Genomic DNA, 72,089 nt, shown 5'->3' on the forward strand with positions numbered 1-72,089 from the left:
AACTGAAGCTGCCAAATCATAAGTGAGCCCTATGATGGGATGTTTCTTGCATTTGTGCTCATATGCTCCAGACCCCCCCCTCCCCCCATGACCCTAAATAAAACAAACAGCTTCAGAGAATGGATGGATGTTTATACAGAATCGAAATATATCTTTAAATATTCAAAACGAGAATGAATAGAAAATAAATCCTGCTTCAGTTTTGAAGAGCTCTCTGAGATGAGGCCCGCAGAGGGCAGCACAGTTATCCAGGAACACCCAGGCAAGCTGACAGATATAAGCTCTCGATGGGCCAAACCCAATGTCCCCCAAGGCCAAACCCTGAACCCTCACAGCCTTAACTGACATCACCTAGTAAGTGATTGAGTGCAATAGGATGCAAGAGCCCAGAATGGAATAAATAGTAATGGGACAGATTTGGGTTAGCCATGCACAGTAGATTCAGTTTACCATCAAAGGGTGTTCAGCAGACATATATTTAAGCCTCTCTCACCCTAGTGTCCAGAAGATACACTCAGACCATAATGCACAGCTATTGAATTTACCATAGAGCTCTGTTTCCAGGTAATCTTATAAGTCTGTTCAGCATGTTCAAACATCATGCTAATTATGCATCCATCAAAAGTATTTAGTTATTTGTTTGTTATGGGATGGGAGTTAATCATATTGTTACGCCAAGAGACAAGAAAAAAAATCCCCTTATAGGATAAATACGATTCTGTCTTGTTTTATCGTATAAACAACTAAACAGTCAAAATAAATCGCCATCTCATCACAGTTAGCCCATTTTTTTCTCTCTTTGGTTTAACCATATCACACTAAGACTCAGTACAAGTCATAACGCAAAATAGGAACAAGCTATAACACATAAGACGGAGCTGTTTCTGCATGACAGTCAGGCTGCGAGGCTGTGCTGACTGGGTGTGAGGAGTCCTTCTTATCACCTCTGTATTCCTCCAAACCATCTGGTCTTGTGCCTGTTTCATGGATCATTCTCTGAAAATTGAGACAACAGTCTTTACTAGGTCAAATTTCTTTTCAGGGAGGGTGTGATCTATGCATTTATTGTGTAGCGCTTGGCAACTGTGCAGCTGCCTCGTAAATGTTTTGTTTATGTTCCGAGTGACGGGGACCAAACCTGCATCTTCCAACCTGTGTGAAGGAGCGCATTTGCATTTCTCCGTTCTGCCACTCCCCTGTCGATTAGTGATTATTCTTACTTTCGCTTTCTGTACTTAATGGAGTTTGCATTGCATTTCCCTGTCCGTGTATTTGTACACGTTTACCATCTTTCGTGTGTCTCCCTGCAACATGTGTGAACCTCCCCTGTGTTTCTCCTGAATAGCATCTGCATAGCAAGATTCAGTTTTGTGTATTGGGTGCGCTGCATGGTTTTCAAGAAAGCTAATAGAGGTGTTTTGTTGAGGTTTTGTTGTTTGCCTCAGAAAGTCTTTGCTACTTGAATGCCACAAATAATTTATAACTGGGATTAAACAGTGCTTTATTTAATGCGCTTCCAGAGCAGAGTAGAAGTTTAAAAAATATACCTGCAGAGTGCCACCAAAGGACAGGTTGAAATTCAAATACTATGTGCCTTCTTATAAGAGCATCCTTCCATTTTCCAAACCGCTTATCCTACTGGGTCGCGGGGGGTCCGGAGCCTATCCTGGAAGGAATGGGTACGAGGCAGGGAACAACCCAGGATGGGGGGCCAGCCCATAGCAGGGCACACTCACACACCATTCACTCACACATGCAAACCTATCTATGGGCAATTTAGCAAGTCCAATTAGCCTCAGCATGTTTTTGGACTGTGGGGGGAAACCGGAGTACCCGGAGGAAACCCCACGACGACATGGGGAGAACATGCAAACTCCACACACATGTGACCCAGACGGAGACTCGAACCCGGGTCCCACTGCACCACCATGCCGCCCCCTTATAAGAGCACGAGAAATAAAAACTGCCATAAAAAGACTGACCTGGGTAGTTGCTGGTCCCCTTCTTTTTATCAGCTAACATACCCTGAAAGAGAATCCATGGGCAGGCCACTAGGGTTTAAGATCAGCCGCGATATCGTACAGGAACAGAATCCGATGTCTTTTCCGGTCAGTTCTGCCAACAGTGAGCAAGCGGGAGCCGAGGCCAGATCAGTGTCTGTCACAAGCCTGTTGGCAGCTGCTTGGAGCAGTTAGTTGGCTAATTCATGCAGCAACCCAAAACTGAGCTACGCAACCTCTTCTACTCGTTGGGATGATTTACTACAGTTCTTGTTAGCTTGCCTTCAGCAGCTTTAAAGAACTGTTTTTGGTATTTGATTTATTTGCTCAGCTTTATAACATAACACACTGCAGGCATTAAAAAGTATGTGGAGGTTTCCATGCATTTCTGTCATTACAAAACAGATTTATCTTCTATTGCTTGGACTAGGAATAAGTATAGTAATTGCATTAAATGAGAAAAGCTCCATATACATATACCAATGTGTGTCTGAGAGAGAGAGCGAGAGAGAGAGAGAGAGAGAGAGAGAGAGAGAGAGCGAGAGAGAGCGAGAGACTCAACATGCACTAAAGAAGAACCAAAATTCTCGAAAACTAATGCAAATTGCAACTCAGGGTTTAAGATCTCGTCATTCCTTGTAGGTCTGAGCTTGACTCCATTTTCTTTGGAAACCGTGATTTGTTCCGTTATCTGTCATGGCAAACAGACTGCATAAAAACCCATGGACATTAAGCTCTTCATCGGAACACGTTCCTGGATGGACCTAATCCTCGTCGCTAACAGCCAGAGCCGGTGAATGTTTGCTGGGATTTCCCATGAGGCTCTGCTCATAACACCCCAACATAACCACTGCTCTGGCTCCACCCTAGCCCCCCCTCCCCTCCCTGGCTGCCATTAAGCAGATGGTCCAAGTCTGAGAAAGTAAAAAACATCACGAAACAAGATTCCCATTACAGATGGAGAGGAAGGTAGTGGAATAACACTGAGAAAACTGAATAGGTGTAGATGGTCTCTCCAGTGCAGAGACAGCCCCCCATGTACCAAGCGGGGGGTGAGAAGTGCTCAGGCAGCCGCTGGCCACAGTCCTCATTTCGGTTTTTGAAGTAATTATTCTAACAGTAAGCTTCAACCCCTCTGGTGTTTCAGATGTAAATCAGACTTTAATTAAAATGCAGCCCAGAATTCCTGTCAGTATTAGACTGCAGTGAAAGTAGCTTTTGTGACAGTTTCCTGGTTGTACATTTATTGTGGAGCAAGAGGACTTGGCTTGATATAGGATGGCCAGTTCATGATCAAGAAAACAGTGTAATCGCTGTCAAAAATTGATATGTTACAAATAATGTGATATATTTTTTTTAAATCCACTTTTTTTAATGATGCTTATAACTTTCATTTTACCACCATCCATCCACTTTGCCAGCCCATCATAATGCCAACAACCAATTTCAATTCACTGTAGCATGTTTTTGGACTGACCAACATTCCAGGGAACTGGAGGAAATCCCATGATGAGTAAAACATGCAAACTCTAGACACAGCCAGTCATGGTTGGGATGAGAACCCAAGTCCCAGAGGCACGAGCGCTGCACCACCATGCCTGCTCTTGTTTGGATCACATTTAAGGGATTTCAATACTTCTTCCATCTAAGAAGCTAAACAAATATGCAGTTCCAGAAAAAAATAAGAGCTCACTCTATACTTTTTAATCTACATTTTCACATCCAGGTTTAATCCTGGTTCTGCTAACATAAGGCTACAGTGAGCAGCCAGTTGCTTCCAGGTTAAACATTTGTAAAACAGCAGTACACAAGAATAAGGTGAAGCAGGAGACACTGGGAATGACCAGAAACCAGCCAGGTAAAGGGTGGAAGTGACTTTCTAATGACAGGAATAACCAATAAGTTATCTGACAGGTTCTTATGAATCGCAGGATGACATCAAGCGACCTTCAAAAGGAATGGGAAACAGTGCAGATGTGAAGTTCACTGCTAGGACAATGCATATCAGGCTCCTAGAAGCAGGACTGAAGGCCCATAAAGCAAGGAAGAAGACCTTAATTAATGAGAGAACCAGGGTGCAATTTGTAAAAAATATATATATTATTCACAGAGACACACCCAACAATTGAGAAAAGAGTGAAAGAAAAAAATGCTTGAGTCTCTTAATTTTTTCCAGAGCTCTACAGTATGTACTTGTGAAATTGGCAGGGAAATCTAGATTTTGAATGCCTCTGTACTCAGGTATACAGTACTTTGTAAACAATTTTTCTAATCTACACAGATATCTCTACAAAAGAAGGTACATTCATTTGTTGAACATTACTTTTACTGGTTGCAATTCAAACCTTCATACACCACAGGATAGCCTGATGACCAGTGCTACTCCTTTTAGCTGAGGAGATCTGCTGTATCTCCCTTTTTTGTTTGCTCGCACGCCTAGTGCTCCTGCTATCCATAATCCCATCTGACGCTCTGCTGGCTCCCAATGGGAGACGCTCTCCTTTCTGTTTGGGTTGAAGTTAAACTTGTTGGCTGTTAGCCTGGCAGAACTTATATTTTTGCTTGATTGCACTCGGCTGGTTTTCTGCTTCAGACGCTGCGCTTCACAACTCAAGCAATCAAACCCACAGTCTGGAGTCAATGACAGACTGTGACTGAACAGTAACTCAGTCAATGTGATGCCCGAGCACTAATACAAACTAATTAACCTTCTGATTAGACAGTGGTAAGTGGAACAGCTCAGCTTTAGGACAACAAACTTGAGGAACTTTCACAATGGAAACTGGCTCATTGCGGACATAGCAATGGCATAGAGTCATTTGTTTAATTACCAGGTGAGTTAAAAATAAACTTAGTGAATGATTAATTGCAAGCTTCATTACAATACCTTTCGGTTACTCTACCCTTGTGATAAAGTGTAGGACAGCATAGAAGTGCGTGTTAATGATGACTCTCCCACCAAGGGACACTGCGTTATCAGTGCGTCTCATCTCGACAGCAGAACACTCGCATGTTTTTGAACCCAGCCCCCGGGACACACCCCCCCCCCCGCCCATGTTCAGCGCGATAACTACATGATTAGGAAGACAAATGATGTTAACAGAGATAATTTTACGCCCAATGTGATCATTAAAAGAGCACACAGCAGCCATACATCAACGCTAATTGGGACTGGAAGATGACCATATAAGCACATTACAGCTATCCATCACCATTGCTGTTCAGAGGGAGGCTTGGCCTGAGCATTACTGCACACCTGCCTCACAGATAGACCATTGCTCAAGAACAACAGGCAACAAAAAAACAATACAACCACCCCCTACCCACTCACTAACCAATCACTGGACTAACTGCTCCAACAGCTATAAATAATAGTATAACTAACAGAATTAGCACCTACTGTAAGCACAGTTGTGGTCATCAAGGTTAAGCGTGTGACTGTTTCCTCCAGCACAAAGATAAGTGTGCAATCTAGAATAGCATGTGAGTTGGGTTATTCATGTATAAGGAGATTAAGGGGCAGTGTTTGGCTCAGTGGGCTAAGCCTGTGTGCCTGTGATCAGAAGATCGTTGGTTCAAACCCAGCCTCTGCATGTTCATGGGTGCTTAACCAGCACTCTTAACCCCCCCCCCCCAGTTCCTTGGACAACCCAACAGGTGGCTGTCCATCACAGACAACTTACTCTACAAAGAGTAAGTTGAAGGAGGCGTAAAAGCAATTTCCCCATGGGGATCAATGAAGTATCAATATTATTATAAACAATAATAAAGCACCAAACTTCCACATAGCTCTTGCAATCAGCCTCTGGGTCTTCTCAGCTTGACATCAAAGCTTAGTTAACATTTATAGAAATATTAGCCGAAGTGTTCGTAAACTGCTCTGAATACCTTTTAAAATGCTGGCAGTATCTATTCATGAAAATGAATCAATCATGTGCCTTAAAGAGCACAACGTGAGAATACCAAGCAGCCGTCTCCCCCCTCACCGTGCCTGTGGGGCTGGCGGGCGCCTGAATGAGCTCCGTTCTCTCTCGCTGCCTTCGGATTTGAGAGTGTTGGGCTCCTCTGACCCTGACAGCTCAATGGGTCTTGAAAATGAGGTAGTTTAAATATGGCTGACTATACTGTATCAGAATTAAGGCCTTTACCCCATAATACCGTGTGCCAATGCCATAAGAACAGTGGTGAAATAAAACTGAGTAATACATGGTTATATGAAAGACAAAGACCACAAGAATTAAAGGTCAAAGAGAAATTCAATGATGCACGACTGCGGATCATATATGGATGACATGTGACCCCCTCCACATTTAAATAAGTACCTTTTCTAGAATTCTTCATTATAAGGCACTGAGACAACCTTTTTGTTGGTTAACTGACAAGAAAATAAACTTTGAACAATGCAGACATCATGAAGTTCTTCAGAAACAACTTACTCTACTGGATTTCACAGCTGAAGGGTCACCGAGGCTCAGTGTCGAGGTTCAGTGTCGAAGTTCAGTGTCAAGGCTCAGTGTCCCTACCTTCAGCTGCATCCGCTCACTCCTCGTGTTACAGAAGGTATGGATTATTAATTTTAACTTTTGATTACAGTCATTTGTAATCTAGTCAGAGTACAGATGCATTTCTAATAGTGTTTTTATTAACTTGGAATTCTTTCCATAATTCTGTGACAGAGTATAACTAGACTTATTGAAAACAATTTATTGGGTCCACATGTCTGGCACTGTCTAAGGATAAAATGATAAATGTGCAGGATAAGGGACAGCCCCTTCACTGTGACCCCCCAAGCTTATTCTCACCTGTATGGAAACCAAGCTGGCCCAAAGAGAAAAGAGAATTTCCCCACGGGGGTTAATAAAGTATCACTATTCCCTATTCAGTTATAAACAGGAATAGTACTTGCAGATGACATACTGGCTGAAGCAGCATTGATTCCTCACAGTACTGAAGCACAACAGCATTGATACCTCATAGTACTGAAGCACAGCGACACTGATCTCTTAAGGTATTAAATCACGATGGTACTGATCTCTCACAATGCTGAAGCACAGCAGCACTGAACCCTCACAGGACTGAAGCACAGCAGCACTGATCCCTCATAGTACTGAAGCACAGCAGCACTGAACCCTCACAGAACTGAAGCACAGTAACACTGAACCCTCACTGGACTGAAGCACAGCAGCTCTGATCCCTCACAGTACTGAAGCACAGCAGCACTGAACCCTCACAGTACTGGAGCACAACAGCACTGATCCCTCACAGTACTGAAGCACAGCAGCACTGATCCCTCACAGTACTGAAGCACAGTAGCACTGAACACTCACAGTACTGAAGCACAGCAGCACTGAACCCTCACAGTACTGAAGCACAGCAGCACTGATCCCTCACGGTACTGAAGCACAGCAGCACTGCTCCCTCACAGTACTGAAGCACAGTAGCACAGATCCCTCACAGTACTGAAGCAAAGTGGCATTGATCCCTTCAATTTCAGTGCTGAGGTTATTGAGCTTCTTTAGTTTCTCTCAGGTACAAACAGAAACCTCGTAGCACTAGGGTTTGAGGACTGGAGAAGGAGCCCCACTGAAACAGGCCTCTCTTTCAAAAACTTTTTTTCCAAACTTTTCTTTGTTGAAGCTTCCAGGCCGCCTTGGAGCTGTTAATTGTCAGTTCCAACAGCACCTTGAAGTGAGGATGGGGATGCAGAGAACAAGACATCAAGAGCTGCTCTGAAGTCCTTGGATGAAGAATCTGAGAGTGAGATGCTCCTTTCATACTTGCAACAAAGAATTAAGGCATAAGTACTATAATGAGGAACCAAAGTGATTCACTGTATTTCACATATATACACACACCTGCTTGTGTTTAAACTATTTCCTCCATAATTAGTATCCTATAACTTGTGCTTAAACGTTTTCCTCTGTAATTATTATCCTATAATTCTATATTCAATAATCCTACCTATATCCAAGTTACCTGATGGATGATAAATATCTAGTAAAGACATATCTCAAACAACTCATTCATTCAATCATTCATGCATTCAATAGATACTGGTAATAAGCGTTTTTAATGTATATTTTTAAATCTGTAAATGTCTGATTTTGTTCTTACTTGCCTCCTGAGATATCAATAGTCTTCCCTAAGCACTTATCATGTACTGTACAAGGTCAAATTGAGCTTGGAATCTATCCCAGAAAGCAGGGGAACCGAGTATTAACTCATGGTACATTGTGGGAAGGAACCTAGATGAACACGGGAGTGAAAACAGAAACACACACACACACACACACACACACACACACACACACACACAGGTTTGTAGTTATATCTTTGTGGGGACTCTCCATTCCTTTCTATGGGGAAAAACTCTAATCCCAACATGACAACCTTAACCCCTATCCAGCCCTAATCTCACCCATACTGTAAGTCAGCAAACAAAATACTGGACCTTTGGCATGTTTTGTTTTTTGATTGCATTCAAAGATCTTTGTGGGGACCTAAAAAATGGTCCCCACCATATCAAAATAAGAGGTTTTTATCATATTATGGGGTACATTTTGTCCCCAGAATGTAATAAAAATAAACATAATCCACACACACTGACTTATTAAAAATGAGTACAACATTATTCCCATTTAATAAACAATAAACAAAATGGAAAGGAATTATAGTATAACAGAAAACGCTTGCTAAGCTGAGAACCCATTTGATATTTTTTTGTCAAGCCACACTCTGCAGACAATAGCACATTATTGATTCTGCCTGCAGGTCTTTGCACCCTGTCTTTCTTTTGCCATTCATCTGCAATACACCTTCTGACGTGACTCCTTTGATTGGCCGGCATGAATCATGTGATATTGTGGGAGAGGGGGGTGGGCCGTCCATCCACTCCGGGAGATTGAGTCAGTAAGTTGGTGTCATGCTTCTCCCCCCAATCACTGCTTTTCCTGGTTATTTTTATGAGTGTCTGTTTATTTTTTCCTCTCCCACAACTTACCGGATGATATTTTGACATTTCCTTCCTCCTATGCTGTTTTCTCTGGTTTTCCCATCACCTGTCCAAATGATATCTTTCAGTTTGTCTTCAAGGTCACCCAGACAGTCTTGGGCCCTCTTTGGGTCCAGTTCTGCTTCTGGAGTCATGAGATTTAGAAAAGACAAAGGAATCTGAGCTGCCTTTGGAACTGTACAGCTATTTTCCTGGTAATTTCCACTGTAAAGGGTCCAGCAGATTCTCCCAGGGAAATCTCGTCATTTTAATGTAATAAAAGAGCACTCAGTTTTTTAGCTTCTATCAAACTTTTCTGCAATAAGACCATAATGAAGAGGACTATACAGAGCTCCAATATGTTCATAAAAGATACAATTCAATAAAAAAATTCATGATGGCTGCATTTATCCCTGAATAAAAACAACAAACGCACAATGAACAAAATCCCATTTTTATTAGTGGCAGTCGCCCTGCTAGACTTCATAATGCCTCTTCTCTGAATGTTACACAGAATTTCGGCATCACTGGAGGAAACTGCACTAGATGGGCTTCTCTCTGAAAGCCTGGGTGTATGTGCTCACCACACTGACCTCTCTGCTAAGTCTCCCACAGGAGCAGTGGTGGGGGGGGCAGAGTGATGAGGATGTAAGCCTTCTCCGTGGAGCCCACCTCACCCTCCCCAGCTTGCTCCAGCTTACCTCAGCCCTTCACACGCAGCCGCAGGCTGGAGGCACTGGCTTGAGCGTGAGTTGATCTTCAGAGAGAGGCAGATGGGGCTAACATGGGGTATTAAGGGCGCATCACTCTGCAGCTTGAGAGGAGGGAGCTCCATGCCAGTTGCTTCAGGCAGGACCAGGCCATTGCTTCTCAGTCTATTGATGTTCTACCTCTTTTCCCGAAAACAGGTGAAGTTCACCTCAATCAGCTGCTCCGCAACCCACATGGAGAACAGAAATGGCTCTGCACTCCAAAATATCACTCATCAAATCACAGAAATGGGAGGTCAGACACACATCCCACGGCTATTATGATACTGGAGAGAGTCACCCCCCCCCCCTCACCTTAATTAAAATCATCCACCACTCTTTATTCAGCCCCACCAACTTTTACCTCCTCTGACCCCCTTTGGATCATGTCCTACGTAAATAAAATCCCATTCAAAGCCTGACCACTGATTCTCTGGTCTAACCCCAAAGGTTGTGAATTTAGTGCTTTAGGATCATTGTTAATCCATCCTCCATGTTCACTGCCCTTTCAGACCAGTCGTATTGGAAGTGTGGGACAAAGGGTTTAATAAGAGTGTTATGGGATCAAGGCACATGTGTGTTTTTCCCCTAAAACAGAACAGATTAAACAGCTGCTGCAGGAGTTAATCTGTCTTTATGTGGAATTATTTTGCTACAACCCAGATGGAACTAAGGAGAAAATAACATATTTGTGTTTTGCAGCATCATGTTGCTTTGTGTGGCAATTAGCTCACTCAAGTAATTAATGATGATTACATTTCAGGAACCTACGAATGTATAGTGAAACCATGCAGTTTGGACAGCAATGGTCCACCCCCAGTTCATAGTGTATGGCTACAGATTAAAATATGATGCATCTGATGCATTTGTGGAGGATATGCAGCAGAATTATCAGGAAATAATGCAGTAATTAATGCAACCAGTAACTCAAAGTCAAACAGAGGGCACAGGAAAAGGAACAAGCCATTCAGAGCTTCCCTGTCCTCTGAAATCTCAGAGCGTCTGAAGTTGGCAGCCAAAAGCACTGAGGTCAGTGACCTGTGGCAAAACTGGGAAAGGAAATGAAAGCCACATTCAGACATAACGAAGGGAAGATTTCAATGAAAAGCTGCATTTCGCATGTACAGCACTGCAGTAAGCAGCCAGAGTTTAATGTTAGGGTTGCATTCATGCTGGGTAATAATGCACATGAAGCAGTACTTCACGCAGAATAGCATAACCATATGCTATAACGCTCCTGCCTAAATCCTGCCACAGATACATTTTCATATGGGGTGACAATCAGTGTGTGTGTGTCGGGGGGGGGGGGAGAGAACAAGTGGGAAAATGGGAAAGATAAGATGACGGAAAATAATCCTGAGTGGGATAGTGGGTGAGATATTTCACCTGTAGGACAGAAAAGCCTTTGCCCTAGCGGAAGGCAAATAAGCGGGGGCAGTGCGGCTCTACGTCTGTGTCACTGAAAGCGAGTACAGCTTTGGCCCAAGCGGCGGCAGCACTTAAGCTAATGACTTCCATCTGAGAGAGGGAAAACGTAAAGGAGAGCAAGAGCGAGCAAGAGAGAGAAGTAATGAACGTAAGTTATATGCCTGGCAGGGGAGTAGCTGAGGGTTGGGGGCTGTTATTGTGCTGCATCCTGCAACAAAGAGGACATCTTAAGAGAATTGCCTGCTTGTATAACCTATAACCATCATAATCACACAGTCAAAGATGTATCCTTGCATATAAAACAGACATAAATGTAACTGTAAGTTGTGCAGTGTTTACTGTTCACCTTCATTAAGACTGTGGTACCCTGCTGTCCAGGTGTGAGCAGAGGATTATGAGGCTCTGCGCAGAGTGTATCTGTGTAGCTGTTCTTTCACATATAGGGGGCAGTAGGGGTCTGGGGTGGCCTTTCTGACATCTAGAGGCATTGACCTTTACTCAAAAGCAGCAATCAATCAGTGACCTTCAGATCTATAGTCTGACACTTGCAGTCACACACAGACATGGGTTGCTCACACAGATATAGGTCCAGTGTATGTGCACTGGCTCACAAACCCAGTCTGGAATACAAAGGAGTCATGCATCTGCAGATATGCGATCAATCACACAGAGGCAGCCAGACACACACACAGACACACACACACACAGACAAGAAAACGCTCCACAATAGCAGCTTCTGTTGTTTTTGCTTAAATGTAATTTCACACTCTTGGTCAACATGAAAAATACAGAGTTGCACCATTTTTCATCCAAGCTCTTGCTTGGCCAGGAGGATGATAAGAAAAAAATATATTGTAATGTTTTTGTCTGATAAGAATTCTACTCATAGTCTAGCTTATAGTTACAATGAAACTTCCAAGAAGATGTGGCTCATCATCTTATCATATTACGACAATGATGATGACAACAATGGAGATTATTCTTATTCCAGCCAACTTGAACACAAATTATTAGAACTTAAAAAAAATACACGATTATAGGTAGTGTGATGTAAGCCTGTAATCTGCAGGGTTTTGGTCACACTAGGTTTGTGTTAGGTTTGTTTCAGTCTAGCACCTCCATTTTCCCTGTACTTACATACCCCGATTTCTGACAATATCTACTCAAAGATATTGGAAAGCCAACCATCCATCTTCTAGCTGCAGTCATCTGGATCTCATGCAGCCCAAGTCACAAGCTTGGTGTACAAGACGTCAGTGCATTTCAGGCCACATGCACACATAGTCATACACTGCGGGCAATTTAGATATACAGTTCATCTGGAATGACCTTGAAAGATTTTAAGCTTATGACAAATGAAAGGCAGGGCATTCTGCATGTGCACTGATGTTCCAGACATATTTCGGGCGACCAAGACATACGAGGCGGGAAAATTTCTCAGTTTGATGACAGAGAGTAAACTGGGAAGGCCATTAGCAAACATTTGCAGAAATGGGTCTGTAGCTACATTTCAGTTCTGCCTCCAGTTTTAATTAAAGCGATTTTGTGGCTGCAGTGCCTTAGAGGACGTTAATCTGACACATAGCTGCTGTGTTTGTGCAGAAGATAAAAGCGAGAATTAAAAAAACACACTTTGTTTGCTTAATTTCCCTGGAATTCCAAGCAGTGCTGGGAATATGCCGGACTGACATGGTTCGTTATAACTGGGTTTCAGTGTTTTTTACATTTTAATAATTTTTTTCTGGACTCAGTTTTGCATCTCCAAATACTGGCACAATGGCATTAGTCTGTGCACATGTACATTTTTACATGCACGCTTGCTTATGTCCGGTGAGATAATAGCAGGGTTACTGCATGGGAAATTTACGCAAAATGACTGAAAGGACTGTCAGGTTCGAAAGTAGTGAGTCTATTTGACTAAACTGGCCTTATCTACAGCAAGGCGGCTGCCTTTGTCATTGCCGAAGGTGACTACCAACAATGAGCATTGGGAAAGTATTAAAAGTGTAAAAGTGAACTGGGTGAGGAATAAGATCAGATGAAAGCTTCAGCTTGCCTAATTTGGCACCTGATGGATTATATCATCATAAAGTTATCGCTGACTACCACTCAGCTATTCATTTGCATTGTATGCATACATCCATTGCATAAAATGGTCTTTTAGCATCAGGCTGCAGTTGTCATTGCATTATATTGCCACTGTAGTTATTCTGCTCTTAGCAATGGAACTGATCTGCCACTTGTCTGTCAAATCAGAGAAGGTAAGTTGGCCAAAACATGCTGGAAGCCTACTGTGGAGCAGATATAAAGTTTGAGGGACAATGGCAGGTACTGGTGTTGGATATGGGACTGGAAATTAGTAATGATAAAAAGCGTCAGCACAGCCACCGATACCGACAGGATGAGGAGATGAATCTCCTGTGTATATCTGCACTCAAAAGATAACCAGCTCTGTTGAACATTCAGGCCTCACGGTTGATCGTTCTGAGGTTGCTCATTCACCAGACACTGAATGGAAGTTCTGAGATGGCAGCTTAATGGCAGGCTGAGCTCCAGCATAGGCAGGGCATCTACAAGCTTTCACTTGGCTCAGGCCGGACTGGCACTGATTAGACTGCCACCCTGTATCGCCACAGTGGGATATTGTTCGCTGTGCACTCTGACAATCACTTCATAGTTTCTGTAAACGATGACGTCTGCACCTGTGTTGGCCAACTTCTCCTATCAATCCGATTTAGTTCACTACTCTGTGTTCTCTGGAATAAACCCCTTGATAACCTTCATCAGATGTTTTACTCAGAATAATGGAAACAGAAAAACACTCACTTGGTTTCTTAGCAGTATTATAGCACAGGGAGTTAAAGTTTTGTTTATTGTTGTTTTCTGAATCTGTAATTGTTTTCAAAGCACCGTTACATTGTGTTTCAGCGGCAGACTATTTGCATAATTGACAAGAATGCGTTACAAGTCCCACCACAAAGTACCACAGTACCAAAGAAGAACGAGCTGGTTTGGGACTTTTGGTACTAGAATTTTTGGTACTGGCACTTGACCGGAAGTCAATGGAAAAGGCACCAAAAGTACCGCACAAAAAGTAGCTATTTTTGTAAATTTGCTATAACTACTCCTGCAGAAGCAGTCAGAGTATCACGAAAGTCAGAGAGTCAGGAAGTCAGGTGAACATGGGGTTTATTACTGGTGAAACACACTCTGAGATACGGAAAAGGCAGAAGCGACGTTAAGACGTTTACCCTCTGGGGTCGAGTGCATTATCAGCGACGTAGCGTACTTTTGCGTCTATTTCAGTTTATAACTCTCTGAAATCTTCATGTAGGATCATGAAAAAAACACTGACTAAATCTGCAATCTGTCTTCTTTTCAAAACGACAATTGTCGGAAGTATTAAATTATTTAAAATTATGTTAAATTGACAAAAAATTAAACAATGTCACCTTTCTATGTTTTACCTGCATTGGGGGCATGTAGTGCCACCCTCACCTGAAGATTGCTATTTATATTCAAATTTGCCGCATTTCCACGTATTCAAATTGCATTCGCATGGAAATTTGATGAACAACGCAACGGTGAAACGCGATCCAGATACATCCCCATCAGTGCCATAAAAAGGGGGGGGGGGGGAGTGGCCATGTGTGAATGGCTCATGCATACACATAAGAGCTCCTAAATATTCAATGGAAGGAGACCAGAAATAGTGACATGAGTGTTTCTTATTTATTTTTCCAAATGAATGTTGCCACTACACCATTTAGTCATCTTCATGTAGCCAATAATTTGGTGATCAGACATCTGGGATCAAAACAAACTGCCACCATTGCTTACTATCTACTTTTATGATGTTTCTGCAAGTGTTCCAAACTGCATTTTGCATTGTCTATACTTTGATGTCAAATTACAAATTTCAGATAAATCGGACATATTTACAATATACATTAAAATAAATATGAGTGTAATGGCAAAACAAATATATAAGAAATAATTTATTTGCCATGAATTAACTTTATGATATTTGAAGAAATGCGTGATCATGCCTCAGTCAGTGAAAGTGTGTTTCCTGCCCCTGGACCTCAGAGGGTTAATGACCAGACTGGGGAAACACTCAGAGAAACTCACTTAGGGGCCGAAGGGACCAAACAGGGGACACGATGGGCCTCTGGGCATGGCAGGACAACAGCTCCTGGGGAAACAAAAGCAAAAGACATCAACAAACTAAGGGGAACAGCCAAGGAACAAGGTACAAGCAGGACAACAAGAACCAGGACAGCAGCTAACAAAAAGCAGACACAAACAGGGACACCAAGGATGGAAACACAAGATCCAAAGGCACCAAGGAAGGGGACAATGAAGGAGCAACACTATGGGGGACACCAACCAAAGGAGGACAGGGACTAGATGGGAGCAGGATAGAACCAAATGGACGGGGAACAAACACAGGGGAACCACCCATAGAGGGAACCAAACCAGGAGGCAAAGAGGTGAAGGGTGGGGGGAACCAGGGAGCCAGAGCAGGTGTTGCTGTAGACACCTGACGAGTCACCACAGGAGGGACTGCAGGCGACAGCCGAGCAGGAGGCAAGGGGGACCGAAGGCAAACCTGGGGGCAGGGTGGGCAGGACCCACCCCCGGAGTAAATGGCCTGTCCCTCTGTAAGAGACTAAGAGACGGGGTCCTGGCCAGGATCTCTGATGGGGTGGACATCAGGGTGTTTCTCCAAAGGGGTTCACAGGGGCTGGTGATTCCTAAGAGGTCCCACTCAAGTTCCTCCTCCACTTCTAATGAGGGGAAAGGAGCGGTGGTCAGGTGATTGGGTAACTCCTCGGGAACAGGCGTAGCAAGGAGTGCATCTCAGGAAGAGGGTCTGGAGCTGACACGGGGTCCAGAGCTGGGACAGGAACTGGAGTCACAAGGTCGGGAGTCAGGACAGGAACTGGGGCTACAGTAATTGAGTGTCTGAGAGTCCAAGAGTAGGAAACTCGGGGGTTAGTGAGGCTAGGCAGTGCACTTCTGGGATGGGCGTGAGTAGTCGGTGCACCTCAGGAGCCAGCACAGCGAGAGGGTGCACCTCGGGAGTCGGCGGAATGAGGGGGTGTGCCTTAGGAGTTGGCGGAATAAGGGGCTGCGCCTCGGGAGTCGGCGGAATATTGGGGTGTGCCTCGGGAGTCGGCGGAATGAGGAGGTGTGCCTCAGGAGTCGGCGGAATGAGGGGGTGTGCCTCGGGAGTCGGTGGAATGAGGGGGTGTGCCTCGGGAGTCGGCGGAATGAGGGGCTGCGCCTCGGGAGTCGGCGGAATAATGGGGTGTGCCTTGGGAGTCGGCGGAATGAGGAGGTGTGCCTCAGGAGTCGGTGGAATGAGGGGGTGTGCCTCGGGAGTCGGCGGAATGAGGGGCTGCGCCTCGGGAGTCGGCGGAATAATGGGGTGTGCCTCGGGAGTCGGCGGAATGAGGAGATGTGCCTCGGGAGTCGGCGAAATGAGGGGGTGTGCCTCGGGAGTCGGCGGAATGAGGGGGTGTACCTCGGGAGTCGGCGGAATGAGGGGGTGCGCCTCGGGAGTCGGTGTAATGAGGGGGTGTGCCTCGGGAGTCGGCAGAATAATGGGGTGTGCCTCGGGAGTCGGCGGAATGAGGAGGTGCGCCTCGGGAGTCGGCGGAATAATGGGGTGTGTCTCGGGAGTCGGAAGAATAATGGGGTGTGCCTCGGGAGTCGGCGGAATGAGGAGGTGCGCCTCGGGAGTCGGCGGAATAATGGGGTGTGTCTCGGGAGTCGGGGGAATAATGGGGTGTGCCTTGAGAGTCGGCGGAATGAGGAGGTGCGCCTCGGGAGTCGGCGGAATGAGGGGGTGTACCTCGGGAGTCGGCGGAATGAGGGGGTGCGCCTCGGGAGTCGGTGTAATGAGGGGGTGTGCCTCGGGAGTCGGCAGAATAATGGGGTGTGCCTCGGGAGTCGGCGGAATGAGGAGGTGCGCCTCGGGAGTCGGCGGAATAATGGGGTGTGTCTCGGGAGTCGGCAGAATAATGGGGTGTGCTTCGGGAGTCGGCGGAATGAGGAGGTGCGCCTCGGGAGTCGGCGGAATAATGGGGTGTGTCTCGGGAGTCGGGGGAATAATGGGGTGTGCCTTGAGAGTCGGCGGAATGAGGAGGTGCGCCTCGGGAGTCGGCGGAATGAGGGGGTGCATCTCGGGAGTCGGCGGAATGAGGGGGTGCGCCTCGGGAGTCGGCGGAATGAGGGGCTGCGCCTCGGGAGTTGGCGGAATAATGGGGTGTGCCTCGGGAGTCGGCGGAATGAGGAGATGTGCCTCGGAGTCGGCGGAATGAGGGGGTGTGCCTCGGGAGTCGGCGGAATAATGGGGTGTGCCTTGAGAGTCGGCGGAATGAGGAGGTGCGCCTCGGGAGTCGGCGGAATGAGGGGGTGCATCTCGGGAGTCGGCGGAATGAGGGGGTGCGCCTCGGGAGTCGGCGGAATAATGGGGTGTGCCTCGGGAGTCGGCGGAATGAGGAGATGTGCCTCGGGAGTCGGTGGAATGAGGGGGTGTGCCTCGGGATTCGGCGAAATGAGGGGGTGTGCCTCGGGAGTCGGCGGAATGAGGGGGTGCGCCTCGGAGTCGGTGTAATGAGGGGGTGTGCCTCGGGAGTCGGCAGAATAATGGGGTGTGCCTCGGGAGTCGGCGGAATAATGGGGTGTGTCTCGGGAGTCGGCGGAATAATGGGGTGTGCCTTGAGAGTCGGCGGAATGAGGAGGTGCGCCTCGGGAGTTTGTTGGAATGAGGGGGTGCATCTCGGGAGTCGGCGGAATGAGGGGGTGCGCCTCGGGAGTCGGCGGAATGAGGGGGTGCGCCTCGGGAGTCGGCGGAATGAGGGGGTGAGCCTCGGGAGTCGGCGGAATGAGGGGGTGCGCCTCGTGAGTTGGCGGAATGAGGGGGTGCGCCTCGGGAGTCGGCGGAATGAGGGGGTGCGCCTCGGGAGTCGGCGGAATGAGGGGCTGCGCCTTGTGAGTTGGCGGAATGAGGGCGTGCGCCTCGTGAGTTGGAGGAATGAGGGGGTGCGCCTCGTGAGTCGGCGGAATGAGGGGGTGTGCCTCGGGAGTCGGCGGAATAATGGGGTGTGCCTCGGGAGTCGGCGGAATGAGGGGGTGTGTCTCGGGAGTCGGCAGAATAATGGGGTGTGCCTCGGGAGTCGGCAGAATAATGGGGTGTGCCTCGGGAGTCGGCGGAATGAGGAGGTGCGCCTCGGGAGTCGGCGGAATAATGGGGTGTGTCTCGGGAGTCGGGGGAATGAGGGGGTGTGCCTCGGGAGTCGGCGAAATGAGGGGGTGTGCCTCGGGAGTCGGCGGAATGAGGGGGTGCGCCTCGGAGTCGGTGTAATGAGGGGGTGTGCCTCGGGAGTCGGCGGAATAATGGGGTGTGCCTCGGGAGTCGGCGGAATAATGGGGTGTGTCTCGGGAGTCGGCGGAATAATGGGGTGTGCCTTGAGAGTCGGCGGAATGAGGAGGTGCGCCTCGGGAGTTGGTGGAATGAGGGGGTGCATCTCGGGAGTCGGCGGAATGAGGGGGTGCGCCTCGGGAGTCGGCGGAATGAGGGGGTGAGCCTCGGGAGTCGGCGGAATGAGGGGGTGCGCCTCGTGAGTTGGCGGAATGAGGGGGTGCGCCTCGGGAGTCGGCGGAATGAGGGGGTGCGCCTCGGGAGTCGGCGGAATGAGGGGCTGCGCCTTGTGAGTTGGCGGAATGAGGGCGTGCACCTCGTGAGTTGGAGGAATGAGGGGGTGCGCCTCGTGAGTCGGCGGAATGAGGGGGTGCGCCTCGGGAGTCAGTGGAATGAGGGGCTGCGCCTCGGGAGCCGGCACAAAAAGAATGTACGTTTCGGGAGCCGGCACAGTGGGGACTTCGGACACTGACCTGGGCAATACGCCACCTTGGAGGAGACAGCAGCGGCTTTGGGCATCAGCGAGACATACAGCACCGGATCAAGGATCAAAAGGATGTATCTTTGATTGTATTCAGTGGAATATTTCGAAGTCAATACACCCAGATAATGCGACCGGGATTGATTTACTTCCGCATATAAATGTTCAATCGGACTCAAACTGGCCTAGACACACTGCGCATGCTTCACAATTTCCCAGCCCACCCTCCCTCAGGGCTTTCACCCAGAAGTAACAGAAGAAGTCGGTACACAGAAGAAACTTGGAGCATGTAAAAACTGGTACCAGTGCAAAATGATGTCACAACACAAGGTATTTTTTATTGAATTCAAGAAATGGCTGTAGTAGGACTGGAAGATGTGCAATATTAATACTAACATGGTACATTATCCACATCCAATTCTTACATCGCTAGTCAGCTAGATTAAGATCAGGCATTTCTTACCTTCATTTTGTTATGGATATTATAGCATAGAGAGTTTAAGTCTCACTAAAACATTTTTCCTCTGTCATAGGAAAAAATACCTAGCAAGTTTTGCAATTTTAATGATTATTCATTTTCAAGATTAACTATTATATGATTAAAAATATCAGATAGTAAGATTAAAAATATGATATAGTACTATCTTAAAAGTCAGTTAGCCTGAGCTCTGCATGCGCTCTCTGAGACAATCATTGTCATCCTTGCTGTTTAAATCACCCCTAGACGGGTTCCTGAGAAATCTATGTTGAACTCCTTTTTTGTTTCATAAATACCCTAGAATTTATTGCAACAAAATCACATTGCAATATCTGAATAATTTCCAGTACCGCGCTGTCATAGTATGTTAGGCAAAAAACTTTATTTCTTGTTGCTAATCTGATCATGTTGTGTCTGTTCTTCTGACCAGATCACAATTAAAGCTTGTCTCACTTCATTTGTCCACACATCCATTACAGTACAGTCCTGTTATAGCAGACTTTAAGTGATCTGGCAAAAGAGTCTGTTATATCCAAAGTCCGTTATATACAGAGTTGCTGTATGCCCAGAACACAACTAAAGGACACCGTTTACTCATGCCACATTCCAGCAGATACACTTGTGGTATAGATTATTATAATGTACATGTAGTAATCCAACTTTACCTGACTGTTGGAAGTATATATGGCCTGTAAGTGGTTATTCATGTATGGTACAGTAGTAACCTTGACTTCATTGCACAGCGTGCCTGGTGATGGACAGCCACACAGACCAATCAGTGTTGCCTGCTGTTATGCCATGCCTATTTATAGAGCGTGACTATTAATAATCCTGACTACATATTTGCGCTGGATATCATCGGCACGCTAAATGGTCCCTGTGGACCAAATTGTTTGTCCGTTATAAGCGAAATTCTATTATATGTGAGTCCCATGTCCCATGTGCTATATCCCATGTTTTTTCTGCATGTTAGTAAAGGCGCACGGCCGGGACCAGTGGATCTCGTCTGTTATAAACTATATTCCATTATCCATCCATCCATCCGTCTATCCATTTTCCAAACCACTTATCCTACTGGGTCGCGGGGGTTCCGGAGCCTATCCTGGAAGCAATGGGCACAAGGCAGGGAATAACCCGGGATGGGGGACCAGCCCATCGCAGGGCACACTCACACACCATACACTCACACATGCACTCCTATGGGCAATTTAGTAGCTCCAATTAGCCTCAGCATGTTTTTGGACTGTGGGGGGGAAACGGGAGTACCCGGAGGAAACCCCATGATGACATGGGGAGAACATGCAAACTCCACACCCAGGTGGAGACTCGAACCCGGGGTCGAGAAGTGTGAGGCAACAAGTGCTAACCACTGCACCACCATGCCGCCCTGATATTCCATTATAATTTTATTATATTTTTATGTCTATGACATAATAGGTAAACCAGAAAAAGCCAAATACTAACAAGCTAAAAGAGCCATATCGCCACCTACTGTAGCGGAGTCAGACATACTTTGGTCAATAAATCGATTCCCCTCCCGTGCATGTCTACTGGGACAAGGGCAGTAGTCCGATTAAATGGTGTAGTCAAGCTATAACTGTAGCTTGACATAGCTGTGCATGTAAAGAGCATGGTAAAGAGCCACAAAACCTTGTCCTCACCTCACTGCTTCCCTTTCCACAGGGGAAAGTTACCTGGGACAAAAACGCCTGGGGATAGAGAAGGAGCTGGAGCCCGATTCACACAGGCCTGATTCTGAGAGCTTAGCTGAGGCTCTCAAAAACTCATGAACACACTCTGCTGGGAGAGACAGCCATCTCTCTGCACTCGCATCCCTCCCTGTTGGCCACAAAGAGTTTAAGCTTAAAAGGTGTCAAAAATGAATAGTTTCGTTCCTCCACAGAGTGGCGAGGAATTCAGCTCTTTAAGGGCATTTGTGTATAAGAGTCTTGCAATAGCCTATACTTGTTATTCCCAAAGCCATGAATGGAGGCCCTTTACTATGACTAGTCATTAGCAAAGTAGTGTTGAGGTCAAGAGATCAGACCTCTGGGGACTGTGCTTCACCCTTAATACCAAGCTAACCCTCCTCAGCAAGGTGTTAAATGTGAAACACCCCAATAAAAATGTGGGCTGGCTGATAAATTGGGCAAGAAATTATTCATTGATAAATTATTAAGGTCAGTTAGTTTAGCCGACAGTGCCCTGAATCAAGATTCAGAATAATTTACACAATATTTTTCTTAGAAAGCCAGTGCACTGAGGCAAATACAGAATTCTATCGATGGTGCTTTGCCTGTAATTATCAAAATTTAAATCAAAACTGAATAATATATATTTAAATCTGGAATTTGTTTTTTCTCAGAATTTTTTAAATTCTGAGTCTTGATAGAGGGCCTAACTTCACAGTTGAGTAAATGTATATTGTTTCTGAGCAATCATTAAGGAGATAATGACTTCCCTGTGCAGTGAATTTCAGATTGGTAATGCATAATCACAATTCAATGCAGATTACTAAGAAACAGTAATTGGAGGCGTGAAATGAAATGCATAAAAATGTGAGTGGGGATGGGGGCTTCCATTGCCTAGGTGCCCCACCCTTAAGCAGCATCTCTACTGCTTCCTTATTTGCTTTCTTGAGCAATTTCTTCAAATATAAATAAAACAGTGTACAGTGCACCATTTAATGAATTGGTTGCAGGGGTAACATTAAGAATTTCGGATACACATCTTATCTCTAAATGCAGGATAGCACATACTTAGACTATTAACATCGGAACAGAGGTAAAATGTCTAGGCAATCTCAAAAGACAAACTCAACAGTATTACCGTCAAAAGAGCATTAATTCTCCGCAAGGCTTATTTCTGTCTTCCCAGTTGTCTTGGGGCGTAATCCTGACGGTGACATGACAGGCGCTTAGCCTGCTGCTAATACCCCGGCCGCCCCCGGGGTCTTCGGCAGCACACTGAGCAGCCCTAGTGCCGCCCGCCCTGCGCTCACACTCTCCGCTCCTCAGCGGGGTGAGATTACAGAGAGATTAAAGAACAGCCAAGAGAAACTTCTCTCTTCACTGTGGCTTTAATCATCTTTCCAGTGCTAAGCTTAGAAGACTTTATCTGTGATTTCTAATAAAATTATATGAACATTGCTGTCAAGAGATATGAATAATGTTAAGAATATACAGCAATTACTATATTCCGGGCATTCTTAACAGAAGTAGAAAAAGGTACTTTAAAGAGTCTTTATTCAGTTAAAGTAAATTAATGTTAAAGTGACATAATAAAAGTGCAAGAAAAAAATTACAGTTCTGGTGAATTTCTGACTTGAAATGGGAATTAGAGTGGAAGTAGAAATGATCATACCTTGGGCAACTAAATGTGTTTTGTGTATATGAATGTGTGTGAGTGGATTATATTTATACATTATGGGGACCAAATGTTTCCTTGGTGTAATTTATTTCTACAAAATATGTCTATTTTTTGTTTTACTGAAAAATGGTGTAATGATATTCTTGTGCGTCCAGTTCCACTGGTTCCTGGACTCCCTATCTATATATCTTCTTCTTTATGATAAATCACATGTCATTTCAGTTTCTTTAGTGTTCTCTGTGTTTCCCAATAAGTGGTGACAGTTTTTTTCCTTCACTCGGTTGACTTTAGTTTATTGTGACATTACTGCACTGTCCAAACTGCCTGATATTGGTGAATTATAGCACTACACGTGGTCACCAGCTGGCTGAGGCTGCCTTCTGGGGATACCTCTTGGCATTTTCTGAGCTCAGTATGAGTCAGCGCAGGCATGAATACAAATATCATCACCCTTTGCTGCATTTTGAAGTAAGCATGCACTTAGGACCACAATACTGCAGGAAAATTTGTATAGATAATTATTTGCCATTATTAAATAACTGTCTATATGCTGTGTGATTCGCTGAATTATCCATTGACCACAGAGAGCTAGGATGAGCTGGCAGCCAACCATAGGGAGCACATGGTAGAAGTTGCCCTGAAGGACGTGCCCGTCCCTCCCTAGTCATCACACCACCCTAATTATGTACTTTTCCCTGTCAAAATTCAGTCAACTAAAAAAACATGCAAACCCCAGTATAACATAGTTACTATTTCCTCTTAATTATGTTAGAAATAGTTAATTTCGTAATGCATTGATGATTAGCGTTTTTTTTGTTTTTTGCTGTGAGTTTGCTGAACATTGATGCATATTCCATAGACTTTTTCCTTTTTCTATTCCTGTTTGTCCTATGCAGGGTTGTAGAGGTTTAGAGCTGCTAAAAACATCAAAAGCTGCTGAGCTGGGGTGGCCATTCTCGGTATATACAGTAGTATGTGTGTGTAGGGATTTCATATTTTATGACTGACTGGGGGTGGGGGAAAGTGGTGCTAGTTGTTAGTGGGTAAAGTGCAGGAAAAAAGGACAAGGGGGCTAAAAAGTGGACACCAGTGTTATTTTTTTTAAGGAAAAATTTTCGTCATAGTTATCGTCAACGACCTTTATTTTCAGACTAAAACGACATGAGAACTAAATAAAAATGATTTTGCGAGGCCTAAGACTATGATGAGGTGCATTGACACTTTCATCAATGAATAAAAACAAGACTAAAATGTTTCCCAGAGACCAGATACAATCCGAACTAATATAATTAGTTAGCGTAGGGGTATTCAACTAAAATCTAAAGAGGTCCAGTTAGAGAACATTTCTTGAAGATCATAATGTCTCTTTAGTGTGATATATATTTAAGAAGCCTATTAGTTGTATAAACATTGCATGTAATCAATACCTGACTGTCAAATCAAATTAATTCAGTACAATTCAAAGAGTTTTTGAAAATATGAATTGTCATGTGACATAGAGCTGAACATACAGTCAGGTCCATAAATATTGGGACATCGACACAATTCTAATCTTTTTGGCTCTATACACCACCTCAATGGATTTGAAATGGAATGAACAAGATGTGCTTTAACTGCAGACTTTCAGCTTTAATTTGAGGGTATTTACATACCAATCAGGTGAACAGTGTAGGAATTACAGCAGTTTGTATATCTGCCACCCAATTTTTAAGGGACCAAAAGTAATGGGACAAATTAACAATCATAAATCAAACTTTCACTTTTTAATACTTGGTTGCAAATCCTTTGCAGTCAATTACAGCCTGAAGTCCGGAATGCACAGGCATCATCAAACGCTGGGTTACATCCCTAGTGGTGCTCTGCCAGGCCTCTACTGCAACTGTCTTCTGTTCCTGCTCGTTCTTGGGGCATTTCCCCTTCAGTTTTGTCTTTAGCAAGTGAAATACACACTCGGATTCAGGTCAGGTGATTGACTTGGCCATTGCAAAATATTCCACTTCTTTGCCTTAAAAAACTCTTTGGTTGCTTTCACAGTATGCTTCAGGTCATTGTCCATCTGCACTATGAAGCACCGTCCAATGAGTTCTGAAGCATTTGGCTGAATATGAGCAGATAATATTGCCCGAAACACTTCAGAATTCATCCTGCTACTTTTGTCAGCAGGCACATCATCAATAAATACAAGGGAACCAGTCCCAGTGGCAGCCATACATGCCCACGCCATGACACTACCACCACCATGCTTCACTGATGAGGTGGTATGTTTTGGATCGTGAGCAGTTCCTTTCCTTCTCCATACTCTTCTCTTCCCATCACACTGGTACAAGTTGATCTTTGTCTCATCTGTCCATAGGATGTTGTTCCAGAACTGTAAAGGCTTTTTTAGATGTTGTTTGGCAAACTCTAATCTGGCCTTCCTGTTTTTGAGGCTCACCAATGGTTTACATCTTTAGTTGAACCCTCTGTATTCACTCTGGTGAAGTCTTCTCTTGATTGTTGACCTTGACACACATACACCTACTTCCTGGAGAGTGTTCTTGATCTGGCCAAGTGTTCTGAAGGGGTTTTTCTTCACCAGGGAAAGATTTCTTCGGTCATCCACCACAGTTGTTTTCCGTGGTCTTGCAACTCTTTTGGTGTTGCTGAGCTCACCGGTGCGATCTTTCTTATTAAGAATGTTCCAAACAGTTGATTTGGCTACACCTAATGTATTTGCTATCTCTCTGATGTGTTTGTTTTTATTTTTCAGCCTAATGACGGCTTGCTTCACTGATAGTGACAGCTCTTTGCATCTCATATTGAGAGTTGACAGCAACGGATTCCAAATGCAAATAGCACACTTGAAATGAACTCTAGACCTTTTATCTGCTCCTTGTAAATTAGATAATGAGGGAATGACACACACTTGGCCATGGAACAGCTGAGCAACCAATTGTCCCATTACTTTTGGTCCCTTAAAAAGTGGGTGGCAGATATACAAACTGCTGTAATTCCTACACCGTTCACCTGATTTGTATGTAAGTACCCTCAAATTAAAGCTGAACGTCTGCAGTTAAAGCACATCTTGTTCGTTTCACTTCAGATCCATTGTGGTGGTGTATAGAGCCAAAAAGATTAGAATTGTGTCGATGTCCCAATATTTATGGACCTGACTGTATATGTATGACTGCCGATATGTATAATGTTTTCTCATTTACTAGTTTTACAAGGACATTTTAAAAGTAGGGTTGCATTTCAAAATAAGAGAAAATAAATAAAATGTGAAAATAGTGCATGTTTAAATGAAGTGCTTAACTTAAGCCGTAAACCACTAATACAGTCATGTTTACATCATATATTTTAGTGTTCATGGATTTAAGTATTGGTTTTGATAATCCCACACCGGTAATAAAATTAAAGTTTTGTTTTAATATAAATACATAGAAACTAATCGCTATTAGAGTAGGTTATGGGTGGTCTTATTATTTCAAAAAGATATAAAACGTAACATTATGTTTTTCTCATATTAGTTTTATTAATAATTTATAAATGGAATGACAAGCCGCTTCAGGTGAAAACAGTGCATTTTACTTTTCATTTCAAATAAAACGCGGGGTTACCAACTTCGGCCAGCTGGCTGGAGTGAGATTTTCAGTTCGAGATGTCTGCACACAAATAGTATGTAACAGTTCTTACCTTGTAAATAGTCTACTTTTGTATTTAACCGTGTAAATACACTTTTGTCGTAGCTAATTCTAATTTTATAATGGAATAATATAGGCCATTCCTCCCAATTACACCCTTCCAGTTTTCACTATCCTTACACACATGAGTGTTGAAGTCCCCCATTAGCACAATGGAGTCCCCAGTGGGGGGCACCTTCCAGCGGCCCATCCAAGGTCTTCAAGAAGGCCAGATACTCTGGACTGGTGTACATAAGCAAAGAGAACAGTCAGAACCTGTCCCCTATTCAATGGCAGACAAGAACAGGGAAAATTTGAGCTTTCAATAGTATTATATAAAAATACACAGGGTTTTGCATATCATATATTTACTTTAAAATACCTTCTGGGGCGGCCTGGTGGTGCAGTGGTTAACACTGTTGCCTCACACCTCTGGGACCCGGGTTCGAGTGTCTGCCTGGGTTACATGTGTGTGGAGTTTGCATGTTTTCCCCATGTCGTCGTGGGGTTTCCTCCGAGTACTCCAGTTTCCCCCCACAGTCCAATTACATGCTGAGGCTGTTTCGAGTTACTAAATTGCCCATAGGTGTGCATGTGTGAGTGGATGGTGTGTGAGTGTGCCCTGTAATGGGCTGGCCCCCCATCCTGGGTTGTTCCCTGCCTCATGCCCATTGCTTCCGGGATAGGCTCCGGACCCCCGCGACCCAGTAGGATAAGTGGTTTGGAAAATGGATGGATGGAAAATACCTTCTGTTTACAACTACATGGTTGTTATTTTAACATGAAAAATATATTTTATCCATAGCAACATATAGCCACTCTTGTGTAATTACACAAATTAGAATCAAATGAAAGGGAGTCACCTGTCAAGACAGCTGCTACATTGATGTAGAAATGATCTTGCTTAGAATACACAGATGCCGGGTTGTTTGATGTGACTGCTTAACTTTCTTCCAGGGGCTGAATATTTAACATTATCACTAATGATTCACTAATGACGATCCATCACAATGCAGATAATGTGCCTCATTCAGGACTCCCTGAGCAACCGCTCATTCAACACAAAGTCAAACCAGTGGTACCCAAGGATTCTCCGAAGAGACACAGTACCGAAGGAGTCCAGTCTTTCACTCAGCTAACTGGATAGTGTCCTTTTGCAAAGATATCAGGACCACCACACATCCCATTCTAACGACCTCATGACCCCCCATGCTCTCCAAATCCATCGCTGACTTCGTAGGATGAGTCAACAGAGACATCAATGTTACTGCCAAGGTAAATGAACATCTCGATGAGGCTGAAATTCTCCCTGCAGACAGACACACTACTGTTGGCTGTGCCCAAGAAGTGATTAACTGTCTGGATCTTGGTCTTTATCCAGGACTCTCATTAACCCAGAGACTCAGACTTCTTGCTCGGCTTCTTGAGAGCCCCGATCAGAGCCTCCATAGACACCTTTTCCACTACAGATACATTTATAATGCAGTACAAAGCATCCTTAATGCTATAATGATCATTATAATGCATTAGAAAGGTATCTATGTGCATTACAGATAAGAGCTTCAAACCATACATAATGCATAATTGACATGGCTATAATGTGTTATGCCTTTATAACCATGTTTATAATGCTTTATTAATGCATTGTCATTTGTTGTGAATGTATTATAAAACATGACCTAATCGACAAAGGCTGCAAAAAAAAACTCTGCCGATATGTACGTTTATGCTCGATGAGAACCCTCAGTACCAGACTGTGGTTAATGGTAAACTTCTTAGGTATAAGAACAGATAGTCACTGGTAGGTAAGCAAGTGATCACAGATCCTGTTGAAGAGGACCTTACCTGGTAGTGAGAGCAGTGTTATCCCCCTGTAGTTGTAGCAATCCAGGTGATCACCCTTTCCTTTTTAGATAGGAACAAGACGTCCTGTTATTCAGTCAGTTGGGATGACACCCATCTCCAAAACGCTTACAATCATTGTTTATTTTGTCAAGGAAAATTTTGACGATAAGTATTCATTGATGACCTTTTATTTTGTCACTAAATTGTAACGACGACATAAATGAAAAAACGTTTGACAATGAAAATTCTGGCTAAATCTGTGTTTGATGTGTTGAGACAAGTAAAGATGAGATGGAGTTTCTGGCTCTGCTTTGGCAAACAAAATAAATCACAATCTTTGGAAATTGCCGACAAAGTCCGCAGATCTGAGGCAAATCAGTGTGCGATCGGCGCTGGCAAATCGGCACTCAATCTGTAAATTGTTCACAAAGCAACCTGCTGGAGTTGCCGATGTGCAGCAGATGCCCGTCAGATATCTAACAGGCTAAATATCTGGACCTGTAGCCAACTCCAAATCCTGTAGGTGTGAAAGCTGCTGTGGCTGGCAATAGTTCGGAAAAAGGTCAGTTTTTTTAGACACTGTTCTTAGCGTTCAGGGATACACACACACAAACGCACAGACACACACACACACAAACGCACAGACACACACACATATGTGCAAAGGTCATCTTGGAAAGACATCTTCCTGAAACTATACCGAGATAAGTGAACTGTATCTAGTAAACAGAAAGACAAACTTAGTCCTAAATAACATACTAATGTCCCTCTTTTGTCATTTCAGCTATTTTACTGTATTACACACTTTCTGTTTTTCAAGAAGGGTAATTGTAAATTGTGAAGACAGGTTTTGCACATAGTTAAATAGGTGTTTGACAGGTGTTTTGATGCCCTAATTACAAAAATTATTACAGTATAAAATGGCTATGCAGTTCAATTTGATGGGTGTTTTAATGCCCTAATTAAAATGAAACAGGGAGAAGTGTGTGTTGTTGATCTATGCAGAAAATAAAAACAACCTGTGAAAGAAAGATGATTGTATTGCACTTAGTCTAGCTTTAGGCATTCATTTGTATATATGAAAGAAGTACGGTAAGTCGGTGACACATTCCCAGCCTAGATAACCAAGCATCATAGGGTATGCTTACAGTATGTATAAGGTATGCTTATGTATACAGTATGCTTATTGTATAAGGTTTGTTTATGTATACAGTGTGCTTATGTATAAGGTATGCTTATGTATAAGGTGTGCTTATGTATACAGTATGCTTATTGTATAAGGTGTGCTTATGTATACAGTATGCTTATTGTATAAGGTTTGTTTATGTATACAGTGTGCTTATGTATAAGGTATGCTTATGTATAAGGTGTGCTTATGTATACAGTATGCTTATTGTATAAGGTATGCTTATGTATACAGTATGCTTATTGTATAAGGTTTGTTTATGTATACAGTGTGCTTATGTATAAGGTATGCTTATGTATAAGGTGTGCTTATGTATACAGTATGCTTATGTATAAGGTGTGCTTATGTATACAGTATGCTAATGTATAAGGTGTGCTTATGTATACAGTATGCTTATGTATAAGGTGTACTTATGTATAAGGTGAGCTTATGTATACAGTATGCTTATGTATAAGGTGTCCTTATGTATACAGTATGCTTATGTATAAGGTATGCTTATGTATAAGGTGTCCTTATGTACAGTATATAGTGTGCTTATGTATACAGTATGCTTATGTATACTTGCTTCTGAAGGGAATTTGTGCAGCCAGGAGAAATACCCTTAAGCAAAATCCATTTCAGTATCATTAACCTATCTGAGAAAATTATGACTTAAATATTGACTGAAATATCGACTAAAATTAGACTAAAATTAATCCCGAGTTCCACTAACTAAATCTTAATTAAAACGAAACAAAAATAGAAAACTAAAACGTGACTTTAATGAAAATACAAATTTCAGTAAGTGACTAAAAGAATAACTAAATTAAAAATTCTTCTCATAATTAGCACTGCTTGCAATGCCAGGAGGACAGCCTTACCAGCAGCCTAGGGAAGTTCACTCTGGATACCACAGATCCCTGCAGCCTTCCCTACCCCCAGCTGGCTCAGCACCTGTGCATCTCAGTGAGACTGGGTGGTTCGCAGCTAATCAGACGGTCAGCCTCTGTGGACTGTGGACACCTAGCCGAAGGATCAGCCTTAAACAGCTTCTCAAAGTACCCGGGGCAGTGGGTCACAACTGCTGTGTCATCCATAAGGACCCTCAGCAACACTCAGCAACCCTCAGGGTTTTGTCACGGAAGGTTTCCCACATCACATTAGAATCAGCAGTCGCACCCAAGTCTGCAAGTTCATCAAACAAACTGCATGCAAATTCATCAGAAACAGCCTGATATTGGAGTCTGGCCAGGTCCAGCCTCATTGTCCTAGTAGGTGGTTGCCTACTGGACCGAAGCTGAATCTTCAGAGTAGCAACAACAAGTCCATGGTGAGAATTCACAAACAGGGCACTTCTGTAGACCCTGCAGTTCTGTAGGATCCTCCAGTGTCTGCCCAGGAGAGTGTGATCGATCTCCTTCACCACTCCATCAGTATTGGAGTAGCAAGTCTAACGATGCTGCTCAGAGCACAGGAATCAGGATCCAGAGACCCATAGCTCCTGACCTTTTGCAAAGTCAAGGAACATTTTCACCCCAGTCTCCAGGCCCATGGGGACTGACACAATCCTCAGAACCAGCCCTTTCAGTGCCAGTGGTTGTCTTAAAGTGACCTATCACCAGAGGAGTGTCACCTCGTGAATACCCATCAACCACCAAGCGAACTTGCACATAAAATGTCTCCCTCATTGAGATATCACTCATCGCAGTTGGAGGATATACTGAGGTAGCAGGCAAGACACCAATGAGTGCGCCTTAGTCTCATATGCGCTTGTCGAAAGGAGTGACATTAGACACCATCGGGAGGAGCTGAACTGCCACAGCAACAGCTGCCCCCTGAGTATGGCAGCCATCAGAGTGACCAGACCTATAACAAGTGAACCTACCTACAGTGATCTGGCCACTCCTCAGTCTGCACACTTCAGAGAGTGCCACCACTGAAATGTGGAATTTCCGAAGCTCCTCCGAAAGCAGAGGAAGATGGTCATCTTGCCAGAAAGACAAGACAGAATACATGCCTACCCGGATGGGCCACCTCAAACTGGGACCCAAGTGCTGCCATGCAGGAGGTCGATGCCTCAGCGCCACATCAGCCCCTATCCCCAACAGGACCCCATTGGCTTTCCAGTAGTTTCGACTCTTCCAGGGATGAGGCTCCTGAGAGTTTTTCCCGATCCGCATTATGATGTGTGCAGTCTTCCTGTTGGTGACTGCAGCAAACCTACTCCTGCTGAGAGCAGAAGAGAGTTCTGTCTGCTCTGTCAGAGCAGTGTGAAGTTCGTTTACAGTGGCTGGAGTGCCAGTCCAGCCACCAACACCCACATTCCCTGTATGTTGGAGAACCTCTTGCAGGGCCGGATACAGCTTAGCGGCACACCCAGTGAAAATGTAAATGAAGAGGGAAAAAGGCAATATAAAGTAAAACGTCATAAGTATACTTTACCTCTGCATCTGAAGGCCCTACTATCACTCAACCATGTCCTAAGAGAAAATGGCTTGGTCTCTGGGCATCCATTTGAAAAAAAGGGATCGAGAGTAAGAGAGAGAGCTACAGAGGCAGCTACATTAATGTAAGGAAATATGAGGATGGAGCTGAATATATCAGTCACACAAGTGACAGAAATGAAGAATCACAGGCACCCAGTTAACCTTGATAAAACAGTACGATTCATGTTTTCCAAACCACCCTAAACATCCTAAAAGTATATATCAAAATGCCCATCTGATGCAAAGGCCTTTTATGTTCATCCATACAAGCTCCATGCAAAATACCAGGATGTCCAGCATTCAATGGAGGTACTGGAGGTTCCTGCTACCAAGCATCAGTCAGCATTCCTACTGCCAAACACCAAACTATATTAGTCTGTACATGAAGTACACAAATCATTCCCTTCCAAGCAGGGAAGGCCATTTATCTTCCACCACTAACATGGAGCTCATAATGTCTGCGTGGGGCGCAGGTTTGAAAGTAATTCATAGAGTGAGTGAGCACCTTCCATCAAAGAGGTGAGAGCTGGCTCCCTTCTGCTTAGAAGATCAGCTATTGTGGGCTGAGAAAGTGCGGCGTTAGCTGGACAAAACAGTACGATTCATCACTTTCTTAAAAGTGCAATACAGACACAGCCAAAAGTTTGTGTACCCATGCAATTTATTAAAATAATGTACTCTCGATACGTTCTTCTTTAGTTGTACATAGATGATTATCTTTGGTTAGTAGTGGAACAAAACCAAAAAGTTGTGAAAGGGACATATTCCATGCTTAATCTGTAAAGACATTATAAAATGGTGTGGAAAGCATCATTGCTACCATTTGGAAGTTAGATTAAATAATTGTATTGTAGCAAAACTTTATGCAGAGTAATCCCTAAATTAGTATCAAAGGTGCCAACAGACATATAAACATATAGAATTTAACTGGCTTAACTGGAGAAAAGTACTCTGCTGTTCAAAGTGTGTACAGTGCATCTGGAAAGTATTCAAAGGGCATCAATTTATCCACATTTTATGTTACAGCCTTATTCCAAAATGGATTAAATTCATTTTTTCCCCTCAAAATTGTACACACACCCCATAATGACAATTATTGCAAATTTATTAAAAATGTAAAAAAAAAAAAAGAGAAATCACATGTACATAACCAGTCACAGCCTTTGCTCAATACTTTGTTGATGCACCTTTGGCAGCAATTACAGCCTCGAGTCTTTTTGAATATGACGATTCTAATAAAATGTAGGAAAAGTGATGCACTGTACACACTGTAAACATGCATTTGAGAAGTAAGAGCATAGTGTTGGAGGTTATAAAGCAGAAATAAGGTAACAGACAAAAGTGCTAGATCAGAGGGTCTACATTTTTGCGATCTCCCACTTCCCTGAGAGTTGAAAGAAAGGGAAACGTGGACCTTGTGGGGATCCCCAAGGACAGGTTTAAGAACCACTGTGCTAGGTTATTTCCATATGGCTTAATGTTCCTTTGACAAATGTTGTTGATATTATCACAGTTTTTGGTCAACGAGACTGTAGCCAACATCCTTTGACATAGCTGCAACAGAAAATTGACTCAAAAGAAAGAAGGTTTGAATGATGTACAAAACAGCACTACTGAATATGCGGAACACATGTGGGGCGTTTACTAGGTATTCTAGAATGCCAGATATTCATCAGGTCAAAACCAGAAGGCGGAGAGCAACTGAACAAATTCAACTTGAAGAACCAGAGAAAGACAACATCTGAAGCAGATTTAAAACCAGTAATAAACCAGAAGTAATAAATTTAAAAGTCTTGGATTCTGGGTAAGTCAGTTGAACAGACATCTGCATGACAACAGCATTATAATTATAGACAACAATGAATAACTCACTACTATAAGTAACTCATTATTGCAGATGTGAGCATGCAATAATATATGGACTGGAGTGTGACAGCCCAGTGGCATATTAGCATTGTAGAGAAATATCAAACATCAACATTATGCTATTTACTCAGTTTTAACTAGCTCATTATTCAGTGTAAATCAGTTACATGGTCCAATTACAGATAAAACACTGCTTTGGATAGCCACCATGCAAAATGCATCTTAAAACCCTTCATGGTTTTCATTGGATGGACCAGGCAGAACTATTTCCGAGATGGTCATGCAAGTAGAGAAACGGGAGCAACAAATCCCCATTGGCAGGCTAAATCTCAGAACCTAAGGAAAAAACAGATAAAACAAAAACCAGACCAGCAGAGCCAGACCAGCAGAGCCAGACCAGCAGAGCCAGACCAGCAGAGCAAGACCACAAGGAATTAGAGCAAACAAAGGGTGTAAATAGCAGAGGTGCAGCTGGAACTCGTTGACTTATTAACAGGTGAGGTGGTACTGTGGAGGATTCTGGGAATTGCAGTCCTGGGAGAGTAGCTAACTGAGATGGTGGTTGTGGGGTGCATTCTGGGATTTGTAGTGTTGGTCAGCTGGTCTTTGACAAGAATAACCTGGTAAAATTAATTCTGAGGTTAATCTATGAAGATTAACTATAGTTGGAATTCACATGAGTTAACACGACTGATTTCCATACAACGAATCTCTATAAAGGATTATCTGCCCTCCCAGTTGTTGACTTAGTTGACATCTGGAGAGAAGACATGTGTCTGCCATTAATCTGATTTCTGAGCACATGTTACTGTGCTTTCAAAGCTACAGGAAAGCTGCAGGATTTGATTGTCTCATGCATATTACATACTACAGTACAAGCAGTATGTTACTGAATCCAAAATGACATAAAGACTAATCCAAGTGTAGTTTATGAGTATAAGAGAAATTGTTCTGGACATCGTAGGAGATAGATAATTCTATTGGGTTGACACAGAAGCTCAGTGGATGGAAGCCCAAGGTCAAGGGTTTAATTCTAGCCCATGAATGCATATGCATGGTTGGCGGGGGGGGGGTGCATGTTCACATGTTTGCGCAGGTATTTTCCTGCCACACCGGATTCCAACTGCAGTCAAAAGACTTTAGGTGTACTGGTGTCTGCATCTGCATTGTGTGTATGTCTGTCTGACTACAGCCTTAGGCAGACATCCTTGTACTCAGTGCTTCCATGGACAAGCTGCAGAGTCACCACAATCCTATACCGAATAAACAGTATGGGAAATCGGAACAGATGACGATGAAGACTATTAAAGTTATCCCACCAACTTATTTACCGCAGCAGAAGTTTACTTTTCCCTCAGACTTACTACTGCTAATGATTCACAGCTGTTTATAAAGGCAGACGGAGCGTGACTCTGCAGACAGAGCATCTTGTTTTTGTCCAGTGTTACTCAGACATTCAGAATTCAGTGCAGCTACATCTGCAGAAAGCTGCAGAAAGATATAGGTGAGAAAAAGCCGACATACTGCAGAAAGTCCTCAGTGGACCTGTTGCTTTTTTCTTCACACAATTTCAAACACCAGCCCCCCCTCCAAACAATTATGGGATGTCGCTTTTGATAGATTTCCAGCGACGCAAAGAGGAAAGGAGATATAAATGCCAGATATAAAATGAAGTGCCTTAGTGATCTATGTGATTGCATGTCAGCACCTTGTAAGAGCTTTTACACTTAAATATGCAGTAGACAGAAGAGCTGTCGTCTATTTAATTACCTATTTGTGTTTTGTCAAGGGAAAGATATTCCCCTTTGGAGAAGAGAAAAAAACACAGATTCCACACAAAATAATCAATAAATTGTGGCAATTTAGCTGAAGCAATTATTGCTTATTCACTTTACGGGTATTCTGCTCATTAATGCCCACTTAAAGCACAGCACTTCATCTAAATGGAAAGACTCAGCCTAACCCACCCACTAAAGTCATGTGGTGCAGGAAACAGCACATCCGTACTTTGGTTAAGCCAGAATGTACTTTCCAGCGCAGACTGTAGCCATGATATATGGAATAGACTCTTACAGAGTTAAGATTACCCTGCTTCCAAACCACACGTGGGACGCATACGCTTTCCATGACCTTCAGCAGCGCGACTGGCCTGAAGATGAATGGGCAGATGGATGCTTTCACCTATATTGCCAATCCAATGTACGGTTCAGGTGTATGTAATGAATGGGGTCAGGTGAAGGATGGTTAGGAGAGTCAGTGGAGTTTAATGAATTCATTGTATTTTTATATAAAGTCATTCCTAAAATGGCTGCTCCAACATAAAGAATTTATACACTGAATATTGCCCTCAAATGGATAGCTTCTGGGGGGTATGGCTATAAATTTACCAGTACATTTCTTACATTTTGACTATGTTGCATTGCCAACAAGCTGATAGCATTAATCATCTGAGAAAGTACAACATAGTGTGTTAGGTTTTTGTGGATGTTTTTCCGGAGAACTTGAACAACATGTTAACAACGTCCCCACCCATGTCCGTCATGTTCCCATTTTGCCAGCAGATGTCGCTGGCCATCCTGCCTTCTTCTCTATTCCCAGTCTTTATTGTGTTTATTAAGTGGTTAATTACCCATACTTGTTCCATGTTTAAACCTGGTTACATAAGTACCTAACCTTGCCCTGGTTCTCTGTCGGACATTGTAAGTGCTGTGTGTAAGTTCTGCTGGGAGGGGGGGGTCACTGGTGTTCTCAGAGTGCTGGGTTACTGGTTTCCCCAGTGTTTCCCTGTATCTAGATTAGCCTCTCATTCGTTCTTGTTTATCCGCCCTGCCTACCTTTGCTTGACCTCACGCAGTCCTATTTTTTCTGATTCTGTGTGATCATCAAAGTCTCTGTTGGTGTTTAAGAACCACATCATGGAACGTCCCTCTTTCCCCATGTCTTGTCATGTCAGGTTTTTGCTTGCAGTGTTACACCAGCAGTGAAATGAAATTGCCACTTCTCTAGTCTGTGCAAGGTAGAAGGATAACCAAATTAAATAAAAGAAATTAACAAAATAAGTATTAAAAACATAGAGATATATATGTTGTAAGAAAATATGGGAAAATATTTATAGACCAGGCTGCAGTTATATATAATTTTAATTGGTAGTTTTGTTGATGCTAATGGGGGTAGAAGCTTCTCCTCAGCCTCTCAGTCCCAGCCATAAGGCTCAGGAGGCACCTACCAGAGTGCAGTTTACACCATGGCTGGTAAGTGTCCCTGTTAATGCTCACTGCCCTAGACCTACATCGTTGGATGTACATTAGATCAGTGTTTCCCAACCCAGTCCTCGGGGAAACCCAGACAGTCCACGTTTTTGCTCCCTCCCAGCTTCCAGCCAATCAGGAACACCGAATACCTGGTACAGGTGCACTGGGAGCTAAGAGGAAGCAAAAACATGGACTGTCTGGGTTGGGAAACACTGCATTAGATGACCTGCAGGGTGGGTGATTGCCTCTGTGCACCTTTTCGTCCTTTGCAGAGCTCTGTGGTCCTCAGAGCTGTAGTTGTACCAGACAGAGATGCTCCCAAAGAACACAGATAGCACAAAACTCTAGATTTAGCTATTCATTCTAGTCAAGGGAGGTAATACAAGTAATTAAGGTTATAGAATTTTAAACAACAAAATTGTGCAAGACTGAAAAAGGAGGAAAATTTCTGGAGGTCCGAAGATTCTCTATAGATGAAGAATTACTTTATGAGTTACTTTTATATTAAATTAAGTATTTAGCTGTTATTTAAAAAAAAATAATAATTCACTGCATATTAGCCAAGCAGCAATGTGGCAGCCTCTCAGCTCTCGAAATCAAGCACTGGCTGTTTTACAGTCTAGAGACAGAGACCCTTAGCATAGAATGTGAACAATTACTTTGAATAAGCAATGAGGTGGAATGGAAAAACAAACATGACTCCAGCCTTGGGGAACATGTTTAATTTTGTCCTAGAAAAATTCTGGCCATCACAGACCTCACCTGCAGCAAGCAGAGAGGGGGGATGCTGTAATGTATATGCAACTCACCAAACAGACACTGCCAGAATAAAATGCATTGCTGCATTGGAAACCAGTGACGAGGTCACAGGGGGTTCTGTTTGATTATGCAAGCAGGCTGCAACCAAAGTGACCTTTCAGGCTGGTGTTTCGGCTAGGAGTGGCCTGAGGCCTACAGCTAACAGAGAAGACCCTCGTTAACATAAGCTGCTTGTTATTGGTTATTTACAGAGTCAGCTGATTGGGTGCAGACAGGGCTGGAAGAAAAGCTGGGGAATGAGGGGGACAGCTAAGTCATACATTTACTTTTTATAAATTTGCTGTCTTGGTTTTGACGATTCAGTGTCGTTTTAAAAGGGAGTTTCATTGTCATGTCATGTTGAAGTCTTCGTTCACTAAAACTGTTTGGTTACTGTCCCTACTTTCATGTGCCAGAGGTGTAGGCTCACATCTCCAAGGACTTTGATGTTGATATCTCTCGAGAATTTGTATGAATTAGCATATTCTTTACAGCATCAATACAGATTTTCTCCATATATTCCCTCCCAAATCTGTGCATTAAATTGAACTGATCCCTCTTAATTGCGTGTAGTGTGTGAGTTGGTGCTTTGTGATGGGTTTGTGTCCTATCCAGGGCGCTTCTTGACTTAGACTGCCAAACTAAGAAGGCAGTTGCTTGGGTTTCGTCAATTATCAGACAGTTTACATATTTTCTATTCAGGAAAAAAGGAGTTTTACCACAAACATTCCCGCTGTTCCTCTTCCTCCTGGCTTTCTCGAGTCAATTAAATGAAATGTGGTCAAACCATGGCGCTTAAATCAAAGCAGCGATCACTGGACTCTCTCCTGTCACCCAAACCATGACAGCAAGTATGGTATAACGCTGGCTGCCCATGTATTCAGAGAAATTAGGTGGACACTGACATATCTCTGTCAATGTATGAAGCAAGGAAGTCATGCATTTATTTTAGTTTATCAGCATAAATATGTCTGCAACCCAAACTCCCTCTGAGGTGTCTTTGTCTCTTCGCTTGGCTGCTGTTGATCTCCTTCTAGCCTTTGCTCCACATCTAAATGAGGGCTCATTTAACTACCTCCCAGGATGTTTTTTTTTTACAAAGTCCTTTCTCCAGAGCTCCTCTTTAATAACTTCTGATTCCCCTTCAGCTCTTGCAAGACTTAATTACAGATTATTCCAATTTTCCACCATACTGTAATTTATTACCAATCGTGTCCCATGGGTATGTCGATACTGAGGATGACTTCCTCTTCTGTGCTTGTAATTCTGTACTTGTTCCCTTTTGCCACTTGTATTCTGCAGCATAATCCACTTGCAGGGACCTTTTTAACATGCTTTTATTTATTATGCCAATGTCGATGTTCTCCAAGTGACTCTTGTTTCTTCAACCATCACTTTAAGTGCAATTTTATGCTTCTCCCTGTCAACTTTTGATGCCGTATGGTGAATTATATTGTGATTCTATACATATTGCTGAATACTGTTCTAGATTAACTGAATATAAACACTGAAAATGCAGGCAGTCCACATTTATGCTCCCTACCAGCCAGGGCTGCGTTAGAGATTTTGGACCCCATGAAAGCATATCATATTGGGCCCCCAACCCAGGCCAGTCATATTATATTCCAAATTTTTTATGGAATTGTCCTAACTTACCTTAAATTCATTTTAAGGTACAGAAATGGATTCTGAGGAACATCCCCAAGGTATAAACATTACATATACAGGGTACAACTGGCAGTCCCTTGAGGAAACAACCGCAGTGAAAAGCAAAATTACAAAAGTGCAAAATGTGTCGCTCAGCAAAAGTTATCTTGGGGACCCTCACCCCCATGATCGGAAAAATTTACCATGGGGGACTCCACAGTTCAGGACCTGGCAGTCCTGCCATGTGCGAGGCTACAGTGTTACCACTAAGCAACCAAGGTGCCCCTGTTTTGGCTACAGGAAAAATGAATAATGAGACAGACCTGTAGCTATTAGACCATGATAATTAGAGAGTAAATTGATACTGGATAAGTCGAAAGGACAAAGTATTAAGTTGGAGTGAGAGGGCAGTTGATTTGCCCTTTGTGGTCAACGAACACTTAAACGTTGAAATCTGTTATTTTACAAGGGATATCATGTCTGGTTTGCACAGTTTCCAACAGGAGGCATTGGTGGGGGGTGGGGGGGTTGTCAGGGTTACTTGAGTGGCAACAGATGGTTGCACCCTGGTGGGGGAAAAAAAGATCAAGAAAAGGAGTCAACGATCAATCAAGACTGCATAAAAAAATATATATTCTAGGGAATGAAAGTCTTTCGTGGTGTGAAATAGAGTAAAAAAGAGAAGCTTTTTAAGGTGACCTTCTAGACCTTCTAATAATTCAAGGGAGAGTGCAATGTTAGCCCATGGGGACCAGCTTTGAACCCCAAAGATATGGTCACTTTAAACATTAACTCTAATATGCCAGGGCACACAATGGAGAATAGCCTGCTGAGCCTATAGCAACCAGCATGGCACTCTGTAGGTCTATCTGAACAAGGAGAGGAGTGAAAAACCCTGTTATGCTGATACCAGGCCTTTGGATCAATCACAGACTGCAGGCCCCATATTTGACTGTCCTCAAGCTTGACATTAACTCAGCTAGTCTTCGGTTCATATCATCTCCTGACTTTTCCCCACTTTCGACAGCACATCCAAATTACTTTCCTAACTTAGTTACCTCACACACAGGAGAAGTAACCAGCTTCATGGCCACCTAAAAGCTGGAATTATGTATTCTGTAAGTGCCCCCAACGCCCCCCAAAACACACATTGTAGGAATATCTTCCTGTCATCCATACCTAAATCTATACCCTCGGTCCTAAATACTGCAGAACCGATACCTGCATTTATGTTTCATTTTTTCTTTACTTCATAATATTATAGCTTTTATATTAATATATTTAATTGCAATTTAATTGCAAAATTTAAATGAAGAAATGTCAATGATTCACATGACATGAGGACCGTAAAATGCAATTTTGAGATTAAACACCACAACTTGTTTGTACATTGCAATTGGCATTCATTATAAACATATATTATAGTTTTGCCAGAGAACAAAATGTACTGTTCCTATTAAATGTGAGAATTAAATTAAACTGAAGTATTAATCATTTGTCAAAGACAGCCATGAGGTAAGCACTAACGAAGTGAACTAATCCGCCTCTGTTTAGCAAGCTCTCTGCTGTATCTCCTCTGAGGACGTGAGTGTGGCTGGTTTCGCCATTGCCTGTAGCCACTCATAAGTCAAATAATTACTGTCTGTTCCTCTGAGGGTTGTGAATTTTTTTCCATTAAAATAGTCTGTTACTCTCATTAACCCACTTCCAAAATGTGCAACTTCAGGCGATTTACATATCCATATCCAAACTCGTTTACGGAGACGTATGAAGGGAAGGGCATCCTGTTTCTGCAGGCCCAGATGAGAGGGCTCTGGTACGCGTTCATTCGTGTTGTTCATGGCGAGAATTAGCTAATGTGCTGCTCTGGGGCTAAGCAGCTCGTAACTTGGTGGATGGTGGAGGGAGTGCAATGGCCAGCAAGTGCAGACAAGCACTATGATGTCATCCTGCCGTAGGATCCTATCCCGTATGAAGCCCATTAAACTGTTCAGTTGTCATACAGCGAATTTATTAGCAATTGAATTTTGCAGAATTTATCATATATATCCACACCTGGTCATCAGAACCCCATGCAGCTTTCAACTTTACCTGTCTGTGCAACTCTAACCCTGCTCAGATACCTCAGATAGGGTCCTGTGCTTCCTGCCATTTTACTGCCAATTTCTTGGAGGCTAAACCTAGATTAAGGGTAGTTAACTGCTCACCAGTGGAATGCTTGTAATTTACACTCTGCCTCACTTTTATATCTCTTTCGATAAAAGCTTCCGTTAAAAATAAATAAAATGCAAATATATGTTGGGGGCGGAGGTCCAGTGTTTAGCACACATCTGAGACTACAGTTCAAGTCTCCACCATGCCTCCGTGTGTGGAGTTTGCATGTTCTCCCCGTGTGATCATGGAATTTCCCCTGGCTACTCTGCTCCCCCCCACCCACAGTCCTCAAACATGCTGAGGTTAGCTGGAGTTGCTAAATTGCCCATAGGTGTACATGTGCGAGTGAATTGCAACAGCAATAGAAGATTAAGAAAGTGATGTTAAAAAAGCAATATGTAAAATTTCATATACTGTACTTCTGTGCAGTGAAAAGCTTTAAAGAGGTAAAACTTTTTACATATGTAGGAGCATATTTTTCCTTCAGATTAGCTATGAGATCATTCATAATGTAGATCATTAAGCATCTTAACTAAGCATCAATTGTTACCATCAGAAGACATGGTGCTACAATACTGGAAGAACACTTTCGTGCCTCCAATTCTTCCCATTTTCTCCGCTTTTTTCACTTTCAGAGTAATAAAACACATAATTTAGTGAAGTTTTGTGGGGTAAAGAGTTGCTTTTTTCTTGTGAGGCAAGGAAATTGTCAGGATAAATCCATCTTGTCCGCTTCTATCTGTTGTTTCCCCATTTGTCCAGCAGGTATCGCTGGCCATCCCATTAAGCCTTCAGTGTTTTGGCACCTTTCTTAGTTCCCATTCTTTTTCTTTTTTGTCTTTTTTTCCTGGGCTGCCACATGATTGAATGGGCTAAGCGGGCGGCTGGTAGCCAGATATCTCCAGATCACATTTTGTGTTTTGTACCTCCAGATTCTGTTTTTGTCTAACTTTGTTAATTATGTTTTCTTGCGTTAATATATGGATCCTTGTATGGATCCTTCTTGGTACCGGGGGTGGCATGGTGGTGCAGTGGTTAGCACTGTTGCCTCACACCTCTGGGACCCGGGTTCGAGTCTCCACCTGGGTCACATGTGTGCGGAGTTTGCATGTTCTCCCCATGTCGTCGTGGGGTTTCCTCCGGGTACTCCGGTTTCCCCCCACGGTCCCAAAACATGCTGAGGCTAATTGGACTTGCTAAATTGCATGTGTGAGTGTCTGGTGTACCCTGCGATGGGCTGGCTCCCCATCCTGGGTTGTTCCCTGCCTTGTGCCCATAGCTTCCGGGATAGGCTCCGGACCACCCCTGACCCAGTAGGATAAGCGGCTTGGAAAACGGATGGATGGATGGGTTACTTGGTACCTCGATTTGTAATCATGTCCTGCTTCACCTTGGTTTACTTCATGTTACCTTCCTGCCTGTGTATAAGAGCCCTCATGGTTCCTTCATTCCTGGTTTACTTTTGGGTTCAGTTTATTATAAAATTCCCCTTTGTCACTCAGCCTAAGATCTTAGGGTATCACTCGCACTAAGATTTTCATTCTGAATGCTGAATCATGACAGGAATTCATCCTGCTTCATCTTTTTGTTCATCTTCCTACCTTTCATAAAGTCAATTACCTACTTTTTCAGCAAGGGCTGGGTAAAATTTTCAAACTAGGACACATTGACTGTACTGCTCTTGTAGCAAGTTATATAATAGTTAAATATCTAGCTAATGGATATGAAGCCAAAAGAATAGCAAACCAACATCGATATACGAATTTTCCAAAGTGCTACATAAGCAGTATATATATATATATATATCCATCCATCCATCCATCCATCCATCCATCCATTTTCCAAACCGCTTACCCTATTGGGTCGCGGGGGGTCCGGAGCCTATCCCGGAATCAATGGGCACGAGGCAGGGAACAACCCAGGATGGGGGGCCAGCCCATCGCAGGGCACACTCACACACCAGTCACACACACATGCACACCTACGGGCAATTTAGCAACTCCAATTAGCCTCAGCATGTTTTTGGACTGTGGGGGGAAACCGGAGTACCCGGAGGAAACCCCACGACGACACGGGGAGAACATGCAAACTCCGCACACATGTGACCCAGGCGGAGACTCGAACCCGGGTCCCAGAGATGTGAGGCGACAGTGCTAACCACTGCACCACCATGCCGCCCCATATATATATATATATATATATATATATATATATATATATATATATATATATATATATATATATATATATATATATATATATATATATATATTAAGGATTTAATGATACACTCAACTCACAATTAGATACAATTCACGATTCTGAGTTCACGATATGATTTTCTCACAATTTTTTTTACAGAATGAGCTGCAGACAAATTTATTAAAAAAATATTCCTTTATTTATCTTTCTAAACTGTGCAAAATGTGTCCTCTTCTTAACAGTGCAACTGAAATTGAATAAAATACTATTTTAAGAAATCCCAAATCAAAATAAACTAAGGCTTGCATGTGCAGCTTTTTAGCGTGGTTTGCCCTTTTAATAATCTTCGCTCTGGCGATGGAGAATTGAGCTCACTGTGGTGCCGGTGGACATGCTGAAGCATGTTCGTTGGGCTATTTGTGTGTTATCAGTCTTTTACAATGTTTGCAAACAGTTTTTGTCTTGTCGGTGCTTTTCGCGGCGCTTTTTTTTTGTGATTATCGGAAAGCTAAAATGCTGCCTCACCGCCGATTTGTGCGTCCATTCATTTTCTGAAACCGCTTAATCCCAACTTGGGTCACGGGGGGAAACACGGTGACATCTGATGTCGAACTGACGTGAAATCAAAAGTAATATTTCACCAGTTTCTCTGTTAAAGTACTATGAAGTTTATACTATTCGCTATATTTTAGAATAATTATGAAGACATGGCAACTATAAAATAACATAAATGGAGTTAGGCACTGACGAAAATCACTTTGGTCAGCAAAGTGATGCCACCATTGGGCCCTTGAGCAAGGCCCCTATGCTCACTTCCTCTGGGTCTGGTTGACCCTACTTTTCCTACGTGCCAGTTCCATGAGGTGGCCTCCTGCGATGCTTTTCCAGCTCTCCTGAAGGAGGTCACTCATATGCTGGGCACTCATTGGCTGATTTTCCTTTTGGTCAAAAAATCATTTGTACTGTGTTTAGGTCAGGTGGCCAGGTCATGTGATCACTCTCCTTTCTAGGCGACTTGGCGTGTTCAAACTTTTGAATGGTACTGTGTGTGTGTATGTGTGTGTATATATATATATAATTAACCTTTTCTGTTGCACTGAGTGCTTGTTTCTTAGCATTTCCTCTTACTTTTTCCTGCCATTTTACATTTGTTTCTTTCGCACACACTAATAAGTTCTGTGGCACACACACTTGGCACACCATTTAATCAAATTTAATTGACAGGTTAGTTACTTTTCTTCCCATTCCTTTTCAGCTCAAGGTTTTGTAAGTTTTTCGTCTCTGTTGCAGCTCATATTAAATTATTTAACTTGCAACCAACCAGAAATGATATTGGCCCTTCAGAGAAAACAATGTTTTGAGGCTGGGGACTCTGCACTCTGTTGTTTAGTGAGAAAGTATCTAATTACATACTGAAAAACTCACTCAGGATTTAATCTTACCACACGACATTTTTAGGAAGGAAAGCATTTTTGGGAGACTTAATTTCACGCCCAAGGCTCCTTTTCTGCTGAATTGAATTCATCCTTTTCTTTAAAGTAGCTCTTGGGCTTAAATGGGTCATGATTGGATTGCATTGATCCATGCTGGCAATGAATAGACGCAGACTGAAAATGCAAGTATACTGAGGCAGAGCATTCATGTACTCAGAAGAACAGTTACAGAGGTCACTTTTTACATGATGCAGGGTCACATAAAGTGGAAAAAAACAGGGAAAAAGTTTTTCCAACTAACTATCCCAGTGAAATACAGCCCCAAAAGGCTCCGTCCGGCTTTCTAACTCGGAGAGAGAGAAGAACAAAAACAAAGGCTACAAACCTAAGGACGCCCTGTTGCCAAATCAAAAGCAATTATGGGATGGTGATAAAAGACCCAGTCTTTTCTCCCACAAAGCATTACTGCAGCGGAAAGGTATCTTGGGAAGAACCTTGAAGCTGTGCCCATTAGGAGCGCAGAGGGTGCCTCTGATCAGCACCGGCCTGCCATTTCTATAAAAACTCATGAAGACTTCCTGTAACTAACCTAAACCAAATGTTGGATTAAAGTGTAAGATTTAGTTACTCTCCACAAGTCAGACAAGACAGAACAAGCCATCCATCCATCCATCCATCCAAGCATCCAATTGCTTATCATCGTCACGGTAAATAATACATAAACAAACAAACACATGAATAAATAAACACTCAGGTTTTTTAATTCTAGTCATTCTCTAAAGAGCATGAACCGCTGCTAGTTAGAAATAACAGTTCATGAAAGACATTAATGGCTTGCACTGTTTCCCAGTTTAGTAATGTTGAAATATGTTACAGAAGGCTTGTGAAAATGTTTTATTTTGCTATTGGCTTTACATAAATTGTTTTATATTTACATGCCAATTGGGGCCACTTTGTAAAGCTTGTTTTAAACTACTTCTCAGCAGAAGATCGCTTGCTCGGCAGCAACTGCAGTAATGATCAGCCTGTACCAAAGAGCATTTATTTCAGCTGTAACTCGGTTCACTTCAATCACCATTACTTTAATCTGGCTGTACTGGGGGGCTCACATATTTTTGTCTTTATTGGGTCACAGTTTTTCTTGAAAAAGCAAGACAATCTCATCGGAGAATATAATGACTGACAAGTAATAAGGTTCTCCTGCCCAGGGTGCGCCTGCTCATTTATTACATTTTAAAGCATCAGCCCTAAATGTTCAGAAACAAAACCAAGCTTTTACCCCCTAACTGATTTCAAAAAGATCATTTGCTTCTTGATAACACCTTTCCCAGGTCATTATATATCAGGAGAGTACCGAGGTTATTATTGTTAATGAAATATACTGTGAAAACGAGCCATTAAAAACACACTTTACTTAAAGTTGTCATCCGAAAATCATTATGGATAAATTCATAATGTATCATAATACTCAGTATAAGAATTAATATAGCATCATAAGGCATTATAGTGTTGATTATAATAATTCATTAAGCTCATATGAAGCTCTCATCTTTAATGCACTGTTGATACCTTCATAGTGCATTATAATAGTCATTAAAAGAATTAAGGATGCTTTGTATTACATTATAAAGGTATCTATACTGCATTATAGATGACAGCTTCACAGAGCATTCATAATGCATAATAAACAAGCCAATAATGTGTTGTGCCTTTTCATAAATATTTATAGCCATGTTTACAATGCTTAATGAGTGCATTATAAAGTGTTATGAATGTAAATTTGAAATTACAATACAAATGATATAATACTGTGGAGAAAAAAAATGTTGCTAAATTATAAACACCGAAGAATGTCCTACATAAGGGCTGTAATCTAGCCACCTGGGACTCCATCCTGCTGCAGTATATGGCAAAACAACACAGGTGGAAGATAGAGGCAGAGACTGTAATCTAAAAAGATGGCACAAAAAAGCAGACTGAGAGGTTCTTCAGTTTGGCTTATAAAATGATTTGATTTTCCTTCAGCTTCAGAGTTAATGTGATAAAATGATGGAGAAAGACCAATTACACAAGAACATTGTCTTATTTTTTACATAATGCATAACGGCTTGAAGAAGAATTTTCCAATAATATATCCCCGGGATTCATTCTTCTCCTGTACTGGGGTCATTAAGAAATATGAAAAAGTATTAAATCAAATTAGTGAAAATTAAGGCTACCAATGGCTCAAGTACAAGATCTCATTGGATTTTGACAGTATTTTTGTCATTGATGCATTACACTGCTTTCAATGAACAATTAATGCCATATAAGAGAATCACATTTTAGTAAAATATCAATAACAGTGTATAACTTATGCAGGTATTATTTTGAACTTATCCGGCTCTTTTCAAGTTCCTACCTTAATCAAGCCGAGTCAAATAAACACTAATACTTTTTACTTTTTTAAAACTAACTAAAGATCAAAGAATAACAGGTGCATTCTGCTACACATACCTACACATATACTTTAGTTTGCTGATACTACCATCTGCAGTACTACTGTACATCAAGAAACACATATAGATTAATACACACAAAAATGTTTGCATACACCCAGCATTTATGCCAAGACAGGCCTACACTAAGAGATTCACACAGCTGGCCAGGAATAAACACCCTGACTAAGGTCTCCAGACCAGGGAAGTTTATAGCTATTGAAAATATCAGTGGCTCAATTAAGTTTACGTGGGGCTTGATTTATTTCCATTTTTAAGGAAGATTGGCATCGGGGCTAAAATACTCAGGGCTAAAGCCCTGAGTGATTGGACACAACAACGTCCATGCTCCAGACACATGACTGATCAATCTATGTGGGAACATTACAAAGTAGGCCAAGAATATAAATGGTGATGGACATTTTTCAGTCTGTTATGGAATTGTTGAGCCGTGGAGATTTGTTAAAACAGTGTTTTTTTTTTTGTTTTTTTTGGGCGGGGGTTGCATTTCTCATGCTATTACATAGCAATTTCCAATTCAATTTTATTTATATAGCTCTTTTAACAACAGTCATTGTCACAAAGCACTTTACATTTAACCGGCCAGAACCCCACCAAGCAAGCCTGAGGCGACAGTGGCAAGGAAAAACTCCCTCTAGCAGGAAGAAACCTTGAGAGGAACCTAGACTCAGATGGGGACCCCATCCTCCTCTGGTACAACTATATTCATTTCAGTGACAAACGTATTTTTGAGCCACTTCTTTGGTCACATGGGCAGCAGTCAGGCGCTCTTAGCCCCGCCTCCCCAGGGCCAGTGTCCCGTGGTTGGTTCCAGATGGTGGAGCCATTAGCCCCCACAGCACCCTGTAAATGTAAATATCCTTGTCAAAATGGAAGAAATTGATATGGATGATACTAGCTCTCTTTGGCTCACAAAAATATATGCTCCACCAGGCAGATAACCACCCCCAATAACTCCTGCACCTAAACCCAGACCCGTCTGAGGATTCAGGGTTAATAAAGATGTGTGAAATACACCCAAGCAGCCTTTGTTTGGGCCACACTGTAAAAGATGTAAAGCGAGGTAATGTGAATCATCAGAGAGCAGAAAGCTCACTATACCCCCTTCAGTCTAAAAAGAATACTAATCAAACTTCCTGTCTGCCTCAATTCATCTGATGGAGAGGCTATGAGGAAAAAAACAGAGATGAGAACCGTTGCCAATTTCTGACCAAATGTAATCCTTCTCTCTGACAAAGGAATATTGTGTCTTGATTAAAAACAAAGCAGGTGCAGCATTTCATTTATAAATGGGGAGTCTTTTCACCACGATAAAACACAGATAAACGAAGAGAAGACAAAAAACATTTACATTTATATTTCCGCTTAAGACCTAAGGACATCCAAGTTTGACAAAGAATTCAAATCAGAAAAAAATAAATCAGACAAAACGTTACATTTATAGTAAATCATTTGCCTCCGGTGGTTTTTCAACAGATTCTACCCGGACCTTTCGTTTCATTTTCTCTTGAGGCCGCAGTAGTTTTTAAAGGAGCACAACAAAAGGAAAACTTGCAGATTCACCTTGACTTTACTCAGCAGAACACAAGAAAAAAACAGCTTTACTCTCGTTCTACTTTAAAAAGCAAGTTCGTAAAAGAAGAGAGCAGAATATAAAACGTCAGTGAATCATTAAGTAACACGCGCACACTGCTGCAACACGGCTTCTCCTCCCTGTCACGGAGATTTCCGACAAAGACTCAAGGTCACCGCCTTCATGAACTTCGGAACGCCGCTGAATTGCAGACAACAAGCCAGAGCACAACAGATGCTCTTCTGTTGCATGAAAGAACATTCTGGATGGCAGCACCATGTCCACTGCCGCTGTTCACAATGAAGATCCCTGAGGACCCATCACAATAATTAAAGGTAAAATCTGCAAAACTCTGACATCACTAAACATCTGCAACCCTCCTATCACTTGATAAACACATGGACTGGGTCAAAACATTGATGCGTATATTTTACTTTATGTTTTTACCATGTTTTTAGTAATTTATAAACACATTCATAACAAATTATAATGCATTCATAAAGCATTATAAACATGGCTATACATATTTATAAAAAGGCATAATACATTATATCCATGTTTGTTATGCATTACGAGTACCTATAATGCACTACAGATACCTTTATATTGCATTATAATGCAACCATTAAAGCATTAAGGATGCTTTGTATTGCATTATAAAGGTATCTATTGTATTAATGCATTATAATGTGTTATGAATGTTTTTCAACGTATCTATAAATTACTAAAAACATGGCCTTAAAGTGCTACCCATTTATGAATACCAAAACTAAATAAACAGATGTGATCTCATTATTTATTACTATTAATTACTAAACCCATACATGTTTGTTAGTTTCTCAGTACACTGTGTTTAAAACTACAACCTAAGCTGTTAGAATTATATACAGTACAGAAATCTTTGTAAAATATACCACCAAATGAAATTTCCACATGGATGAATCAGTAAACTGTAGAAAACTTTGCACATAAAATAAAATTTGAGATTTCGACAGCCCATGAAATGGCAAGGACTTGGTAGTAAGAAAACTGTGAATGTTGTGAGTTGGTTGACTATGATATCTGATGCAAGCAGACCAGAATAAACAGATCTCCCTGACACACACTTAGCATTGATCATTCTGGGGGGGAAACGATTTTTTCGGCTGCAGCTTGTGCTCTGTCAGTCACAAAGCCACTCAGCCGGCTGCCTGTGCCGGCACCAACCTGCCATATTCCCTGTAAATTACTCAGTCCTGCCTCATACCCTGCCTGTCCCCATACAATCAATGTTGCTGCCTTTTTTTTCCCCTGTCTTTAAACAAATATTGGATGTCACGCTTGCATTCTTCTCAAAGGTCAGCTCTGTGCTGAGAGATTTCAATGGGGACGGAAGGGTGGAGGTGATCCTAAGTGTGGGCAGGCTCCCTGGCAGAGCTGACCTTTTCCCGTACGTGTGGAGAAATCCCTGGGCTGCACTCTTATAAGGCCAGAGCGGAGGGGGCAGCAAAATAGTTTCTGGCAAGATCACGTTAGTGGGAGACCTTGTGCTCATCAGCCGGTACTTTTGCAAGTTCTTGTTTCTCATTGGACTACAAATTTTACTCTTCCCATGGTGTAAAAACAAACTGCACATAAGGAAACATGCCTTGCTATGAATAAATGACTTGAATGCGTAATGTGCTTAGAGCCTGTTTTCCAGAAGTGCTGTGGTTTATAGCCTTGACACTCCAAGGAGGTGTTCTGACTGTTCAGCTCTACCTGACATCTTGCTCCCAAATGAAGCTCACAGTCAGGGATTTTTTCTGGCTCTGCCTTCAGAATCCACCATTATTTGTTTTGACATTACTGGCCCTAAATAAGAGTGTCGACACCAGTTGAAGGACCCTCTGAACACACTCATATACATGATTTTTGAAAAGGACACAAACAACCTAGATTCTAAGCTAAAGTACAGCAGCCGTTAGTTACATTGTGTCTAGGAGGACCTGACAGCTGGCAGAGCTAAGTAGCCAATCAGCATGCAGCACTTATTCCGCACTGCTGCAGCCCTCATGATCACATCCTGCTCCTCTCAGACGTTCATCTGCTAATTCCATAACACCAAACCCCCCAAATCTTACCACACACACACACAGACAGGTTTTTAATTATATCTTTGTGGGGACTCTGCATTCTATGGGGAAAACTCTAATCCCAATATGACGACCTTAACCCCCTACCCAGCCCTAACCTTAATCACAAGTAACAAAATGTCAAAATATCGGGTTTTTATCACATTGTGGGGGACACACATAGCTATCATTATGTCTCTCACAATGCACAAACAAAGAGAGCTGTCAGAAATATGATAAACTTCAAAACCTTTCCTTTGGGCTGTTATCGTTCTTACTTGGGCTGTGATTGTGCTGACAAAAAGGGAGAGGGGAGGCGGGAATCACTGAGGTGCTGCCAGAGCTGAAAAGCCTGCATTTGTTCCCCAATCAATCGCGAGGCAGGGGAAGAGCATAAATCAATGGCCTCATTATGCAGGGGCGCGTCGTGTGCTTGCGGGCAGCACTAACCGCAGCTCCAGCATGAGCGATGCCTCGCCGATCCTTACCCAGTGTGTGCACAAGCGTGTGCGTGCGAGGGAGCTGGCTCCTCCAGGTCTCCACGCTAACTTGCACCTATTGCTAGCTACACTTCTAGCACTTCTGCATAAGAAACTTGCGCTTCGTGGCAGATGTTACCGTAGAGGAGCTCGACATTCACATCAGTGAATTGTTTCATGCATAATTTGTACGGGGAAGTCAAACTTCATTAATAACCGAAATGCCTGGGAATCGGAGGTAAAAGTAAAAATGTCAGTCGGGAAAGAAAAAGAACAGAAGGCATTGTGAAGCATAGATAAGGCATGAATGTTTATTAATCAGCGTGAGCATTAAGGGTCAGACCTCATCTGCTATCTCCGGCTTGCCTGTCAATCTGCACTTTGCATCCTCGCCTGTAGATTGTCTCTTCATTTCATTCACTAGAAATAAAATTATCAGATTTAGAACAAGAGAATGCAATAATCATCCCACCGTTGTAAGCGTTGCATGATTTATGTTTGCATTTGAGAAATATGGGTATAAAATTTGCTATTAACGAGAAAATGAGTGTCTGACAAATCATGTGTGCCGTGTGCCAGAGTAACTATTGCTTGAATAATGTGATAGATTCCATAAAATTGACAGGACAATGAAACACAACATTCATCTGGATTTGTACCTTTGACATTATGGTCTGTATACAGAAACACAATAAGGGTGCAAAAATGCTGTGGTCTTCGGTTTACAGAGTCAACCATGCTTGAAAACAAAAGCAGGCTGTAGAGTGTGGGTTATGGTACTGAGAGCGCCATAGAGACAAATGAGGGTTGTCTTTCGGTTCCTCCTCAACAAAGACAACAGGCTGCAAGTATGAGAGCTGTATGAGGTTGGTTCTGTTGTTGTTCTTCCATAATAATGAAAATACGCTAAAGGAATATTCCGGGTGGAAATTAATTATCTACAGAAAGGATGGCTTGTAAAAGAAGGTTAAGGATTCCTATGTAGTATGGATATAAAAAGACCGTGGGGTTATTTTGCAATGTGTGTACGGACACAAAAAGGGGTAAGAAGCCATCACCAGCACCCCAAGTCTCCCTTGGGTTATTTGGACAATGGATCTGGTCTTTTTTTTCCAGAGATAAAAGCCACCGCACACACCTGGAGTGGAGGCAGCCGGCCACATCTTTGATCCACTGTGACCGCACATCAAAGTGTCCATGGGGGGGCGCTGAAAAGAAGTCTTTTCCAGAAACACTCAAAGCCTAAGTGCCAATTCACAGTATAAAGAATATGGCATAAGGAGCATATATATATATATATATATATATATATAGTGTTTTTCAAAAATACCTTCTTTTTATCCAACATTTAACTCTGAATAGACAGAAAATACAATACCTATTGAATTTCTACAGTCTGGTGTTTCTGCCAATTTTCCCACAGATAAGCAGGACTCTTGGAAGAGAGGTTATAAGGTGGACTGTCAGACTGGCTCGCCGACACTTTTGACATTAATGCTGACATCAATGCCATTGACTTCTCTCATTCTTCAGTTTGTCTGTTTCTTTTTTGCCTGCATTCGCTGTGATTGGTCAAGGCAGATGAGATGGGACGCGCATAGAAAATGCAATAAAATGCCAGATTCAATCAAACGGCACGATCCGGCAGAGAGCAGGTGACAGGATTACTGATAGGCTCAGCCAGACGAGTAGACAATCAGAGTGCAGTTTGAAAGGTCTGAGCTCCAACGCCGGCTGATCCATGGAAACACCCTCATGTTTGCTTCAGGCATGTATTTTACATTTATCAATTGGATTCCAGTCATATATAATTACACTTACATTGCCAATTATGCGACCATTGTGGACACAATTTTCCACTAGTGGTCACCTTAAAAACTATTCAGATTGCACTAATGCACATTGCACGCTTCTGAAACCTTAATGGAATTCTTTCCAAGGTAGCAGGAAACTGGGATTTTGACCCTAGGAACTAAATCCAATTACCATTAGTTAACCCCCAACACTCAATTCTCTTTCATTGATTTAACTCCAGTAAAGCAGAGTGGCATGCCTGTCTGGGAGGAACCTCCGCAGAGGCCAAGTTTATGGAATAAGCCAACGGAAAGAAAGGTTTATGGAAATAAATGTTTCTGGAACTTCGTATTCAAGGAATGTTTCCCTATATTAAATAACTGTGCCATGTTATAATAAGAAACATTATGATTCTAACTAGAGCCCTGAGCCGGACTGTTTTTTAAATCCCACTCCCGCTGAATTTCTGACCCATCCCGCCCGCTCCTGCTGAATTTCTGACCATTCCCGCCCGCTCCCGCTGAATTTCTGACCATTACCACCCGCTCCCGCTTTCTGTCTCTGTCACTAGTGATGTGTCGGTCGCGAACGAAACGGCTCTCGGAGCCGGCTCTTTGAAGTGAACGATCGGAGCCAGCTCCTGCCTGTGAGCCGGAGTCAGAGCCGCTTTTTTTCTTCCTTTCTTTACGGATTAGTCAACCGCACGATGCGTACCTGCTCTGAGCAAGAAGGGGAGGGGCGGTGCTACAGGTTGCGTTCGACTTGGGCTTAAGTCTTAAGTCGTCTTGCTCTCGTGAAGTTTTTGTACCATGTGACATGGTGACGTTTTGCAGCGCCGGCTGAAGTCAGACAAAAAAAATCTAACCATGATGTATTGCTTTAAGCCAGTGCCGCAAACAGCTGTGTAAAGTCGAACACACCCATAGACAAATACAGCAATCGCACGCACAAGACAGAGAAACAGGAGGGAAGGAGACGCCTGCGACAAAATGAATGACTGCAGGAAACGGAGTAAAATTTGGATACATTTCAATTACATTGATAATACAAAGGCAGAGTGTAGAGCGTTCAAGGTTAAAATCTCATATCGAACAGGCTCTACAAATAACCTGCATTGGCACATGAGAACTGTACATCCATCAGTGCAGTGGGAAGTAAAAAGACAAGCAAGTGAACCTGCTACTAATGAAAGTGACAGTTTGTCTACTGCAACTGTTGAAAGTGCCAGTTTGTCAATGTCTACACCGTCATCCAGTACAGCACCACAACCATCTAGACCTACAACCTAGAGCTCTATGCAAAAAGCTATGACTCCAGTAAGACAGAAAACAATTGATGAGGAATTGGCTAAAATGATTGCATGCGATTTCCAACCATAGTAATTCCATCCATCCATCCATTTTCCAAACCACTTATCCTACTGGGTCGCAGGGGGTCCGGAGTCTATCCTGGAAACAATGGGCACGAGGCAGGGAACAACATAGGATGCGGGGCCAGCCCATCGCAGCACACACTCACACACCATTCACACACACATGCACAGCTATGGACAATTTAGCAACTCCAATTAGCCTCAGCATGTTTTTGGACTGTGGGGGGAAACCGGAGTACCCGGAGGAAACCCCACGACGACATGGGGAGAACATGCAAACTCCACACACATGTGACCCAGGTGGAGACTCGAACTTGTGACCCAGAGGTGTGAGGCAACAGTGCTAACCACTGCACCACCATGCCGCCCCCCATAGTAATTCATTTCACTAATAATTTGACATTATTTTTGGTAATAAATTCATTTAAGCACCAAAAAAATCTGAAGAGCCACTTGGGAGCCATAAGAGCCGGCTCTCTTAAAAGAGCCGGAATTCCCATCACTATCTGTCACTCAGTGCAATATTTCTGTCCAGTCCCGCTCGCACCCGCAGACCGATTAATGGATATACTGTATGATGAAATAAGTTTATATGCATTAAATGTTTTATTCCAATAGAACGAGAACTAAATAAATAAAATGTAAAAAAATCTCTCAACTTAGAATCACAAATAAATGTAAACTGAGCCCAAAAACTAATCAGATGTGCAAATATTTGCAGTTATTAAAAAAACTATAACCAAATCTATACAACAAATGTTTAAATATCACATTATTATAAACAAACAAGAGCGGCTTAAAAACAGAAGAGAACCCTGAACCTTGTTTCAAAGAAATACATTTAAACTACCTGAACATCACAATTTAATACAATGGCTCAGAACAAACACGAATATATAACACAAAATAAATGACATCTTGAGACCCACTGTCTATCTTTAGCAGCCTGCTCCTGCCCGCGGCAACCTTAAAACCGCCCGCTCCCGCGAGATTTCCACTGGTTCCTGCGGGATCCCAGTCCTAACGCAGGGCTCTAATTCTAACCTCCCTCCTGCGTTACTAGGATGGCAGCATGGCTGAGCCAGTCCCTAGTAGCCCTCAAGCAGTGTTTCTCAACCCTTTCTCGACAAGGTGTACAACATGATTTGCTATGCGCTAATTTCCGATAGCATGTCTGTGAGGATCTCTGTGCTATGCTAGCATCAAATGCCGGCACAATCAGAATTAGGGCTACAATGGATGACAAAAATCACAGTTTGGAAGATATCATGGTTCACACATCCAATCATTTTTCATATCAGAAAAAAGGAGACACTTATAACTATGTTTTCCATTCATTACTTAAAGATCACTAAAGCAGGGAAGGTTTAACTTGCCCTCTTCACATGGACACGTACCTGCTTTGTTTGTAGGGTTTCACTGCAACTCTGCATCTTACAGAATCCCATCGAGGGCATCCATCATTATCTTTCTATGTTTTATGTCGAGATTGCGACTTATTTTTCCCTTGATCTCCACATAGCTTAAGTTGTTTTCTCGAAATCACGAGTTCTTTCCTTGAGATCACAAAATTTTTAAAAGTTATCTCGGGAAATAAAAGTTGTAATTAGACATGCAAATAGTGATTGTCAAGAGAAAGAGGGAAATGGGTCACTAAAAATGCCGTGGCTAATGCTATTGAATCCATGCAGTGATTTTATCGATTCCCACCGAAAATCTACAGTTCCCTCTCATGTGCTACAACATTAGCGGAGAATTGTCCCCTGTTGTAAGACGTGAATTTAAAGCCCTGAATGCATGTCCTCTATGCACGTCCATAGCACCTAGTTAAGGAGTTATTACTTTAGAAAGTAACAGAGGCAGTAAGACTGTATTTCACACTATTGTGGGTAAACTTTGCAAGTTACATGCATGCCGAACCGTGGTGGAGGATTTGTATGGATCACGGATCAACTATGATCCATTTCACCACTAATACATTTGCATTACTAAGTCATTCTGTTTGTCTGTTCTTTAATACTTTTTCAAGTAAGAGCTTGGAAGTTTTCAAAATCAGGAATGCAGCACCGTGTGTGAGGCTACTAATGATACATGGACTATGTCCTTTTTCTTTCAGATACTGTAATCCATGCAAATTAGTTTGTTCTTGTTGTGCATTTCAACCAATCAGATGGAGGTGAAGCAACCAGCCCGGATCAGTCTCACTTTCGGCCCTGCTAGTAAACAGGGCCATGTCAGCGTGGGTTCAGATCAGGAATAGCTTGCATAATTTATAGCAGAAAACTGTCTTTTCATAGTTTGGCTCGGGTACAGCTTGGTTCTTGGTGGCAGTGGAAAACTGCCATAAAAGTACAGTGTAACACCCAATACTTCCCAAAGGAGGTTGTTTTGATTATTATGGGTAGCTGGGTGTTTCTTGCTGGATGTGTGGCTTGTGACATGTATAATGTGATTTTACCATGTGTTCTTACTATGATTTACCTGTATCACCCTCTGTTGGTTAATCAGCATAATCAAACTAAAAGTGCATATTAATTTAAATGAATCAAAGCTAGTATTTTAGCGTTTGATATTATCAGCTCGTCTGTTGGTGACTGAGAGGTGATGTGGTGCCAGGTTCACTCACAGGTAACATCACAGATAAGAGAAGGAATCAAGAATAATTCACTCGGTTTTTCAGCTGGTTAACTTACTTCCTCTCATTTGTCCTCTTGTCCTCCAGCTAATCACATTCATTTGTGATGCAGATGTTCTTCTCCGTGATGAAGGAGCAGTGAGGTATGAGAGAGCCTGCAGTCCAATGCATCAGGGATGCAGGTCATCGCTATTTTTCAAAATCACACCCTCCAGTAAAACAGGCCTCAGGGCTGCTCACTGCCCTGATTCCAGCACCAAAAACATTAATTCCTCCCATAAATCTGTATGGCTGCTTTGTTGCCAGAGTCCTCTGTTGCACAGCAAAGCATAAGATTGGACAATCGTGACAGATGGAGAGCAGAAAGAAAGTCTTGTAAGTATGGGGCAGTGTGCATGCAGACCCTCGTTAGAGACACATTTCACAAGTTTGTGAAGTAGCATGAACCTCAGTCAAAGAGAAGGACGTCAGCCGAGGTAAATCTACAGCACTGCTATAAATTTCCAACTTCAGATGCATGTTAAATTGTTAAAGCTTAATAAAAGGATATAAAAGCCTGTTAGCCATGAAATTAATAGCTTTCTGAATTTCACAAACACAGAGTTATGTCATTGGCCATGTTTATACACAAATTTAATTGGAAGTTGCACTGTATTCAAAAAGAGCTTCAGCTTTTGTAAGTGCTAGTATGTATTAAGTAAATATTGGGTTGGACTGACCTAGGTGTTTCACCTGTGAAAAGACAGTATAAATGATAGCATGGAAAATGTAACAAAAAGTAAACTACCTGTGCCTTGAAATATTCCTTATACTGACTTGCCGATTGGCAGCATAAATTCTAAAGTAACCTTCAGAACTGAAAGATGCCAAAAGGCACCATATTGTGTTTTCCTACTGGAGTGATGAAAGCCAGTGCTATCCAGTTTTCAAATGGCTATAGTAGACTATTCACCTTATTTGAAACTATTCATCCAATTAAAGGCAGTATTGAATATGGGGTGACAATATGGCTCACACCAAACGTTTGGAAGATAGATGGATTTTTAATATAGGCCTGTTTTATCTTGCACATTGTATACTTTTCAAGCAGACTATATGGAGATCCCTGATATAAATGGCTGAGGCTCCGGTGTGTGTAATACATTTGTTTTCTTTATCATCACCTTCACTTTTTCTTCACGTCTGGAGTGTTTGCAGCTGACGCTGCAGTTGTCTGCTGCACCGTGAACAGATGTGCTTAAAAAAACATACAAGGTCGCATTCTACAAATGGCACTAACATGCAGATCCGGACTGTACCTCTGTCACACTACCATCCACAAGCTTATGAATCAGAATTCGAATGAACAGAATCATACTAAAGGTCTGTGACAGACTGCTAACCACTGTTACAGAAGCCTGTACCCACATCAGCTGTGAGCCTGACCTCTGCAGGCTAGTCTGGGATGCTTGCTGCTGCTGGGACCTGTGGCATCATCTGCAGCTGATTGTCCCCCGAGGACTATACCCGCTCCCAGCAAAGCCCAGTCAGCACACACACGACAGCTGGCGAAGCGGGCAGTGGAGGGCCTTTATGTGTGCCAGAGATGCCATCTGGCATGAGGGCCTCTCTCACTCTGGCCACTCGACAAGGCTGCATGGCTGGAAGGCAGTGAATGGTGTAAGTGAATGGTGTAAGTGAATGGTGTAAGTGAATAGTGTAAGTGAATGGTACTTAGCGAGAGAACAAAGGGCCGTAGCAGCTAATAAGCGAGGATGAAATGAGCAGAAACGGCAGATTCTGACTTTTCATGCTGCCTTAATTCCACGTCACTCAGTGCCTCTGCAATCCAGCTGATTCCTTAATCCCACAAGACAGGATTTACTGGCAATAAACTGAGATGGAATAGCACCCTGTTTTGACTAGGATTGCCACCTGTCCTGTAATGGGGTATTTACTATCGTCGCATATCTTGACAGGCATACATTTGAAGCCTTTGGAGATCTGATATCAATAGTGTTTTCACGCAGTTTTAACAATTGATTAATTCTTTTGAGACTGAACGATTTCCTGAACAGGCAACATTATATAAATTGTGTGGGAAGTTTATCGGATGCTGGACAGCTCTGACTCAGACTCAAGATCAATTACAAATGGTGTTATTGGCCAAAGCTATGAATCAATTGCTCTCTAATTATGCTGATGACTGGTGAGCTTCTTGTTTTCCAAATTTAAAAGCATGTCACAAGTGACGGGTCAGTTGGAGAAATGTCAGTTAGATTGGTCATAATTCTGTTGATGTCCAATCAGAACCTGTTGATTTTTCCAGGTTCTAGGTGTAGTAAACCACATATAATATACACAAAGTAATGCTTTATTTTAATAAGACCATCAGGTTGAACACTTTAGCACTTCTCTTCCTGGAAATCCAGTCTTTAACTGCTTGCTTACCATTTGTCTGCCATCGTGAATTTAAGGTTATAAAAAAAAGAAATACAATACCTGGTGCAGCAGTTGGCATTGTCATCTCACATCTCTGCGGCCAGGGTTTGACTCTCCACCATGACACTATATGTATGCATGAGTTGAATGTTCTTTCCCTCTCATTGTGGGGTTCTCTCCATGTTCTATAGTCCCCCCTCAATCCAAAGACATGCTAAGCTAAATTGAGTTGCCAAATTGTTTGTGCCTTGCAATGGGTTGGCATTCCATCCAAGCACCTGTAGCTTCCAGGAGAGGCTCCGGACCCCTGCCTAAGACAAGTGGGAATAGAAGATAGACAGATCAGTCTTTTATTTAAAGCAAAAGCACACCGATCACAATAATATAAACATAAGCATTATCAATTGACACGTCCATCAGAACAACTTGAGAAGCCCCAGGTAATTATTACAAGTGGATAACAATCTAACGGTATCATATTAATAACAAATTAGATGAATTACTGTGCAATCATTGTTAGTCTGCTCCTTGTGCATTCTGAACTTTCTAGTACAGTAAAACCTCGGATTGCAATTAACTTGGTTTGCGAGTGTTTTGCAAGACGAGCAAATTTTTTTAAAACATTCTAACTGTCATGCCCTGCTCGTCGGCTCCTCATGTGTGCCACGCCCCCTGTATTCCCACATGTGCTTCCCGGATTGTCTCCAGCTGTGTCCCATTACTTTGATCAGTCCCGTCCATTTAAGTCCGAGTCTTGCCTGTATCCCTGGTCGGTCATTGTGGCTTCCCCTGTTGCTTGTTGTTAGATTCCCGTTGGTTGCATGTTCCCCGGTCCCGTTTCCATCATTAAACCCACTATTTAATATTAGCTTGCCTGCTACTTGCCCGTCTGCTCGCACGATCGCCAGTAAGCTCCACCCTGATCGTGACAGAATGACCGACCTCAAGAAGAAGAGGAAGCAAAGGAGGAGGAGGATCCCAGAGGAGCCGATCAGCATTGGAGCCTGTACGCTCGCTAGGATTTGGCTCACTGGTGAGGACGAAGAGGAGGAACCCGTCCTCCTGGACCCGGAGCCGGTCCAAAAGGAGCTACGACCGCCCCTCGAGCGGTACCCAATTAAGCCCAAGGGGCTGGATGACTGGAGAGGAGCAAGAGCCGTGAGAGACGCTATGCCGCGTGTGCCCCGCTTCCCAAAACGGGCCACGCCGCGCTCGCCCTCGCAGGACGTATCAGTCCCGGCTCCTGCAGCAGCCACCCCGGAGGCGTTTCCCTCGCCTCTCCCAGGGAGGAAGGCTGCCCTGGCCGACCAGTACTTCTCCCTCCAAGAGCTGTTCTGGAGGGTGTTGGATGGTGGGTCAATCCCAGTGGACAAAAGGGTGGAGGAGCTTATCGCGCGTCTGAAGCAAGGGGAGGGGACACAGACGTGGGACGTGTGCTTCCCAGATTGTCTCCACCTGTGTCCCATTACTTTGATCAGTCCCGTCCATTTAAGTCCGAGTCTTGCCTGTATCCCTGGTCGGTCATTGTGGCTTCCCCTGATGCTTGTTGTTAGATTCCCGTTTGGTTGCATGTGCCCCGGTCCCGTTTCCATCATTAAACCCGCTATTTACCCCGATCTCCGCCTGTCTTGCCTGCTACTTGCCCTTCTGCCCGCACGATCGCCAGTAAGCTCCACCCTGATCGTGACACTAACTTGATAAACAAGCGAAGTCTTGCAATACAGGTATTACCTATACGCTTTGTCTGTGTACGATCACAACTGAGCCGATGGTTCTTCTCTCTCCCTCTCACTGTGGGATTGTGGGTAATTGTCTCTCATGCTCGGTCTCAGTCGACATGCCTCACTTGTATAGTTAAAATTTAGTAGAAAAGCACCACCCGAATAAGGGCGTAGCAGTGCGAGCGATGAATCTGTTTAACAACAATGCAATGCCCACATTTTCGTGAAATTGAAAAGGAGACAAATTGGACAGGTTCCTTGTTAAAGTCACACAAAAAGAAAAGATTCCAGTAAGCCAACAGATAGCAGTGATTCAGTTAGTTATAGTGAAAGTCGTCCTACAAAGTCGTTCTCCTCTCTCTCATCTCCCTCACACCATCCAAGATTCTTTTCAAAGGTAAAGTGCAGGTTAATTTGTTTTATGTATTTTTACTTTATATTTTGTATTTATCATTTTCATATGAATATTTTTGGGTTGTGGAAAAATCGTCTGAGTTTCCATTATTTCTTATGGGAAAATTTGCTTTGATATATGAGTGCTTTAAATTACAAGCATGTTTCCTGGACAAATTAGTCTTGCAAACCAAGGTACCACTGTATATGTTCAGTTAGATTGTAAAATATCTGAATTTTCAATGCCTGTGAATTCTGGCCCTAAAAATAATTGCCATGCATTGTACTCTGAGTCTCTTTAGACAAAGGTTGACCAAACATTGATTGTAACTTCAACTATTGGATATTATTCTCCATTCATTGACTTTTACCAGCCTGAATAAAGCATTGTGTGATGGGAAGACCTTCTCGATGCTACTAAAGATGGCTTACCATAGGCTCCGAGTGTTTTGGCAAAACTTAACAGATCATTCATGTATCTCATGTTAGAAACTGTAAAGGATTCATATAACATACTACTGGCTTCTCTAAATACAATTAGGCAAAAATGACAGAAGTGACAGAACATACTGTAAATATTATTCACAATAGACAGTACATCAAGATTACACACTCTTGCATTTAAAATTTAGGATACAATCTATTTTCAGGGTAACCATGGCGACAGTCACAGTAGGGTTCCTTTCAAACAAACCTGGACAATCACTGAGGATGCTGAGCTGGGGAAAAATGTAAAAGTGCCTTCAACACCTCAGTTTGCGACGGTAAAAGGGCGAGATTTTGAAATTTCAAACCCTCATATCCCTAGTGTCAGGACAGGGTTCTTGGGACCTACACATGCCCACCCCATTAGCCGGCTAGCTACCGAATGATGCATAGTGACCACCTGCAAAAACCTTGACATCCAAATTAATTTTGATACTAAGCAGACCTGTATCATCAAGTCGGCTTCTTTTGCCTGATTTTTCAGCTGACCATGCCTTGCTCTGCTAAGCGTGATCTCACATTGTTTATACTCTTGTTTTTCTCCATTGCTTTTGGATCAAACTTGTTTATCTCTCTCTAGCTCCCTGAGGGTCCAGTAGATCCTGGCACTGGGTGAAGCTACCAGCTGCTGTCTCCAGCCACCCATGTGTCCTGTACCTGTCCTGTCTCCACCTCAATTCACCCCCCTCTCCCAGCACACCCTCCCTGCTCCTCCTAGTCATTGATTTTCTGAAATAAATGTAGCCTCATTGGGGCCTGATCTGGTCAAAGCTGAAATTCCCAATCTGCACAGACTTCAATGGTGACACTGTGTTATTACGCAAATATTTAATGGCTCGAAGCTTGTCGTTTGAGAACAAAAGCTATGCATTGAATTTGAAATGAACTTGGTGTGTTTGCTTTTAGGGAAATAAATAGCATAAAATTGTACGAAAATGAGATCTGTGAGTCACATGAGGAATACTTGGTATTTTACACTGAAATATGGAATAATGCTGCTTAGGAGAAGAATCAGCTACTGTACAATGTTAATCTCAGACTGAACAATAGAAAAGGGATGAAAATAAGTCTTCAGCCTTAGAGGGACTTGTGAAATATGGGAAAAGCCCCCTGCATACAGCATCGAACTGCATTAAGTATTAAATATGTTTGAGTGTAATGGTCCAGCTCTTGTAGTTCTGCAGTGTTGTTCGATTAAGTTAGAGAGCAAAAAATCTCTTTCATGGATTGCTCAGATTACCGGCACGAAATACCCTAAGGGTGTCGATAAAACTACCCCATTCCACCCTCCCATTTCTGTGTGCAGGAAGCTTGGCATTCTCTCCGACTTGGTTTAGATACATCTGAATCATTTGTAGGGTTTGTCATATGAAAAATCACCTTTTGAGTTGATGTGATATTACAGTATATGTGATATTATATCAGTCAAGGTGAAATCAGTGTTCAGATTCACAAGATATACATACATACTGTAAGCATAATTCTTAAAAACATTATTCATTAAAATATGTCAGCTTTGTTTTCTCAGCCATGTACAATAAATATACAGTGAAATTAAATAGCATTCCTCCAGAACCCACAGTGCAACAGTCATGACAGGACAGACATTGCTGCATAACAGGTCCCCCTCGTGCCGCCAAAACACCTTGATACTCCTTTTCATGTTCCTCAAACCGTTCCTGAACAATTCTTGCAGTGTGGCAGGGTGCATTATCCTGATGAAAGAGTTCACTGCCATCAGGGAGTACCGTTGCCATGAAGGGGTGTACTTGTTCTTTTTAAAGAGGTGGTATGTGTCAAACTCACATTTTCCCAGAGGAACATAGTCCAGAGTGTCTCACTACCTCCGCCAGCTTGCCTTCTTCCCATAGTGCATCTTGGTGTCATCACTTCTCCTGGTAGGTAAACAATGCACAAGCACCCAGCTGTCCACGTAACACAAAAGAAAATATGACTCATCAGACCAGGCCACTTTCTTCCATTGCTCTATGGCCCAATTCTGATGTTCACGTGTCCATTGTAGGCACGTTCTGTAGTGGACAGGGGGCAGCATGAGTACACTGACTGGTCTGCAGCTACGCAGCCCCATACACAGCAAGCTGAGGTGCACTCTAGGTTCTGACAGCTTTCTATCATAGCCAGCATTAACTTTTTCTGCTATTTGTGCTACAGTAGCTCTCCTGTGGGATCAGACCAAACAGGCTTAGTCTTTGCTCCCCACATGCATCAGTGAGTCTTGGGCCTCTGTGTAGTACAATGGGGAACTCATTTTTTCTCCAGAAGCACTTTAAGAGTTGTACCTTTGAAGGCTTTCTTAGCTTAAACGATTCTGGTCATTCTTCCCTGGACCTTCTCATTAACAAGGCCTTTTTGGTCACAGAAATGTGATTAAATGGGTGTTATTGCCCATCACATCATTCTCTGTAAACTCTAGACAATGTAATACATGAAGAGGCTCAGGACGGCGGCTGCTTCTGAGATACGGAACCTCTATACATGTAGCTGGCAGGAAGAATCACACCACATTTAATACCACTCAGATTATGCCATTCTAATGCTTAGCTGAACCTCTTGGCCCATTCTGCATGCCATATAAATTTAATTGCAACTATGCCATCGTCCAACCACTTATCCCGGTCAGGGGTGTGGGGACCTGTGTATATATAACACTGGTATACAGTGATTTTGGTGCCAACAATGTCTGAACGGTTTATGGTGCTGATTAAGAATATGACATTGGTTTTGCCAGATTGCCTCTAGTTTCTGAGATATTTAATAGTTAATATATTTATTAATGCAACATGTTTGAAAAGCATTTAGAATTGTAAGAATATTTTTATTTTATTTAACTAGTAAGTAAACAGTCTAACATGATATGAAAAAGAAATTAAAAATATCTAACAGTGACAGGAAAAAGTTATGTATGATTTGATTAATTAATACAATATTAATTAGTTAATAATTGTTATTAATGCCAACGCTTCAAAAAACTGTTATGTGTGTCATCAGGACAATCACAACAGGACATCTGCCATCATGTGTATGTCCCCTCTGCCTTGATATCTCTCCTCCATCACCTTCCTATCCTGGTGGAACCTCTCGCCTTGTTCCTCGCAGACGTCTCCAAGGTTATCTGGAAATCTGTTTAAATGGCTATGGAGATGCTCATATTAACTACCAAATTTCTGAAGTTAGCAAGCATATCTTGCACCAATTCTTCATAATTGTCTGCTCTGTGATTACCCAAGTACTGTACTTCACAACAGAGACAAAATTCTTCCAGGCCGAAGCCTCAGTATCATTCATGCATTTGGTAAAATTTGAATCGTTCATGAGTTTACTAATTTGAGGACCATCAAAGATTCCAGCTTTTAGGTTTTCCATGCTCAGTCCAGGGAATCATCTAGAAATGTACTTGAAGCAATTGCCTGTTTTGTTGTTTTTCAGCCATGTTCTCTCCACGGATGTAGCAGAATACAACAGGATTGTTGATGCAGGCTCTTCTTGTTGAAGTCATCATTTTTACATCCATCCATCCATTTTCCAAACCGCTTATCCTACTGGGTCGCGGGGGGTCCGGAGCCTATCCCGGAAGCAATGGGCACGAGGCAGGGAACAATCCAGGATGGGGGGCCAGCCCATCGCAGGGTACACTCACACACCATTCACTCACACATGCACACCTACGGGCAATTTAGCAAGTCCAATTAGTCTCAACATGTTTTTGGACTGTGGGGGGGAACCGGAGTACCCGGAGGAAACCCCATGACGACATGGGGAGAACATGCAAACCCTACACACATGTAACCCAGGTGGAGACTCAAACCCCGGGTCCCAGAGGTGTGAGGCAACAGTGCTAAGCAGGGACGGATTACGGACCGGGCCAGCGGGGCCGCTGCCCAGGGGCCCTTGGGGTGCAGGGGGCCCGTGGGGCCCCTAGCCCAAAACAACTTGCAACGCTTATCAACAATGTATTTTCGTTTGTCTATTTTAGAGGGCCTACATTCTTTAAACCTTTGCCTACAAGGGCCCCTGACCCAATAGGGAGGGCGTTTGGCTGCCAAGGGCCCTTGAATTGTGGTGGTTGTGGTGGTGGTGCTGGTGGGGGGGGGCCTCACGAACGTTTAGCCCAGGGGCCCACACAACCCATAATCCGTCCCTGGTGCTAACCACTGCACCACCATGCCACCCCCATAATTTTTACATGTATTTATATATTTATTAAGACAGAACTTTTTGGGTATAAAGCAAGACTGGGTTGACAAACTTATACTGTATCTGACTTCTTTCCTCTGCAAATTCACAGTTGAATTCTGGCTTCAAAAAGTTGCTTTTACAGCATTGTGGGTCTAGAAATTGAAATACAAAATAATTATATACGGTATTTCATTACCTAAGACACTGTTAAAGAGTCAAAAGACAGACTAAAAGCTACTGCATTTGTTATCACACACAAGTCACATTGGGGGAATGCTTTATTTTCATGGATGTCCATCATTTCAAAAGCTAGAACCAATTCAGCAAAAGTAATGGGATTTTTGAATCCAGCACCTTCAAAATACCCTAAATCCATTCAAAAACCTTGGCAACTGAATTTATTTTTTTCTTGTAGACCTGCGTAATCTATTTATACATTACAAACCAGGGATCTGCAGATACTGGACTATAAATGAAGCTCAGTGCTCTGGGTTTGTGGATCCTTTGCTTAATTTGTGCTTCTGGTCATGTTTGCTTCACCAAATGTACCCGTCTGAAAGCAAGCAGGCTTATAAACTGCTGACGGCACTCCTCTGATGTCAGGTGCATTAAGGGTGTCATTGAGCTTTGATTCCTGACAGTAATATGCATAATGCTGTTTAAAGGGCACTTTTGCTGCGGGAGAGAAACATGCACAGGTTGTGCGCGTAGCCTGACCCGTTAATCGGCGCTAATCGGCGTGTAAAGCTCTGCCTCTTATCCAGATGCATCTCCCTCTCGGATTTCACGCCAAAAAACATGCCGGACACCTTTTCACCTTTTATATTTTACACACCAAAATTTACTCTTGTAGGAATAATCGGCCATGGAGAATGCAATTTCCTTGCACGATGGTTGTCATGCAGGCCATGACTGGCTCTTTGGTTGAAGGTCTCTGCTGAAGAGCCTGGTGATCATGCATGTTATTAGAAGAGCATCTCCACTGTAATAATAGCTTCTGGCCAAGAGCATGAGGCAGCTGGCTGAACATCAGTTGCTCCTCCCCTGGGGATTTAGTCATCCATCAGCCTGTACCTGATGAATTCTTCTGTAATCATATGCTATTTAATTACTCCAGCAAAGTTCCAAAGTTTATGCTGAAAACTCCTAGGTATATCTTTCCTAGGTTCAGAATCATAATTCATCTACATGATGCACATTGATATCAAAAGGTCTCTTTTCCCTAGGCATTCCTTGCAAATTAAAGAGGAAGGAGCATGCACTGATTACAGCGCGTTGCCACACCCACCACACAACCAACCACCTCAGGGATGAGATCCTGAGTGCAGCCATGTGGTGAGTGACACCTCAGTACCTCCCTAGTCCGAATCGGCCAGTGTGAATTTTTTTTTCCAGTGGCTGGAGTGCCAATCCTGCCACCAACCCCCAAGTTTTTCCCTGTAAGTTGGAGGACCTCCTTATAAGGCTGAATATAGATTAACGTCATACCCAGGAAAAAGCAACTGCCAGTTAAGGGCCTTGCTCAAGGGCCCAAAAGTGTAAAATCAGTCGAGGCATTCATTGGATTTGAACCAGCAACCTTCAAGTTACTGGCACAGATCCCTAGCCTCAGAGCAATACCTCACATGCAAATGAAATGCTAACTGTAAATATAAATCTGTCTGTGCAGAACATTTGCTTGATCGACAGGTTTTGATCTTGGAGGATCATCACAGATTTTGTTAAGTTAAACTTTAACTTCAACTCTCACTATTACATGTGGAACTAAAAAGGACAAAACTATTAAAAACAAGCTAAATAATTTGTGTAAAGCAGCTCTTTTTCAAACATCAACTTGGAAAATTCTCACGAGTGACTTGAGCAAGTAACAGCAAGATTCACAGCAAGCACATTTGTCATGCAGTGCATTTACTAATCGGTACCTACAAAGCATTAAATTGACCATGTGTTAAGTTTCTTATTGTCTGAAGCAATGCTACAGATTAATGATGCCACTTATGTTACAGTGGTGTTTGGAAGTTTCTCTAATTATGGATTAAGAGTTAAACAGGAGTCTGAGCAGTAGTACTAGGTCTGCGTGTCTTTGAAGATACCCATCACTGCTAAAGGTCACTCTCTCAAAACAGCAGAGGTCCTGAAGTCTACCTTGATCTCTTGATGTAATGTGTATGTTCTTCTGTCTAGAATCCTGACTATCATGGTCTTTCCTTATATAGCAATTACAGGAAGTATAGATTGTACTGTAATGGTATAAGCAGGCACATATCAATAAAAGCCATTTTAATTACACACTGTGTTGCCTTGCAATAACCAAGAGGAAGGATATGTATTTATATCAGTACAGTAGCACAATATGTAATGAGACAATATATAATGAAATATTGGTGTGAAAAAATTGCTGTGATGGGCTTCCTGTCAAGAATAAACTTAAAGAATCAAATATAGGGCTTAGGAAACCCATTGCATACAAGACTTAGGAAACCCAGTGAAAGGAAGCAGGTTTATTCACTGAGCGCGTTGAGCGCTGTTAGCTGTGATGTTTGTGGCTAGAGGTTACAGAATTTTCCCTGCTCTAATGCTCAGCCAAGGCACTCACACTGCACAGCACTGGAAAACGTGGACAGCACGATGGGTCAGTCGTGGCTCTGTGGCTTCGTGCCCCCAAGGTTTAATTGCTAGGGGGTATTGTGAGCCCTCAGAGTGTGAACGTGTATGAATATGTGTGTGTCAATGTGTGAATGTGTTGGAGTATGTGTCTGAGCATGTATGAGTATGTGTCTGAGCATGTATGAGTATGTGCGTTCCAATAGACCTGCATCTGATCCAGGATACCCCCTGCATTGTACCCAGCTTGACCCTGTGACCTTACATTGGGTAAGCGGATGAATGGATGGATGGATGGATGGATGGATGGAAGGGTATAATATAGCATATAACTCTTATTGCTGGAAAAACACCTTGAACCAAATTAATTGACTGTCTTCTCTTCCAAAGTGACAGAAGAAGGTGTAGTGTAAAATTACAACATGAACATTTTCAATTCAAATTCGAAGAAGAATCCATTGCCATGACAGAGCCGCTACTGGCCCCGCTTCGAGACAGCGAGGGAAAATGGAATACAGTGAGGGCTGGGGACCCCCCCCCCATCTAAAGGTTAATACTGATGAGCCCCGAAAGCCGATGCATTTCTCTCCCAGCCGTGTTCAGTGCAGACTTATGAAGATACAGTGAAGCCTCAACAATTATCAGCATTTTAGCTAATTGGAGCCCAAGCAGCTGATATTTAGAGAAAATATGTAATATATGTCAGATATCAGTAGATATCAACATATTTTGGTAACACATGTCCTGCAGGTATCTTACGCAACTGCAGTGGGATGCTTACAGGCTTCCCCTGGGTATCGATGGTTTCATTTAAAACCTCCCAATTAGGGAGCTTGTGTAACCACAGCCATCTTAGCAGGATAAATCACGCATACATATCTATATACTTCATGCACCTAACAAGTTTTACGGCGTAAATTGGAACAGTGACTGTAGAGTAAATATGGTGGGGAGGGGGGGTAATGAGGGTGTGTGAGGGGTAAGGAGTTGGGGGGGCAGCGAGTGCAAGGCCAGGCACAATTAAAAGCTTAGATGGCTGGCACTGGTGGGGCCTTTCATCTGGGGGATGTGCCCCCCCCCCCCATCAAGCGATCAGCCACATACATAAACATGAGCCCCCTTTGAGCCAAATGCTGGAGGAAGCTGAAGCCCCTCCCATCAGCCACCTCATTTCAAATGTGCTCCCCCTCTCACCCCAAGCTGAACCAGGAAATGAGGCCCCCTGGTGACCATAGCGCACCACTGTGGTCATACAGGAAGAAGCTCAGTTGCATGTGACCAATGAAGCCCTGATGGGGGGGGGGCACCACCAGCATCCCAGTTTTTGCATGTCACCAAAGCCACTTTAATTGTTTTAATTTAAGGCAGAGAAGAAGCAGCTGTGTGTGAAGTCAATGGGGGGGGGGGGGGGGGGGGGGGGCTATGAGGGGAGAGCCTGGACCACCATATGCATATTCATGGGTGCCCCTCCCATGTGACCTTTCAGCATAAACAAAGAGTATTAAAGACTGTTACTCATCCCCACACTAATGAACACATACCACCCTCTCCCTGTAATGAATAGATGAAACATCTCCTTTCATCAAATATTTATGGAAGTAATAATTCCGCAATTGCATGAAACGGAGGCGTCTGTGTTGAATGGAGCCCTTTGCTGGCCAATTTTCTCACTGGAATGAGATGGAAAGCTGTCGAGTGTCAGGATCTCATTTAAGCATGGCATATCCCAGGCTCAGCATCTAACCGTGGCATATCCCAGGCTCAGCATCTAACCGTGGCAGATCCCAGGCTCAGCATTTTAGCGTGGAGCTAACGGTAAATCCTGAGCCCGCCTCCGCACCGCCACAGAGGCCAATGCGAAACACCTGTCGCCCTCCACAACATGCATGAAGACACATGCTCCGTACACACGGGAATCAGCCGCAGCCCGCCTGCATCATCGGCACTGGCAGGAGATGCATGGACAGCAGATGCGAAGGAAGATGGCTGCTGGATAAGAAGATAAACCACTGGCTTTTCCAAAAACCTAATTTCCGAACTCTACAGTGTAGCGGGACCTGCCTTAATGCAATGAAGCAGCTGCTTATTCAAAATCCTTCACTGTTAATTTTATGTTCATACACATTTTGTGTGGTACATTTTATTGGCTATACACACAAATACATTAAATAGTATTGAAATCAGCCAACAGTGGAGTGGACTTAAATGCAGAGGAGGCCGTTTGAATTGTAGATCGGAGATTTGGTTTAAAATGCGATTTGCAGTCTGGAGAAAATTCTACAGCAGATAACAGTAAGACGATTTGCAGAGTCTGTGATGGGAAGCTATCCGGGAGTTGGCCCACCTGCACCTTGGAATGCTGCCTGTGGTTCCTGGCTGCTGGAGT

At 42.9% G+C, this 72,089-nt stretch overlaps 1 long non-coding RNA gene across 1 annotated transcript; it reads right to left on the reverse strand.

The window, feature by feature from the left end:
- Positions 1–14,901: 14,901 nt before the first annotated feature.
- On the reverse strand, positions 14,902–22,508 carry LOC125711620 (uncharacterized). The gene is made up of 3 exons (XR_007383050.1): positions 22,389–22,508; positions 15,781–15,958; positions 14,902–15,363 (listed from the first exon to the last, which is right to left on the reverse strand). It is a non-coding gene; the product is annotated as an uncharacterized LOC125711620 (long non-coding RNA).
- Between the last annotated feature and the right edge of the window lie 49,581 nt (positions 22,509–72,089).

The sequence above is a fragment of the Brienomyrus brachyistius genome, chromosome 17 (genome assembly GCF_023856365.1).
Source record: "Brienomyrus brachyistius isolate T26 chromosome 17, BBRACH_0.4, whole genome shotgun sequence".
Lineage (NCBI taxonomy): Eukaryota > Metazoa > Chordata > Actinopteri > Osteoglossiformes > Mormyridae > Brienomyrus > Brienomyrus brachyistius.